The sequence below is a fragment of the Castanea sativa genome, chromosome 12 (genome assembly GCF_040712315.1).
Source record: "Castanea sativa cultivar Marrone di Chiusa Pesio chromosome 12, ASM4071231v1".
In the NCBI taxonomy this organism is placed as follows: Eukaryota; Viridiplantae; Streptophyta; class Magnoliopsida; order Fagales; family Fagaceae; genus Castanea; species Castanea sativa.
The window spans coordinates 29,149,658-29,221,746 of NC_134024.1; the positions used below are offsets into that span (position 1 = coordinate 29,149,658).

The following is a 72,089-nucleotide window of genomic DNA, read 5'->3' on the forward strand; positions in this document are numbered from 1 at the left end:
GTTGTTTTCTAGGAGATGTAGGATGTAACTCTTTAGGTAATAGTCACTTTCAAACGTTTGTGATGGATGATGTAGAAATTTTAATTGATTACTATCTACATATCACCTTATATGTATTTCATGCTCTTACTAGTTGCACACACATCACAAGTAAGTCTTTACTAAATCTTGTACATGAGATTGTGTGTAAACTAGTGTGGCCATCCAAGATTATACTAATTGTGATGTTTGATGCAAAATTTGGTTACGGGTTGGTTCATTTTGTGAGTTGAGAGTTATGAAAACTTTTCTTTGAAAACTTAAGTTGAAGACAATGGGTTTTTGAAAACATCTGAAATCATTCACATGCATTTCATTTCATGAAATCCTATTTTGAAAAGTGTTTTTGCAAAAAAAAATTTTAGGTTTTCAAAATATTCAAGTTTTTTAAGTCTCGACCAATCAAATCATATATTTGACCGATCGAAAATGTTCGGGTTTTACAGCAAAACTCTCTGTCTTTTCATGCATCATTTGTGTTAAGGATTCACATGTGTAGCATTGTTTTCTGTATCCATCTTGCATTTTTGCAATCATATCTCTCATTGTTTTCATACAACACGCATACACTGCTCAATTGGGTACTCAACTTGATTTAAAAATTGATTGATTAATTTTTGAGTTACAATTAGAACTGCAACAAACATGCTAAAATGTCATAATTACAAGTATTATAAGTTCCTGGTTTATCTCTCCAAGACGCCAACACTCTTCTTTAAGTTCTTCTGGCATGTCCCTCCAATCCAGATATCTTATTGGGCACATGTGGGGTTTTCGAGTAATCGTTCCCAAGAAACCAGTGAAAGCCCTCGCCCCTTCATCAATAGGTTCATGCATACTATTTAGCAGCAACTCAATTACTTGGTCATCGGGAAGATCCCAAACTTCCAAGTTCTTGCTTGGCCTACGAGTGGCATGTACAGGTGGCTGCACATCTGAAATTTAAAGAAGATAATATCGTTAAAGTAAGTAAATATATATGAAATTAAATAAAAATTTAAAAAAAGTGGAAAGTGAGGTGGCAAATGAAATAATATATTATAGGTTGTATTTTGCTAAGAGATAGTGTTTAGTGAAACTTTTCATGAACAGTTTTTTTGTAGTGCCAAGTAAAGAAGATTAGCATCAAGCCCATGAAACTTTTCATGAACAACTTAACACCCTAACATGGTGGGTGTCAGAGATAGAAACATAATCTATTTAGATTTTTGTTCTTCAATTTTATATATCTAATAAGTAAACTTTAGCTATTGGTAAATGTTGAACACTTTCTTTTATAAAAGCTTTGACAGTGAGTACAATTTGCACCAAAGGCTGCAACAATTGAGTTAAAAAGACCCACCTGCAAGACAAGTTGATAAGAGTGATGCTGAAATAATGAGGAAGAGAAGATTGATTTTCTTGAGCAGCATGAGACCCATGTTAGCTAAGCAAGTTTGTGTTTTCTGATTGTTAAGCTTTTTTTTTTTTTTTCTCATGCAAGAGTATAGACCAAATGATGCTTTGCTTTCTTCATTATAAGGAGCTTGGAATTTACTTAGCTAGGGAGTCTAAGTCAGTGAGAAAAATGAAAATTGACAGTCAATTATAAAGAATGTTAAGTTTTATGCTCTTTTAGTTAAAAATTCAAACAGAAAAGGGAAAGGAGATCACTTTTCTTTTGTTGGGGCACCAATAAGTCTAGGTAGTTAGTTGATTTACTATTGAAATGACTTTTGTTGAAGCCAAAGAGACCAAGGTGATAGTCATGATATTTTCCATTTCCAAATAAGCTTATACAAGATAGATTTTAATGGGGATTGTCTTATTGTATAATTTCAGCTAATTCTGTATAGGTAGATAATGATAAGGTGCACATGATGAAAATCTAGTTATGATTCAATGACCTAATGACTTGATTAATTATCACTTGAACCAATTTAATTATTAAAAGTTTACCAAACATAATGATGAAGCAATGACAAGAGTATCACTACATTCTTGAAGGGTTTTTTTTTTTTTTCCCAATTTGTATTGATGCTTTTTCTTAGTGGTTTGAATATAGTGCTCATTTATTATTGATTGGTTTTGTTCTCTAGGAGTTTGGTCTCTCCAGCATACTTTGACAATTATTCTAGCAAGTAGCAATAAATAACACCATTTTTCTCAACCAAAAAATATGCTGACACACACAACATGTAACTAAGCAAACAATTCGTTTGCATCCCACTGTAGCAACTTCAGAACTTTGTTCTCTTCTATAGAATCTCCACCATGAACAAACCAGTCTGCACCAATCCAAAACTTTGATACATCAATGAACTCACTAAAAAGGATGAAAAACCAGCTAATGATCACTTGTCCTAATATACTTCAACTCTAGATCTTCAAGCAACTCCTAATTCAACACTTCAGTTAAACTAATATGCAACAATTACAACCCTTGTTGACACCCATTTTGACAGAAACTCATCAACAAAATCTAAATCCCAACACAAAATGACTAAAGCACCTAAGGCAATCATTTTCATAAAATTTTATATGCCTCTCAATATGCAAATATTGTATACATGAGGCTAGAATTGTATCTTGTATGCACTAGTCACCCCTTTTTTTTTCTTTCTTTTTTCTTTTTTTTTTTAAATAGAATTTTTAAGCAAACTAATAGCAAATTTGATATCAAGTTGTAAGCCCATACCTTGTGTAAAAGCTTCGTGCATTTCTTGGTTTGTTTCTTGATCCACAAGTTCTGTAGAAGCTCCTTCCACAATTACGCTATTGGAACGCATGCGCAAATTTGCTTTTCGCCTTGCCATTTCAACTGTCAAAGTGTAAAATAAAAACAAGTATCATCATAACTATTAACCAAGCTAATCAAATTCAAAACCCAAATCTCATTTTAGTCCTTTAAGATAAAACCAAAAGAATTTAATTAAAAAATAAATAAAAAACTACCAAACACCAAATTTGTTTTGTAAAGAAAATATATAGTGAAATTAAATAGATTCAACCTAATTATACATAAAGAACTAAAAAATAGAAACAGAAATGACTACAAGAGTACACAAGAGTCATATCTCCAATTAACAAGATATACAACCCAACCCAAGCACTCAAATCTTTCAAAAAAGGGGACAGAAGAACTATTATCCTTTTTTTAAACAATTTGAATTCCTTACAACTTGCACCACTTAACATAGGGTACTATCCTGTTAACAACTTTATTTAAAGAACTTTTCTTGCTTTAAAACATTGCAAATTCTGTCCTCCAAAGATTTGTTTAAAAGCAAACCCAAAAATACTTTCAGCTTCAATCTACTTCTTATGCTGCTTCTATATTTAAGAAAATGGTTTAAACATGCTTACACCAATAGATTGCTAGGACCATTGTTATCAATGTTTGCTACAATCAATGAATCAATTTGTTTTCCTTTTAGGAATAGCTTAAATATTTAGGGACCATGTTTTTTGCTAATTGCATAGCCACCTCTATGAAAATAGACAACTAATGGTGAATTTGTTAATGGCATAAATATCTACAATAAATTTAAAACACAATGCCAGATTGTAGAATACTACAGAGCAGTAACAAGTGACCTATAATAGAATTTGAAGCTAAAGAAACCCCTATAATTTGATGATAAATGTGCTATAATGCTCTAAGTTGAAGGAGAGTACTTCCACCTTTTGAATGGCATATCAATTTGAGAAGATTATAAGCACATTCACTCCACATTCATCTCAAATTACGTGACTGATTCAATATAGTCTAAACATTATGATAATCTCACAATTGCCCCATTGAGAGAGAGAAATTGAACAGCTTTTGCTCAAATTGCATTTCCTTTTCTTCAAACAATCAACCCGATAAACAAGCCCAACATCAATAACCCATTTCAAAAATTAAAGAATCAAAGAATTCAGAGGAATAATTTGGTTTTTGACTAGAAAACATCCTAATATATTACCAAACAAAAAAAAAAAATAGATAACACATTGAACATAACACATCAGATAAAAATAAAATAAAATAAAACCTTACGAGGTGGATTGAAATAATGTGGCGACGACGAGGTGGATTGGGGTTGCTAGGTGGCGGCCACTGAGTCGACGTGGTTTGGTGGTGGTGGTGGGGTTGTTGTGAAGATGGCAGCGGTGGTGGGATTTTGGGTCTCCAAGGGAGAGTGAGAGAAAGAGAAAGAGAGCTAGAGAAAGAGATAGGGTTTAAAAGATAAATAGTGTTTGGGTGGGATTTTGGGTTTGCGAGGGAGAGTGAGAGCTAGAGAGAGAGCTGGGATTTTGGGTCTCTGAAGTGAATGAGATAGAGATACAGTGAATGAGAGTTAGAGAGATACGGTGTTTTTGGTAAAAATGAAAAGGCGCTAAAATGAAAAGCTAAAAAAAAAAAAAAAACAGAGGGAAGATTTGGGGAGATGTGGGGATTTAGAAGATCAATAGCAGCGGTCCAACCCACCGCTATAACTAAGAAAAACTGCCGCAAAAGGAGTACCTATTACGACGGTCATACAAACGCCGCTACAGCTCACATATTGCGGCGTTTTTCTCTATTGCCGCTATAGTATTTGCGCAAAATGATGTATTTACCACTGCTAAACCATATATATTGCGTAGGTTTTATGTCCCGTCGCCGCTGTAGGACGCCGCAAAATACTATACCTATAATGGCGGTCCCAAAAAATGCTGCAATTTGCCACATATAGCGGCGGTTTTTGCACCTGCCACAAAAAAACGTCACAATAGTACAGATTTCTTGTAGTGCCTAATCTTCATTGTTGATAAACTGAAGAACTTTGCAGCTAACAATCTTCTTCAAGTTGGTGTGTTAGTCACGTATTGGGATTTGTGCATCATTGGTTAATCACGTACTGGGATTTGTGCATTGAACGGAGAGATTGCCGCTACAATACAAGTTTAATTGGGTATTGGGGTAAGGGTTCAACTGTAAGTTGGTATTTCGAGATAAGCCAAAGGGTTTGGTAAGATTCCTTGTACTTGTAACCACTTGTGATTGATAATAGTGGATTCTCGGGAGTGGTGACCTTAAATTCACCAAGTGGAGTTTCACCTGGATAGTTTTCCCCATTCGTAAACAAATCACCTGTGTCAAATTTATTTTCCGCAGTGTTTTAGTTATTTTGTGATTTGATTGTGCTATCTCACTATTGCATGTAATTTGAATAATTAATTAACTTGGGTAATTAATTAATTTGCAAGGGGTCAAATTCATTTTAACCCAACAAAATCTTCCAGTCAGAGAGTTTTGCAGGTACCTCGCGAGATGGCCTGTCTCACGAAGTACTAACGAAAGGCAGCCTAGCACTTGAATCTTCAGCTTCCAGCATATGCTTCTCACGTGTCCTTTTCGCGGGAACCTTTCTCGTGAACTTCTTGTAAGCTAGTTGTGAAACTACACTGATCTACATTTCATGCTTGATTTTTCACCAACTTAATACTAAACCCAATACAAAATACAAGGAACAAAATTAATGCAATTACAACGCTTTTTGTCATGGAATAAAGCTAACATAAAATATAGTTGTAAATTACAACTTTACAACAATGTAGCTTTTAAGTACCTCCCAAATGGTCACAAAGTATAATAACATGACTGTCTTCCTTTCATGCTAAATATCATAGCCTAAACTCTTGATGTTGATGTTATCCAAAGATTAAACTAATAAGAGAAGAAATTTATTCCGATAATGGATGGTGATTCATCAATAATAAGCATTTCATGAGGTGGATTCTTGCCCCCCTCCACTTTTTTTTCTTGGTTCAATTGGAATCTTAAACAAGATTATTAATAAAAATTATTATACTTATTCATTTTCATTAATAATCACATTATTTAGAATCAAGATGAGACATAAAACAATTAAAAAATGGGAAAGCTGAAAAAGGTGAGAGTGAGATAGTAGAAACTGAAGTCAAGCTCACGTAAGAGTGAGATAGTAGAAACTGAAGTCAAGCTCACGTAAGAGTGCTTTATTTAAAAGTACTTCTTAAAAGTACTTCTTGGAAGCTTCGTACTCTTTGGTAACTTCCTTGTATACTTTTTACTTCCAAAAGTACCATATTTGATTTTTTTTTTTTTTTTTTAAAGGCTGAAGTGCAAATTGGTAGCTCGTTTGATAAGAGATTTTTCGTAACATTATTTAGGTGTTGTGAAAAAATATGTGGGTAAAAAAATGTTATGAAAATATGTGTACTATTGTTTAAACAATGAAAACTGTCGTTTAAACAACAATACCAGACATACTCTAGATCTTTTAAGTTTGACTAGAATTTATTTGAGTCCCTTAACCTTATTTTTGTTTAATTGAGTTTTCTAAGTTTCAAATTTACTAAATTCAAGCATTTTCATCCAATTTTATTAAAAAATTTTCATTTAGTATGCAATTAACTAATATGAAAGAAAATTTCACATAAAAAATCTATAAAATATTTTTATTAATTTTATAGAATTTTTTATGTGAAAAAAATATTTTTTAATGACAAACTTTTAATGAAATTAGACAAAAATATTGGGTTGAATAAATTAAAAACTTAGAGGGCTCAATTAAATGAAAGTAAACTTAGAGGACTTGAATGAATTTTAGTTAAAATTAGAGGGTGCAATTTGCATTTTAACCTAATTTTTTAAGTAACTAATCTCATCACTCTTGATAAAGAATTATTTAAAAACATTAAATTAGATCAATTAATATAAATCATTTAGCTTATAATAGAAATAATTAATATATATATCCAGTGTGTAATCTCTAACCGATACTAAAATATTCCGCTCAAGTAGTCAATCTAGAATGGCCTCCTGAACAAAATTCAAAACCTGGGTCCAAATGTAATTGGAATACAAAGTCAAAGTTAGTTGAGAAATTTGGTACTTGAAACCATTGTCTTAGTATAAAGCTCTGTTGAGATAGTGAAATTTTTTATACCTATTTGTTGTGTGAGTGTAACCAAATAATAGTGGGTACATGCAAATTATAATTAGAAAATTATGATAAATTTTTTTTTTCCGTTTATTGCTTTGATAAGAGGGATTCTTCAGTGTGCAAATTCAACTAATATTATTATTTTAATATCATTACTATTTATTTTACACTATTATCACCGACGTTATACTACAAAAAACGAGGGCTATAGCCACTATTACCATCCACCTCTTCACTACCACCGTCTATTATTCATGCTATCATTGTCATCACTACAAACCATCACCACGAATAGCATGCAAATTGTAATATAAAAACGTGCAATGTTTTTACCACTTGACAAAAACAAAAAAAAAAATTTAAGGTTAAACTTTGGAGATCCTATTTTTCATGAGTTTTCTTTCACACCCTTGTTTTGAAATTCAATGAGCTGAAAATTGTGATGAGAAGCCCACCCCATCTCAACCAAGTTACATTGAGACAATTTATAAGCGGACATGAGCAAAAGCGTGTCATGTAATGAAAAAAAAGGGCTAATATACGTGTTCATTAGTCTTGAACAAATGTATGATACAGGGTTAGGTATTTCTTTGCCAAAAAGAAAAGAAAAGTCAAAGAGAGTTCTTACAAATATAGAAGGCAAAAGAGGAACATATTAGCCAAGGAGTGGAAACATTCAAACATCATTCTTAGAATATCTTCTTTCTTTTTTTTTTCGTTTATTCTTAAATAGTAGACCTCTTCAAGACTAAAGGAAGTGAAAATTTTATTTCTCTACCAAGAATGAAAAAAAAAAAAAAAAAAGAAAAGAAGAAGAAAGAAGAAAGTGACATGTCCATCTTTGGCGATGAGGATGGATGGAGACAATTTGGAGTTAGTATAGAGTGACTGCTATGCTGTCCTTAATTACCAAACGTATTGCTTGGTTCCTGCCACATTGCACTATAAATAAAGGAGCTCCATTTGAAACTTTCACATGCAGTAGGTAATCAAAGTCGAGAGAGAGAGAGAGAGAGAGAGAGAGAGAGATAAAGAATGAGAAGCCAAGAACAACAGCAGCAAGTAAGTGATGTTGTACCGTCATCATCGTCATGGGTTGGAGGGAGCAACCGTACAGCTGCCCTTAATCTAGAGGGAACCCCACCTCCCAATATCACTGATAGTCCTGATCATAAACAGTTTGATCATCATGATGAGGACTCTAAGGTTCTTCTCATATAACCCTCTTCTATCTTTCTTAGCTATGCATTTTCTATCTTTAAATTTCTTTGTTCTATATGTTTGGATAGATTATCTTGTTAGAATCAACATTTGAGTATATATGATTGATGTTCTAGAAACCTAGGTGGAGAAAGTTCTTACCATATGTAGGCCCTGGATTCCTTGTCTCCTTAGCTTATCTTGACCCAGGCAATTGTGAGTCTTTTTTTGTCTCTCCCTCTGTTTCTATGTGTTTGTGTGCGCGTGTGTTTGACAAAGTAATATCATTTTTACCATGTTGCAGTGGAAACTGATCTGCAGGCTGGAGCAAATCACAAATTTGAGGTAAATCAAATAGAAAAAAAGATGGAACTAGCTATTTCACAAAAAATTATGGAGAGAAAGTCGGCCTTTAACAAAAGTGTAGATATATTATAGGTTTATTTTGAAACATTTCCTAAGAGATTACTTTTACTCGTTATAGAAGTTTTAATTATAAAAATGTCATGTTAACGGATGTTCATAGAATAATTGTTAATAAACTATAATATAAAAATCCGCTAACAATATTTATTGTTTTATCATTCTTTTAATAAAATGTTTTTTAAAATAACCCATAAACCAATGTCCTAATAAGTTTAAGGATATTAGTTAACATTTCCCTTATCAAAATGCAAAGTTTTGTTGCAATGAAAAGTTAATAAAGAGTATTCATTTTCTTTTAGAGAACAAAGTACACTTTTGACTCTCACAGCTTGTAGTTATTTTCATTTTGTCTGTTTTAGTTTTAAATTTCACTTTGACTATTCATATTGGATTCAATTTTCATATTGGCCTCTTAAGTTTTTTTTTTTTTTTTTTTTTTTTTTTTAATGAAAATTTTGAAAAGAAAAGAGCCACGTAAAAAGCTGAATCAAACATAAATGATCAAAATAAAAATTTTGAAACGTAAATGATCAAAATGTAAATAACCCAAAACTTAAGGACCTAAAATATACTCAATCAAACAAATTTTTTTTTTTTTTTTTTTTTTTTTTTGTGTGGAGAAACTGAATCAAACATGAATGGCCCAAATAATTCGAAATTAGTTTACAAGAGAAATATTAAGCATGGTTGTGCTATTTGCTATTTTCAGCTACTGTGGGTGATACTTATTGGGTTGATCTTTGCGCTCATAATTCAATCGCTGGCTGCAAATCTTGGTGTAAGCACCGGTAAGATGCAGAGCAAACAAATTCTAGGCCAAAATATAGAAGTTAATATAGTTTCTGCCTCAATTTTTTTCTTCTTTGTAGATAAAGAAGAAGAAAAGTCAGCAGTACACAAAAGTAAAGAATAACATAGCAACAAATCTAGAAACTTATTTGTTGCTCTGTTATTCTTTCCTTTTTTGTACTGCTGACTTTTCTTTTTCTTTAGTAGTAACGTTTTTTTTTTTTTTGGATGATTCTTCTTGTAGTAGCTAATCAATATAAGCATTTGTTTACGTATTGCCACAGGCAAACACCTTTCAGAATTATGTAAGGCTGAGTACCCAAAATATGTGAAGTATTGCCTATGGTTGCTAGCAGAGGTTGCCGTCATAGCTGCTGATATACCCGAAGGTAAAACAATAAAATTGACTTACAAAGACAAATGATATCATTACCATATTATATTGATGCATACAATAGCCTTATCATTTTTGAGTTATCCCTTCGTTACTCCTTGATCATATTCAAATTAAGGAAGAATAAAATTTTTCAATTTTTCCAATTTGTGGTAGTGATTGGAACAGCCTTGGCACTAAATATATTGTTCCACATTCCGATTTGGACTGGAGTTCTCATCACTGGTTTAAGCACTCTCTTACTTCTAGGACTACAGAGATACGGGGTAATTTATTTTATTACCTATTTAAAATTTTATGCTCCATTAATTATTTACTAAGAAATTTAATTGGGTGTTTAATTTTTATGCTCAACTATATATCCACGTACTTTGTGTGATATTTATGCCCACTATCAATTATCTACGTACGTTTTTTGGCTAGCCGTTAATTATTATTTTATTTTTAGTTATCTAATATTTTTATGGCCAACTATCAACTACTACGTACGTTTTTTTGTTTTGCCCTTTAATCTTTTAAGAAATGTGTATGATATTTTTTTTTTCTCAACTATGAACTATCTACTTACGGTATTCAGCAAATAAAAAAAAATAAAATCTACTTACCTCACCGACCCGAATAATTTTAAAAAGAAAAAAAAGAAACTTCGTACTTTTTGTGACATATATAGTGACGTGTTATTACATAGTTTGCAAGTAGTACAGTTTCTTTAAACACAAATACAATGGAGATGGTAGGTGGACTATTGACTCGGTAGATGGTTTTTGGTACCCTCATTTAACAGGAAATACGCTTGAATCCAGTGTTTCTGTACATTGGACTTTCGGAGATATAGGAGCATCCATACTAGCTTGTGGATAATCTTCTAAAATATAAAAAGTATTCAATTTTTTATATTTTAACCTAAAAACCTCCACATCATTCGTTGTAAAAATATCTAAATATACACCATGGTCTTATAAATGAACAATAACCGTGCATATATACACGGTTACTGTTCACCGTATAAATAATTTTTTTATTTACTCTCTCCTCACTCTCTTTTTTTTCATTTCCTTTCTCACCTAACTCTCATGATTACTGTTCACAGTGTTAAAAAAATGAATATTTTATTTGAATAAATGTGTATAATAAACAAACTGATGTGACTGTTTTGTAAAAATAAGTGTGTAAAATTAAAAAAGTAGGTTTTAGATGTGCAAAATGAAAAAAATTTTATACATACTGATGTGAATGCTCTAAACGTATATAAATACGTATCACGTGTCCATATCACAATGATTTTCCTGCATACATACGCTAGACCCAATTCTTATCCTTTAAACATTTAATCATTGATGCATACTGAGTCCTCTAAAATTTTGAATCCCTTCACAGTGATATTGTTTTTTAATCTAGTGATAGTATACCCTCTGTTGCTATCGAATACTAGTCAAAAGAATTCACGTTATTTGACTCGAATCAAGTTCCTTTATTTACCAAGTTGTGTGTTAGTAATCAATAATGCATGCATTTTTACTGTTTGTTTGACTTTAGTTTTTACTTTATTTTTTTTTCCCATTTTGTGTGGAGGATTGAATCATTGTTTAAGTATTTGGTTTGTTTCTTTAATATATATTGCGTGGATAATGCCCTGTGTCTTTAGAATTTGCTGCTCCGTGATTCTTGCTATCAAAGACAAACAAGTAAATAAGAACGATAATTGATCTGTTGAAAACGATTTCTTATTTTGTGACACGTTAGAATACAAATCTTAGTATATTCTTTTCTTTGTTTTTGGCAAACCAAATTTTTATAATTATGAGAAATAAATAGATGCTTAGATCGTGGGTTCCAGTTAGCTCAGCTGGTAAAGTCTCTGATGGTTGTATAAGAGATCTGGGGTTCAATCTCCACTTACACCAAAAACTTATTGGTGTCTTAGTCTGATAATAAAGAGCAATTATCAGAAGCGGACGTCATAGGTTAAAACTCTCTCAAAAAAAAAAAAAAAAAATAGAGATGCTTACATCACCTGACTTCAAGCAGATATATGCATAATCTCTTACATGCATAATCTATTACATGAGTATTTGAGATATGTGGAACTCTCACATTGGGAGAAGGAGAATTTTGCACACACACTCAAGAAAAAAAAAAAAAATCAACCAAATGACATATACACTTGGTGAAATATAAAGTAAAACAATAAGAATCAAAGTTGACTTGATATAATTGGGATAATTTATCTTAGATAAGGCAATGCATTTTTGAAGTATAAAATGTTAAATAAAAATAAAAACATAACTTTTTAAAAGATGAGATTTACTTTATCATAGATAAAGTGATGCATCATAATAAATTTTGATTTTGGTGTTAACAGTAAGATTGCAATTATTTGATGTGTGGCCATATGAGAGATTGGGTGGATGATGTTGGCAATCTATCATATAGGATATTAGCTTACAAAAATTAAAGCCTTAAAACATTACTAGTGTAATAAATGAATTTTGATTGATAATAAATTAAAGCCTTAAAGCCTTAAAAATACCACGTACAATACACAAATTCATGTAATAATAAATTTGATTGATGAGTGTTAACCACCTAATAAATGAATGATTTTCTTTTTATTATTTATAATTAGTGACACATCAATTTGTAAGCTTTAAGTAATAAAATTTGCAATATCCTAACATTACATTATAATTTTGGGCTTTATATATATATAATGGGATGGGGCATTTTTTTATAAAGGAATAAAATCATTACTTGTTAGGTTCTAAGACCTTAGGGACTAATGTATTAGAACTTCAATGTGTATTTTTGTATTGTGCTGGCAAACCATGATCAAAACATAGAGTCTAGGTTTAGGCTTGCTCAAAGTATGTTTTGTTGTAAAGTTGGAATTGAGTGATTGCAGAAATTATTGGTCACATTTTGCAAGGCTCAATTGATCGAAAATTAAACTCGATCGATCGAGATTTGTGCAGTTTTTTTTTTCTGCAAAATTTCCAACTCAGTCTAAGCTCGTTTGACGTGTAGGGTTTTATGTTTTATGTCTCATATAAAAAGAAAAACCTTAGCTACGTTTTTAGGCTTTTGATATACTGTGTGTTTGAATCTCTTGTGAAATCTAGAGGTGTTTACCTTCATACACACTTAGGGTTATCAAGATCGTGATTGATGTCAAGAGCTTGGTGATTGTTTCAATTGCTGCACAAAGAACATTCAAGAAGATCAAGATTCATAAGTAGGAGAACTTGTGGTTGCAGTGGATCAAAGAAAGAAGTAGTCTGTGGACTCGGAGCTGTCACGTGGTCGTAGTAGTAAGTTTTCTACTCGAGGTAGCCATAGGATGTTAGTGGTCTAAGTCTTATTGTATAAACTTTAACTCTTTCATAGTAGATTTGTTTTATCTTGAGGATAGCTAGGTTACATCCTCCCCAGGTTTTTTACCGGTTTGGTTTTCCTAGGTCATCAGATCTTTGTGTTCTTTATATTTCTTCATTATATTTGTTTTACATATTATGATTCAACCTAGTGCTTTTAAACAAACTTGTTAATCAACTTGGAATAATATTAGGTTAATCATACTGTGTTAAGGGGTCTAAATCTCAATGAGTGGTATTAGAGCAGGTTAGCTCTAGTGTTTAGATCTTTTGATCTAAGAGTTGATCCTTGACCCCTGCTGTCAAGGAACACGGTCACTCTCTTGTGATCCCACCACACTTTGATGGGAACAACTATGTCTACTAGAAAGTAAGGATAAAAGCATTCCTGAAATCCATTGATGAGAGAGTTTGGAATTCCGTTGAATACGGATGGGAGAAACCGGCTACTTTTGTAAGCAAGTGGTCAACATTTTAGAAAGAAGTAGTCGCTTTTAATAGCAAAGCAATGAATGCTATTTTTAATGCTATTTCTATTGAGGAATTCAAGAGAATCTTTAATGTTTTGATGAATTCTATGCTAAACTAAATGGCATTGTTAACTCTGCTCATAATTTGGGTGAAATTTATGATCAACCTAAGATTGTTGGGAAGATCCTTAGATCCTTGACTAAGGACTTTAGACCCAAAGTGACTATCATTACTGAAAGCAAGGATGTGGATGCCATCCCTGTTGATGAACTTGTAGGATCTCTCTAGTCCTATGAGTTAGACCTACCCAAGACAAATAAATCCAAATTAATGGCTCTCAAGTCAGTTGATGATATTGATGGTAATGGATTTGATGATAAACTCTATTCTATAGAGATTGCATATCTTGCCAAAAACTTTAGAAACTTTCTTAGGAATAACAACAGAAGGGCAAGAAGTAAAAGCAATGCTGACCCTAGGAATTTAAGAGGAATGAACCCACTAAGGTGAACAATACTGATAAATCTAAAGAGGGAGTAGGTCAACCCTTTAATAATTCTTTGGGACAACAATGCTTTGGTTGTCAAGAATATGGTCATGTGAAATCAGAATGTCCTACATTCTTAAGATTAAAGGGTGAGGCTATGATTGTAACCCTTAGTGATGATGAAGTTTCTGATCACGAATCTTCATTGCTTTCACAGCTACAGCTGTAGTTGATGAAAGTTCATTGCTTTCACAGCTACAACTGTAGTTGATGAAAGTGTTGTGGTTGAAAAGAACCCTTCTGATGGGGAACTCTTTGAATGTGCTGATTTGCAAGAAGCTTACAATAAGCTATGCAAAGTTGCTGCAAAAGATGCAATGAATGTTGATAAAGGTTTAAAGAAAATTGCTTCTCTGGAACTTGATAAGAAATATTTGCTATTGAAATTCCTTGATGCTAGCATTTTAATTGATAAAGTGAAGACCGTGAACATGATGTTGATTGAAAAGATTAAGAAATTGAAACTAGAATTATCTGTTGCTAGAGAACAAACTAATAAGCCTGCTAGTTCCAAACTTGATCACATGTTGAGTGTTCAGAAGTCTCCTTTAGAAAAAACTGGTATAGGTTTTGTAGAAAGCATCTCAATGTTTGAAACTCATTCCACAAATTTTGTTCCTTCTTCTGAGCCTCCCAAGAGTGAAAGTGTCAAACCAATAGAAGTTACACCACCACCTAGGAAGATTAGAGTTGATCTTAAAGAGACCAAGCCTAAGAATCCCAATCTACCTACGAATAAGTTGCATGATAAACCAGTGTGGGTTGGTCATTTTTATGGAAAGATTGGATATATTCGTCCAAATTGTTTCAAGTTGCAAGTTGCAAGCTGCCAAGCGAGAAAATAAGCCAAAAGTACCAATGCCTCAAGCACAAGATCGTATGGTACTTATTGGTGAACTGGTAAAGGCTTTGAACCTTTATACCAATCCTAGAGTTGCTTAGAATTCTCATGTGAATAATAACTCCAATGCTAGAGTTGCATCTAAAAATTTTTGGATGCAAAATGCTCAATCTAATTGAGTCATTCTGACATGGTCCTTGTGCCTCATCTCTTAATTTCTTGTGTCCATTTTTTTTTCTTTTGATGTTTTGTTTTCCTTTTTTCCTATAGGAATTGCATTGCATTATATTCATGCATTTCATGTTAGGTTATTTTTTTTAAAAATAAAAAATAAAAAAAAGGAAAAAGAAAAGCGAAAAATGTGTTTTGCTTTGTATATCTTGGATTTTGTAATCAAGGTTGGCCATAGTATTTTTATATAACATGCTTGTGTACCTTGTTTTGCGTGGATAAGCTTAATTTTACTGTACTTTGCTAGTTTTGGCTATGTAGTGCATGTTGTGTGGGAATTGTTCATAGTTTTTGATCACATGATCTTATATTTGAAGTCACATGCTTCTGATTGTAAGGACTCAAAAATCCTAAGAGAAAGACATAAGTAACTATCTCACAACTGTTTACTAGCCAATCATGAACACCTTAGTGCATATCATAAGATTTTTGGCTTGAGAAAGTCTAGCACATCCATAAAAAGAACATAAGGTGTAGCCTCGGTTATAATGAATTCAAATAAAATAAAATTGGTATGTACATTATCTGGCTTAAATATCAATTTAACAATGAAATAAAATTGGTGTGTAAATTCTGAGGCAACAAAAAAAACTTCCATGATTGCAAGCTTGTTTTCTAGGAAATGTGGGAATTATATGATGTAACTCTTTAGGTGATAGTCTCTTTCAAATTCATGTAATGAATTCTATAGAAAATGTGATTGATTACTATTTACTTATCACCTTACATGTATCTCATGCTTTTGCTAGTTGCACACACTACACAAGTTATTCTTGTTAAACTTAGTACGTGATATTATGTGTGAATGTGTTTTGGCCATCCAAGATTATATGTTCCTTGATGTTAATGCAAAATGTGTTTGATGTTTGAGTTTTAAGGACAAAATGTGTGAAAATTTTGCTTGTGGAAGATCTGGGTTAAAATCAACTCTTTTTGAAAATCTTTTTATCTCATTCTCATGCATTCCATTCATGAAATATTGAGTTTTGAGAAATTTCTACATTAAAATGTCTTGTTTTTTCAAAAATTTGATTTTTCAAGATTTTCGACCAACTAAATCTGCCTTTCGACCGATGGAAAATGCGATAAAAAATTAGGTTTGAATTTGCCTGGCTCGATCGCTGCTCGATTGATGCTAGATCGATCAAATATGTTTTTGGATCGATCGAGGCTTATTTTCAACTGATCGAATTTCGGTCAGAAGGTTTTTTAAAAGGTGACTTTTCTCTTGCTCATCACACTTTTCAGACTTTTTCAAAAGTTTCTTTCATTGTTCCTCCTTGACTGATCTGATCCAAACATATTTTGTCATTTTCTTCCTAAATTTTCTCAAGTAATTTTGTCTCCAAGTGTAGGTAAGACCTTTTTACCCCTTCTTTTTCATTAAAATCACAATTTTCATGCATTTTCATTGGGATTTTCAAACATAAGAGATTTGGGATTTTTGTGTTTTTAATCAAATTTGTTCAATGGATTTTTGTTCCTAGATGATCTACACTTGATTCCCATGGTTTAATTTGATTTAATTTTGTGATTTGGGAAAAATTGGAATTTCTAAGGCTTGAAACTTTAAGAAATTGGGGATTTTGTTTAATTGGGCTAAAATTGATGAAATTGACTTGTGTTATTGGTTAATTATGTCATTATATGATGTTATATAACTAGTGTAATGATAAATTGATCAATTTGTTGTTCTTTTTTAAAATGATTTTTTCAAAATTTGGGCTTTTTGCTCTAAACCTTTGGGTTTAGGTCAATTGATGTGTTATGAAGTTAAATTGAACAAATTTTAATGCATTAAAGCATGCATCATATGTGCATTCCTTACATGCATCATATAGATTATTATTTGTTGGGTTTTCTGTGCTTTAACCTTGTCTAATGCAGTCTGCCCTTGTGTGTGTGTGTGTGTTTTTTCCCCCTTTTTGTCTACTCTCTTAGTGCAATGGTTAGGAAAACTAGGGCCAACAAGAAAACCTCCACCCCCTCTATCCCAACTTTTAATAGTGATAGGTTTCAAACTGAGAAGAACCAAGAGACCCATGAAAAGCTAAACATTTTCAAGTCAATCTGGGCTGAACGTAAGGTTGTCCTTGATGAGTTAGATCCGGAGATATGTAGGAACTTTGAGCGTAGGGGCTGGTTAGCACTCTTAGAGGTAGAGCATCCTCCTCCAGCTGCTTTGATTAGAGAGTTTATTCGAACCTTTGGGGTTTTCGCTCTAAACCTTTGGGTTCAAGTCAATTGATGTGTTATCAAGTTAAATTGAACAAATTTTAATGCATTAGAGCATGCATCATATGTGCATTCCTTACATGCATCATATAGATTGTTATTTGTTGAGTTTTTGTGCTCCAACCTTGTCTAATGCAGTCTGCCCTTATGTTTTTTTTTTTTTTTTCCTTTTTGTCTACTCTCTTAGTGCAATGGTTAGGAAAACTAGGGCCAACAAGAAAACCTCCACCCCCTTTATCCCAGCTTTTGATAGTGATAGGTTTCAAACTGAGAAGAAATTATTGGTCACATTCTACAAGGCTCGATCAATCGAAAATTAGACTTGATCAATTAAGATTCGTGCAGCTTGTTTTTTTCTGCAGAATTTCCAATTCAGTCAAAGCCCGTTTAGCGTGTAGGGTTTTATGTTTTAAGTCTCATATAAAAAGAAAAACCCTAACTACGTTTTTAGCCTTTTGGATATGTTGTTTATTTGAATCTCTTGTGAGATCTAATGGTGTTTACCTTTATACACACTTAGGGTTATCAAGATCGTGTTTGATGTCAAGAGCTTGGTGATCGTTTCAGTTGCTACACAAAGAACATTCAAGAACATCAAGATTCACAAGTAGGAGAACTTGTGGTTGCAGTGGATCAAAGAAAGAAGTAGTCTGTGGACTCGGAGCTGTCACGTGGTCATGGTAGTAAGTTTTCTACTCGAGGTAGCTCTAGGATGTTAGTGGTCTAAGTCTTATTGTATAAACTTCAATTCTTTCATAGTGGATCTGTTTTACCTTGAGGATAGCTAGGTTAAATCCTCCCCAGGTTTTTTACCGGTTTGGTTTTCCTGGGTCATCAGATCTTTGTGTTCTTTATATTTGGCATCATATTTGTTTTACATATTGTGATTCAACCTAGTGTTTTTTAACAAACTTGTTAATCAACTTCGAATAATATTAGGTTAACATACTGTGTTAAGGGGTCTAAATCTCAACATTACTAAATTAGGGCCTTGAGTTGCCATTGAGTGGAATAGAAGATTTTTATTTGCAAAGAGTTATGGTCTCTCAACCATAGTGTGCTACTTCTTGGAGTTCAAAAAATTGAATTTCATGTTCTTTCCCGTTTTCCACTGTAGTTATAATTCTTGTAAAAACATTTTTGGTTGGCAGGTTAGGAAGCTCGAATTGCTGATAACAATACTGGTCTTCGTAATGGCTGCATGTTTCTTTGGAGAAATGGGTTATGTAAAGCCTCCAGCAGTTGCTGTGCTAAAGGGAATGTTTATACCCAAGCTCAGTGGCCAAGGAGGCACCGGGGATGCCATAGCACTTTTGGGTGCCCTTGTCATGCCGTATGTAATTTACTGCTTCATTAAATTTCCTTCATTATTTCATAACTATTTATTTTCTTCCTTCTAATCGTTAATTTGTGTTATACCATATTGTGCATTCCATTTCTTTTGATCAATAGGCATAATCTCTTTCTCCACTCGGCTCTTGTGCTATCCAGAAAAATACCAAATTCTGTCCATGGCATCAATGTAAGAATGTAGTGCTTACATATTGCCCCTTTTAATCTTATTCAAAATTTAATTTAGTATTATAACTTTTGATTTATTCAATTCACTCCTATAATATCCATTCGATTTCAATGTAGTCCTTTTCGTTGGGATGGTTGCCAACTACGTGTCCCAAAACAATGTAATTCTGGTATTTTTTTTTTTAATTTCTAAAATGACATCGTTTTTAAGACATCTAAAAACACTATTTGATGGAATTATATGGAAAGGCTACAATGAATATTTCAAAAGTAACAAGATTGAATTGAATTTTAGAAAAATTAGAAGATGTAAATCATAATTTAATCAAAGAACAAATTATATACAAGTGAGTTTTAGACTCCAGTAATTATCATAATCATAGATGGTAAAACTAGTTTAATTTATTAAATTGCATAGGAGAGATAAGTGCTTTCTTTATTTTCCAAAACAATTGCTTTTTGCTAATGTGTCAAAATGCTTATGTCTGCCTTGTCGTGTTATATCACAGGATGCATGTCGATATTTCCTAATAGAGAGCGGATTTGCATTGTTTGTTGCATTTCTAATCAATGTTGCAATTGTCTCTGTATCGGGCACCGTTTGCTCAGCCAATAACATATCAAATGAGACTGCAAATCAATGCAATGATCTTAACCTCAACTCAGCCTCTTTCCTTCTCAAGGTTCAATTGTATATATATGAAATTATTTTACGTTAGAATAATGGTTAAATAATTAACTTCAACAATTCTTTTTTAAAATTTTAACTTTTGGAACAAATGATAGTCTATCGATTTGGATGCAATTAGAATGTTTATGCACAAGGTCTAAAATATTTTTTTATTTTTTATTATTTTATTGATTTATGTGTGTAGAATGTATTGGGTCGGTCAAGCTCAACCATTTATGCCATTGCATTACTAGTCTCAGGGCAAAGCTCCACCATCACAGGCACTTATGCAGGGCAATTCATCATGCAGGTCTTGAAAATTAAATATATAACATGCACACACATACATATATGTTTATATCATGTGAAGCTACATTAATTAATTGGGATTAAATTTTAATTAATTTAAGGATGGTGTGGCTTTTATAGGGTTTCTTGGATCTTAAGATGAAAAAATGGATTAGAAACCTGATGACAAGGTGCATTGCCATTACACCTAGTCTTATTGTTTCCATTATTGGAGGATCTAATGGTGCAGCCCGACTAATCATCATCGCATCGGTTTGTAACTTGTGAATTATCAACTAAGTCCTTTTTTTTTTTTTTTTTTTTTTAAATTAAGGATTATACCTATATTCAAACATAGGATAAAAATTTAATGGGTTTTGCTTTGCAGATGATACTTTCATTTGAGCTTCCATTTGCTCTAATCCCCCTCCTTAAATTCAGTAGCAGTGCCACCAAGATGGGACCACACAAGAATTCAATATATGTAAGTTATTTTTGTACCCTTTTTTTTAGAAGCAGCGAAGTCTTAAGGTGATAGGCTGAATTTGTAATGCCCATAAATGCAATTCATGTGTATAAGATTTCGATATGAGCAAAACTTAGGTACAGTATTTAAGTGTTGTTCCTTAAGTTCCCCTTTTAGGATTCTGTCATGTGAATTTTTTCTCATGAGATGGAAGTATATTTTTTAGCTAAGTAGCCACATAACTGAATCTAAAGAAAAGAACATAAGAAACAGCATCTAAGGTATTGTACCTAAGTTTTGTCCTTTAGATATAGTCTTTTAGATACTTTATCTTAGATTCATCAATTAAACTCAATCATATAACTACATTGCTCAGTATAGCATAAATATAATGAATTTCTTTTAATGAAAATTAAATTAAATTACATGGCATATTAATTAATGCAGTCACATGATTGAATTTAATTAAAAAACATAATTTATAACACCTAGGTAACCATATTTAAGTTGAAAGGTATGTTTCTGATGGTTGAATAAGAGATCTAAGGTTCAATCCCCCTACACCAAAAACCAATTGGTGCTTTGGTCTAATGATAAAGAGCTATTATCAGGAGTGGACGTTATCAGTTGAAAACTAGTTCAAAAAATGAAAAAAGTTTAAAGGTATGAATTAGATGGCCAAAGCAAGCAAAGCATAATAAAAATAAAAAATAAAAAAACCACATTCTTGTTTCTATTACACACACAGACAAGAAGAAAGAAAGAGTAAGGCAAACATCCTTTTATTAACTAAGCATCAGATGATTATGCTTGTAGGTTATTGTGATCTCGTGGATCCTAGGCATAGGAATCATTGGAATCAACATCTACTACCTGAGCACAGGCTTTGTGGGTTGGCTAATTCACAACAATTTACCAAAGGTTGCAAATGTGTTCGTTGGGCTCATAGTGTTTCCCTTAATGCTCGTCTACATCTTAGCAATCATCTATCTTACCATTCGAAAAGACACTGTTGTAACATTTGTTGAGCCTGTAAAGCATGACCACCCAGTAACCCAAAACAACATGGAACACGGATTAGGCCATTCTTCTGAGGTGGGCGAGTTCAATCACATTCCTTACAGAGAGGATTTGGCTGATATCCCACTACCAGAGTGAAGGGGTTTTTTATAGATCAAATGCAACAACAGCCAAGCCAAGGTATATCGTTAGTGGTAGGGAGCTCCAAGTTAAATGTGACTCGAACTTTCTTTGAGTTCATCTAAGGCTTTCCTCCTATGGAAATCATATGTAATTTCGAACCACCTATTGTAGTTTCCATTGTTCAATTGTAAGTTTATATTGAACCTTTTAGTTTGCCTTTAATGAAATTCGACTTTTCATAATAGCTATTTAGTCTCATGATAAATCATTGATGAACTTAAGTCTCGTGATATAGGAGAATGAGGAGAGAAAATGGGAGATGTTAAGTTTTAAACCCCTTAACACAATATGTTTAACCTAATATTAAGCCAAGTTGATTAACAAGTTTGTTAATGAAATCTAGGTTAAACAAATATGCGTAGAACAAAAAAAAATGTGGAAACTAAAGAACACAAAGATCTGATGACCCAGGAAAATGTAATCGGTAAAAAACCTAGGGAGGATTTAACCTAACTATCCTCAAGGTGAAAACAGATCTACTATGAAAGAATTGAAGTTTGTACAATAAGCCTTAAACTACTAACATCCTATTGCTACCTCGTGTAGAAAACTTACTACCACGACCACGTAATAGCTGCGAGTTCACAGACTACTTCTTTCCTTAATTTGCAGCAACCATAAGTTCACCTACTTGTGACTTTGAGACTCCACTCAAAGGTTTAAGATCTTCTATGAAGTTCTTTATGCAGCAACTAAAACAACTATCAAGTTCTTGATGTGAATCACGATCTTGATAACTCAATGTGTGTGTATGAAGGTAAACACCTCTGGATCTCACAAAAGATTCAACACACAACTCATAAAAGACTTCTAAAACATAGCTAAGGTTTTTCCTTTTATACTTGAAGTAAAAAACTTAACCCTACACGTCATATGGGCTTGGGCTAGTTTCATAATATTGCAGAATTCTCTCATTCTGTGAGATTCAATCGATCGAGTCTAATTTTTGATCGATCGAGCCTTGCAGAATTTGACCATTAAATTCTTGCAATTACTTGATTTAAACATTACATAAAACCAATCTTTAAGCAAGTCTAAACCTAGACTAATGTTTTAATTATGGTTTGTCAACATATACAAAGTGAAGTTCTAATACATTAGTTCCTAAAGTCTTAGAACCTAACAGGAGAAATTTTAGAGATTTTGTTAGGTTTTAGGGGTAAACTAGATTGTTTAACCTAATAATTAAGCGAGTGAATATTTAGATTTATTTTTCAAATCTAGGTTAAAACAAAACAATCATATCATGCAAAACAACGGAAAAGTAAATAACTCAACGATATGATGACCTAGGAAAACCAAACTGGTAAAAAACTTAGGGAGGATTTAGCCTAGCTATCCTCAAGGTAAAAAGTAAATCCACTAGAAAGAATTGAAGTTTACAATAAGACTTCGAACAATAACATCCTATTGCTATAACATGTAGAACTTACTGACACGACCACGTGCAAACTCCGAATCCACGGACTCCTTCTCTCTTTGGACTTTGCTCCAACACAAACTCACTTGCTTGTGACTTTGAGACTCCACTCAAAGGTTTTGGATCTCCTTAAATATTGATCTTGTATGCAGCAACTTCTACAATACTGAATCTTGAGATTCTTCAAGGAATAATACTGATAGAAGACTTTAGAGAGCTTTTCAATACAAAACCCTAGATCTACAAAATAGGCACAAGATGCACTCTAATCTCTCGAAAAACTTTGAAAACCTTTTCTAGAGTTAGCTTATAATGTCCATTAAATACTGGAAAAAATAGCTTGTGATTTGGGCTTCAAATTGTCAAGTTATGAGTTTTTTACATTTATTGATTTTTTGCTGATATGCGACTTTCAATCGATCGAGTACTAATTGAAAGAAATAGATTGTAACTCTTTTTTTTTTCATCCCGAACTTGATTTTTTTTGTCTTGGACTGGAAAGTACACTATTCTAAACCAATGAGACTTACTTTTTTTTGTGGTTTACCAACATTACAAACTCAAAACTTAACAATCTCCCCATTTGACAATCCGTGACAAAACACACATACAACATAATGCCCATATACAATAAAATGCCCAAATACATCACAAATCCCAATCTAAGACTCCTAACGTAGAAGTTGCAAGAAGAGACAGAAGATCTTGATCAAAATATACCTATCTTTCCTAAAACACTCAAAATAACACAACAACGAATGTGTGGAAAGAAAGACATATAAACAATATGAAACACAATATAAAAATAAAAGTAAACTAACTCTCCCCCTAAGTTAGAAACATCAAAAACTTTTCTTGTCTCCCCTTTCAAAAACAATTTCATCTCCCCCTAAACAAAACATTTTAAAAACATTTTCCAAATTTCATCTATTTCTCCCCCTTTTTGTCACGTATTGACAAAGACAACCAAATCAAAGAGTAAACAGAAAACATACGCAACAAAGGATAAGAGGAAATAGGGAATCAAGGAAACAATTCCCCCTATGGTCGACATAGGTTTTAAAAACATCTTTCTCCCCCTATAAAAATAGGAAAACAAGACATGTTTTGGGAAAAATTTAGGATGTGGGAATAACTAAAAACACACATAAGTTGATGATACACTTGAAGAAAAAAATAATTCTCTCTTTCAAAATATGCAAACTTGACACTATGTAACCTATAAACAGTTACATGAGTAGAGAAAATATTTGCACATTATTATCCATCATATCTTCTTTTTTTTTTAATTATTCTCAATTTTCAGTAGTTCACGCATCAAAAATAGCATATACTAAACTGTACAAAACTCAAAAATTAATCAATCAATTTTTAAATCAAGTTGAGTACCCAATTGAGCAAAGTGTATGCGTGTTGTGTGAAAACAATGAAAGATATGATTGCAAAAATGCAAGATGGATACTAAAAACAATGCGATGCATGTGAATTCTAAACACAAATGATGCATGAAAAGACAGATTGGTCAAAAACTTAAAAACTGAAAAAATTTCAGTTTTGATCGGTCAAGTATTGATCAAGAATCAATAGAATTAGACAGAGATTTTTACTATAAAACTTGAACATTTTCGATCGGTCGAATATATGATTCGATTGGTCGAGACTTGGAAAACTTGAATATTTTGAAAACCTGAAATTTTTTTTGCAGAAACACTTTTCAAAACAGGATTTCATGAAATGAATTGCATGTGAATGATTTCAGATGTTTTCAAAAACCCATTGTCTTCAAACATCACAAATGGTATAATCTTGGATGGCCACACTAGTTTACACACAATCTCATGTACAAGATTTAGCAAAGACTTACTTGTAATGTGTGTGCAACTAGTAAGAGCACGAGATACATATAAGGTGATATGTAGATAGTAATCAATCAAATATCTACATCATCCATCACAAACGTTTGAAAGTGACTATCACCTAAAGTGTTACATCCCATAACTCCCACAAACTCTCACATCTCCTAGAAAACAAGCTTGCAATCATGTAATATATATATTTGCCTTATCATATATTTTTTAAGCATATTTTCTTTTTCAACTTTTTCTTCTCTTTTAAATGCAACACCTTATGATTTTTTTTTTTTATGTTCTAGTGCTACACTTTCTCGAGCACAAAAACTTTTTAAATGCACTAAGGTGTTCATGATTGGCTAGTAAACAGTGGTCAAATGGTTATTTATGCCTTTCTCTTAAGATTTTTTTAGTCCATACAATTAAGAGCATGTGACTTCAAAATCAAGAGTATGTGATAAAAAACTATAAACAACTCACACAAAACATGCACTACATAGCTAAAACTAGCAAAGTGTAGAAAAATAAGCTTATCTAAGCTAAACAAGGTATACAGGCATGTTATGCAAAGATAATAGGCCGACCTCAATTACATATTCATGATGTGTAATACAAAAGAAAAAAAAATCTTTTTAGTTTCAAAAAAATTTTATGACCAAAACTAAAAGCACATATTATGCTAAGTGATTGAAAATGCAAATGCAACGCATGACAGTGCTTAACTAAGCTATAGAGGGTACACAAGTAAGAAACATTAATTTCTTAATAACTCTTGAGCACATGTACAAACTAGTACATACTCACACAAAATCAGAAATAGCTTAGCACTTATAGAACACATACTATTCAAGTTTCTTTACAATGTCAAGCATGTTCTAAATCAAGAGAGAGATATTATAACTCATGTAATCCTCAAAAAAAATAAAACAAGACACAAAATAAAATATTTTTGTCTTTTTGAAATATTTCAACATTTTTGGATTTTTTTTTTTAACAAAACAACCTAAAAAAAATAAGAGAACCAAAAACAGAAAGAAAACATGTCCACAAATAATTGACAAAATTAAATCAGGGATAAGTAAGAAACACTCACCTTAGAGAATCTTTTCTCACCCATATAGCACGCGTTTTCGACTTTATAGGTGAAAATCTATGAGAAGCAGAGTGTATTTGATGAATTACACCAATCTTCTGAGAAAGATTGAAATGCTGCAAATTCCTTTCACAAGCCTCAAAAAGATCAACTGAAACAATAGTGTCTTTTTTATTCAAACCATCACAATTAAAAATAGTAAGACACTTAAAATTATCCACGATAACAGGGATCAAGGATCGACTCTAGGTATAATAACCTAAATCAAGAGCTAACCCACTCTAATACCACTTGTTTGGTTTTAGATCCTTGTAAACTAGATTGTTTAACTTAATTAATTACCTAAGTGAATACTTAGGTTTATTATTCAAATCTAGGTTAAAACAAAGCAATCATATCATGCAAAACAGTGGAAAAGTAAATAACACAACGATATAATGACCCAACAAAACCAAACCGGTAAAAAACCTACGGAGGATTTAACCTAACTATTCTCAAGATAAAAATAAAATCCACTAGAAAGAATTGAAGTTTACGATAAGACTTAGACCACTAACATCCTATTGCTACCATATGTAGAACTTACTGACACGACCACGTGCAAGATCCGAATCCACAAACTCCTTCTCTCTTTGGATTTTGCACCAACACAAGCTCACCTGCTTATGACTTTGAGACTCCACTCAAAGGTTTTCGTTCTCCTTAGACGTTGATCTTGTTTGCAACAGCTTCTACAACACCAGATCTTGAGATTCTTTAAGGAATAACACCGGTAGAAGACTTTAGAGAGCTTTTGGGTAAAAAACCCTAGATCTACAAAAGCTGCACAAGATGCACTCTAATATCTCTAAAAAAATCTGAAAACTCTCTCTAGGGTTAGCTTATAATGTCCTTTAAATATAGGAAAAAACGACTTGCAATTTGGGCTTCAATTGGTCAAGTTATGGGCTTTTTACATTTGCTGATTTTGTGCTGGCTGATGTGCGACTTTCGATCTATTGAGTACCAATCGAACAAAACAGATTATAACTCTTTTTTTTACATCCCGAACTTGAGTTTTTTGTCTTGGACTTGAAAGTACACTATTCTAAACCAGTAAGACTTACTTTTTGTCATGGTTTGCCAACATTACAAACTCAAAACCCAATTGATTTGATTTCAATAAGTTAGTCAACAAAAAAAAAAAAAAAAGGAAATATTTGGTTTGTTAGTTGGTGAAATCCCAATACTGATTTGAATATTGTGTCTCCCAACCCTCTCCTCAAGTTGGAGCATGAATGTCAAACTTGTAATCTAGGTGACAAAATTGATCTTTGCCAAGAGGCTTAGTGAAGAAGCCAGCAATACGAGAAGTTCATATTTATCTAGCTTCAATCTTTTCATAAATAAGGTGGCAATCCAGTACAATATGTTCAGTTTGCTAGCGGATGATGATGAGATTAACAAGGATATGGAGTATTACTTTGTTGTCACAATAAAGTCTCATATGGCCATTATGGTTGATGCCATGGTCCCTGAGTAGCTATTGAAGCAAAATGAGTTCACATGTGGAGGTCATGATATAATATTCGGCTTAAGCAGAGGAGTGAGAGACACTAGTTTACTGCTTGATCTTCCAAGAAATGGGGCAGTTACCCAAAAAAATCCAATAGTTGGTTACAAATTTACCAAGTAGTTGGACAAGCACCTAATCAACCAGATCTATTTCGAACACTAATTTGATAGTATAATTTGCTTTGGGAAAAAATAATTCCTATTTCAAATTTAAGCTTTCTTGGCTGATCCATTTGACCCTTTTCCACTCTTTTCGCTTCTAGCACATAAATGGATCACCAAAGGTAATTAAATCATAAAATTAAGAACTTGTATAATGTTCTCTCTCTCTCTCTCTCTCTCTCTCTCTCTCTCTCTCTCTTTTCTTTTTAATTTATAAAAAAAAAAAAAAAAAAAAAAAAAAAAAACCTGACCTAGAGCTAGAACCGTATACAAGTCAAAGCAGTGGATGATTGAGTAGGTTGTGCATTCTGATGTGCATTGATAATAAATTAATTTTGCATATTTATATCATTGTTAGAAAGCATTATCATACTTATTTTGAGGTAATTCATACATTTTATATTTGGTTTTGGAATAATGGTGAATAATCAATTTTGTGCTTAATTGAATCTTATTGCGTGAATTTATCTTTGGTATGAGAATGGAATTAAATAAGTGGATTTGTGCAAAGAAGAAAGCTAATGGACTTTACTTTTACAAGGGCCACGATGAAGTTAAAGAAGACCAACTCAATTAAATTTAAGTCCAATTGGAGCAGGGAATCAAAGGAAATTTGCATCAAATCCAAGTTCAATTCGGATTAGGATTCCAGCCTGCACATCAGTTAGTATTTTTAGCATAACTTTCAGCTCAGATGTCCAATCAAGATGATTCAAGTTGATCTGGAAAGTTAACTTAAAGGGCTACAACTTTTTAGTTTACCAAAAGTCCGAATTATGATGTTAAATGGGCCAAAATTGTCGGTTCAATGAAGCCTAAAAATCTGGAATTTTCCCCAAACGGGAATTCAACTTGTAATAGGATTCCTTGACCTATTTAAAGGCTCTTTAGGGCAAAATTCAAGGAGGTCTAATGCTAGGGCTGGGGGCTGAACATAGAGAGTGCGGTTACTTCTTTGGTTTTCTTCCATGACAGTTAGTTTTATTTTATTTGTCTAGTTTAATGTTTAGTATTTTATTCTTGTGTTTTATTTTAATTATTATGAGTAGCTAAATTTATAATTAGGGTTGAGGATGAAACCTTGTTAAGGATTATTAGTAATATTTATGTGATTTGATTTTTTCCACAATAGTTGTTCTTTAATGATTTAAATTGTTCTTGCTTCATATCAATTGCCTAAGATGAGATTCTAGATATGAGTTCAATCATGTTTTTCTTATGATTTAGGATTTGTCTTAATTAATTGAATGCTTGGTTTATTAATTCTTGATTATAAAATTGGATATCGCTTGTGATTTATCTGTCAATGGATACAATTTATGATTTGATTTTTAGAATTGGATATATCTTGTGATTTGTTTGGCTATAGATACAATTGATGATTTGATTTTATACTTAAGAAGCGAAGAAGAACATGCTTTTGATTTTTAAAATAAGGATTTTAATGAGAATATTTTCCATGATAGCAAGATTGATTTCTAGATTATCATGTAGTAGTTGGGAAAAATTAATGATCATAAATATATGCTGATATGACTTACAAGGCGGTTTCCAAAACCTTAATTCCTTTCCTTTGATTGTTTACATCTTTTTATTGCTTTATATCTTTTTCTTAGTTTAACTATTTGCTTAGTTCATTTAATTTCAAAACAACCAATTTTTATTAAACTAGATTAGGATTAATTTGGTTAATATTTGATTAATTTTCCTACGTTCATTCAAGTCCCTGTGGGTTCGACATCGTTCTTGTCAAACTATACTTCGGTACGGTTCGTACACTTGCGAGTATTTTAAAATTTCACAACACATTCCCCGAAGAATTGAACATGACATTTGAAGTAGATAACTGCTGTATTGAAAATTTGAAATGCATGATTGATGCCTAAATTTACATTTTACCCCTTGAACTATGACCTCCCTCCAAAGAAAGTTATAACTGTTAAGTTATGATTTTTCTCATAACATTTGTATTGGCTTATTCCATGACAAAAAGTGTTGTAATTGCATAAATATATTTCCTTGTATTTTTGTGGAATTTATTTGTAATGGGTTTAGTATTTAGTGGTGGAGATTTGATGGAGACAGCTAAAAGTCACATGAGGAGCATAAGCCAGAAGCTGAAGAGTTAAGGGCCAGCTATGGAAGTTGAAAAGACATGTGCTAGCTGTTTTCGTGACTCAGTTAACCCACGAATGACCCGCGAAAAACACTGGTTTGAGGATTTTTTAGTGTGACCGATTTGCCCATCACTTATACTATATATATATACTCTCATTACCCACAGAAATAGTAAGGAGCCTATTGAGAGAAAAACTCTAAGTGAGGTTTCTTGAACACACCCACCCTATTAGAGAGAGCTACTCATTCTTAGAGAAAAATCTTTGTATTCTCTTCTCATTCCCTCTCCCATTGTTATATCCATTGAGAGGAGATTTGTACTCAAACACTACTCACACCCATTTAGAGTGTTGAGAGTGTTTTTGGAGCTTTGGGAAGCATTGGAAGATGCCAAGGATGACGGATGCAATATGGAGCTTATTGCGGGATCCGGTAAGTTAGAGAAGACAAGGTTCGACGTAATCCTGTTGGAGTAAGAAGCTTGGAGGGCTTAGGTGTATTGGGTAGATTAGGCTTGGAGGGCTATTGCTATTCATGTATCCCAACTTCATTCTCTAGTGGATTATTGACTGCTTGGAGAGCGGCGGAGAGATTTTTCACCGAGTACTTCAGTTTCCTCTTTGATAATACATCGTCGTGTTATCTTTGTGTTTGCATCTCTCTTCCCTTACTCTTTACCTTTTAATTACTGCTGTGGTTGTGATTAATTTTGGTTTGGAGTGTTTTACCAATTTGGATTTAGCTTATATTCATCTTTCCGTACATATGTTGTTTGTGTATAAACTTGTGTTGGTTATTTAATTTTTTTTTTGGGTCTAAACATTCATTAGTGTTTTATACGCTATTTGAAGTTTCAATAACCATGTACTATACTTAATCCCCTGCCTTCTGTTTTGAAATTAAGTCTAACAAAATTTAGCATTAAAAGACTAATTTACCTTTTATTGTTTGTGTTTTATTAGAGGAAAGGGTAGATTGGTCTTTTAATGCTACATTTCGTTAGATTTAACTAATAATGAGACACGTGTTACATAAGTTTTAGTTTAGAGAGTTAAATCGTGCATTCTTGTAGTTTAGGAGATAAGTGTAAAATGAGATACAATTAATGGTGAAAAAGTGTAATTCTTGTAGTTTACAACAAAAATGATTGTGATATGCCTTCATAAGTTGTTTTATTATTTGTGTGCCCTGTAATTCTTGCTTATTTATTTTATTTTAGAATTTCATTTGAACTTTTTACTAGGAGACATAAAACTTCAATATTTGGATTTTTCACTCGAGAATTCATGACTAACCTCACATCAAAATATATATAATGCATTTTACATTCAATTATTACATAAAACGAGATATTTTGTAAATAATGTAATGTGTGGTTAGAATTTTTTTTAGTACTCCTTACAAATGGTTCATCCCCTATACGTTTTGAATGACCTAAAAAGGAAGCAAATATCAGTAAATCCATCACTCATAAAAATAAAAATAAAAATTGTAATAACATAAGAAAAATGTAATTTTATAAAAACCTACAACCATTATGCTATGAAGAGAAGGTGACATAATTAACAATAAAGTGACTCCTCTTTTGACATAAAGTTTTCCTCCAAAGCATTACCAAGGTGGACTGAATGGACAAAAAATAGACCGAATATACCAAAATGGACTGAACTTGACGGAATAGACCAAATTGGACCATATGGACCGAAATACGACGTTGCTACAACTTAACACGAGTGTAGTAATAATAAATTCTGCATTTTAGTTTGTACATATTATATAGACAAGACTTACTCCTTGTTAGACTCAATGCCTCACATAGACCAAGGCTCATGGAATTTTTGGTTCTTTACTGTTGTGGCACTTTTGGTTTTAGTTGATTACTTATGAAATAACATGTGCTACTTTTATTGGTTCCATGCTATTTTAAAATGCAAGTTTGATGGTCTGTAATGTGTAAACTTCAGGTTTTTTTGCAGTGCGTTTGTTCATTGGTCATGGATACGGCACAATGGGATATGTCGTCGCCTATTCTCTACTCTTTGGTTGTCAGTTTCTAGATAAGTTCAACCCTCTAAACAGTTTGAAAACAGAAAACAGGACTAGATAATGTTGAATATCATTACATTTTACAATGAAATCTTAATTTATATCCCTGCTGTAAAAAGCCTCTGCTGGTTGAGTTTGGCCCTGCTGGAACAACTACGAAAACTGTTAGGTTCTAAGACCTTAGGAACTAATGTATTAGAACTTCAATATGTATTGTGTTGGCAAACCATGTTCAAAACATTTAGTCTAGGTTTAGACTTGCTCAAAGTTTGGTTCAATGTAAGTTTGGAATCGAGTAGTTGCAGGAAATTACTGTTCTATTTCTGCACGGCTCGATCAATCAAAGAATAGACTCGATCGATTGAGAATCATGCATCAGGAATTTTCTGCAGAATTTTAAGTCGGCCCAAATAGCAATTCTAGCCCATTAAGGATTAGGGTTTCAGATTTACTTCTCCCACTATATAAAGGAAACCCTAAGCACATTTTTAAAGGCTTCTAAGAGAGAGAAGAGAGTGCCTCTTTTGGTTTTTAGGGTTTGTACTCAAAAGCTCTCTAGAGTCTTTGTTGCTCATATTGCTGTTTGTGTGAATCTCTTATGAGATCTGAGAGGTGCTTGCCTTCACACAAGCTTAGGATTATCAACAAGAAGATTTCTTCAAGAACTTGATGATCATTCAGTTGCTGCCATAAGAGCTTAACGATATACAAGCGAGAGTGCTTGTACTTGCTGGAGAATCCAAGAAAGAAGGAGTCCGTGGTCTCGGTGAAGGAAAAATTATGGTTTTGTATCTCATACAAAACACATAGCGGAAGCAACAAACAAGGATCTATTTCATTCATGATTGATAACGTGCACTACATAAATTTCAGAATTTAAGAACAAAATAGCATACCTTGGTGTGGAGAAATTCAAAACAAAGATTAGAAGCACTTGGGAACACTTTTAATCTTCACTCCAATTCCACTTTACGCCCAAGATGTGTGGTCTCTCAATCAGTTTTTCAAAGGGAGAATGAAAGTGTGTCTCACACTCTCTCACACACCGTTTCTTTTACTTTTCTAATCTCTTAAAAAAAAATTTGTATGTTTCTCCCTTTATAACTAACTGATTATCTAATTGGGCTGGCCTATTGGGTCTTTCCAATTGGGCTTTAGTGTGTGGCTTGGAGTGGGACCAAAAGGGACCAATAAGACACTAGCTCCAATGGGCCTTGGGCTTTTCCGTCAACTCTTGACAAGTCCAAAGTTACCATTAATTATATTTAATACCACTATATAAATATAATTGCACTCTAGGCCTTATTAATAAATTATATCCCAAGACTTTATTATACACGTAACTCCTTCATAAATATTCGTAGTAACACAAAGTCATAAATATAGACTGCCACTTTGTAAATTACTACATCTTATCCTTAAGTACCCGGTTTAATTATTTAAAGTTATTCATTATATATTTATGAAATCCAATTTCATAAATATATACTTTAGTAATTTCTTACTAAAGTGGTTAGGCCTAACTCTCTGAATAATTGAACCCATTAAACTTATCTCAAGGGAATATTTTATATCTCCATCAAGAGACTATGAATTCCATCTTGAGAATATATGTTCCATCAACACTAAATGTGGTTGCCCAACATACTGAGGTTTTGACCGTCACTTCAGATCTCACTCCTGATATATCAAAGCAACCTACACTTCATGATCAGGTCTATTATTCTCTCAGGATTAAGAGTTCATGCAAGTAGAAGTCGTGAGATTTATTATTCATTTGACAGTCATTAGGAGAACAATAAATCTCACAGCGGTCCTGCTCAATATGTTTTAACTCTTAAAACATATCAATATATCAACTAGAAGTCTTCACTTTCATGATCAAGACAAATCATCGTAGTTGACACATTATAATCTTTGCAGATGAAATGCCCAATTTCATCACCGACTACGAACTATAAATTCTGAGTTTACAAAGAACTTGTAATTTACATCTTCTATGACTTTTCACATAAATCACATACAATGCATCTCATGGACTATATGATAATGTCTCATATTCATGTTACCATTATTTTAGATAATAATAAAATAACTTTATCAATCACAATATTAAGTCATACATCATGTCTTGCATAATGTCATACATAATATCATACATAGAATCATACAATAGGATTTAAGGGCACTAATCCTAACAATCTCCCACTTGCCCTAAAGACTATTGTGTACTAATCTAACTCCCATTCCTTCCAAATGTGACTCGAAAGTCCTTTGAGGCAAGGCTTTGGTAAAGGGATCTGCTAGATTATTTTCACTTTCAATCTTTGCTACCACAACATCTCCACGAGCAACAATGTCTCGAATGATGTGGTACTTCCTCTCAATGTGCTTTCCTTTCTTGTGATTCCTTGGATCTTTGGATTGTGCAACCGCTCCACTATTGTCACAAAACAATGTGATGGGAACTTGGTCCATTCTCACAACACCAAGATCAGAAAGGAATTTCTTAAGCCAAACAGCCTCCTTTGCTGCTTCACAAGCAGCAACATACTCGGCTTCCATGGTGGAGTCCGCAATACAAGATTGCTTAACGCTCCTCCAACTTATGGCTCCACCTCCCAAGGTGAAAACACATCCTGAAGTGGATTTTCTGAAATTTAGATCTGACTGAAAGTCTAAATCTGTATAGCCAATGGGAATCAAATCCTCACTATGGTAAACAAGCATATAATCTCTCGTTCTCCTAAGATACTTGAGAATATGCTTTACAGCTTGCCAATGTTTTGGTCCTGGATTTGATTGATATCGGCTTACCATGCCAACTGAATAACAAATATCTGGTCTAGTACAAAGCATGGCATACATGAGACTTCCCACTGCAGAAGCATAAGGAACTTATCTCATCATATTTTCTTCCTTTTGAGTCTTAGGCCTTTGGTCATCAGACAGAGGAACTCCATGTCTAAAAGGAAGCAATCCTTTCTTGGAGTTTTGCATGCTAAACCGTTCTAGAACCTTATCTATATATCCAACTTGTGATAAGCCTAACATCTTATTCTTGCGATCTAGCCAAAGCTTGATTCCTAGAATAAAGTTAGCCTCACCCAAGTCCTTCATATCAAATTGGCTTGACAACCAAACTTTAACCGATGACATTACCCCTACATCATTCCCAATGAGTAGAATATCATCAACATAAAGCACTAGGAACATTACTACTTTGTCTCGATGTCTTTTGTACACACATGGTTCATCAAGATTTTGTTCAAAACCAAATGACTTGATTGCTTGATCAAATCTGATGTTCCATGACCTAGATGTTTGTTTAAGTTCATAAATGGACCTATTCAACTTGCATACCATATGCTCTTGGTTCTTTGCTATGAAACCTTCTGGTTGCAACATGTATATTTCTTCTTCAAGATTGCTATTAAGAAATGCAGTCTTGACATCCATTTGTCAAATCTCATAATCATAATGAGCAGCAATGGATAAGAGAATTCTAATAGATTTAAGCATGGCTACTGGCGAAAAAGTTTCATCATAATCAATACCTTCCTTTTGTGTATACCCTTTCGCCACTAGTCTTACTTTAAAGGTTTCAACCTTTCCATCTATCCCTCTCTTCCTCTTGTAAACCCATTTGCAACCAACAAGTTTAATGCCGTTAGGCGCCTTTACAAGATCCCATACATGATTGGAATCCATAGAATCCAATTCAGATTTCATAGCTTGGACACAATGATGTGCATCTATACCATTCATTGCTTCATCATAAGTGTAAGGATCCAATTCAGCCTCTTCTGAGATAGCCTCATAAGTTTCTCCCAAACCTATGAATCTTATAGGAGGCCGAACAATTCTCCCACTACGACGAGGCACCTGTGTACTAGACATCTTATGAGTAGTATCTTGTGGTGTATCTAATACAGTCACATCATCCCTAGTTTCATCCATTGGTTGTTCAACTACAGGTTCATTCATTTCAGCCAAGACAACTCTACTTCTAGGAGTAAAATTATTCATATAGTCATTTTCCAAGAATTTGGCATTTGTGCTAACAAACACTTTATTATCCTTATGACCATAAAATAAACCTCCAACTGTTCCTTTTGGATACCCTACAAAAAATACCACTTCTGTTTTAGACTGTAACTTGTCAAACTTTCCTTTCAACACATGTGCTGGACAACCCCAAATGTGGAGATGTCTCATACTAGGCTTACGCCCATTCCACAACTCTATAGGTGTTTTAGGAATAGACTTCGAAGGTACTAAATTCAGAAGATACATTGCAGTATTTAAGGCATATCCCCAAAAAGAAATTGGTAGAGTCGAATAACTCAACATGGATCTAACCATATCTAAAAGAGTCCTATTCCTTCTTTCTGCTACACCATTTTGTTGTGGAGTTCCAAGTGCAGTCAACTGGGATATAATCCCATTTTCAATCAAGTAATCCTTGAAATCACCAAGAAGGTATTCGCCACCTCGATCAGATCGAATGGCATTTATGTGTTTACCCAATTGATTCTCAACTTCAATCCTAAACTCTTTGAACTTTTCAAAGGCTTCGGACTTCCATTTCATAAGGTACACATAACCAAATCTAGAGTAATCATCAGTGAAAGTAATGAAATCGTGGGCTCTTTCATTAGGTACACATAACCAAATCTAGCAAATCGTGGGCTCTTCTACCCTTTGCATTAAAAGGTCGTTTGGTCATCTTACCTTCCAAACAAGATTCGCAAACTGGAAAACCATCAAAGTCCATGGGCTGTAAAAGTCCATCTTTGATTAGTCTTTGAATCCTACTTGAATTAATATGACCCAAACACAAGTGCCATAGATATGCATCACTAGTAGAAGAAAACTTTCTCTTTAATGATTTCACATGAGAGTTACTATCTAATTCAGAATTGTATAATTCATGCTTATCAGAAGTTAAAATATAAAGACCATCTACAATATTGCCAGAACAGATAAACATTTTATCCTTCTTTATTACAACATTGTCTTTCAGGATAACACAATATCCATGTTTACCTAAGTAAGTTACAGAAATTAAATTCCTACGAACATTAGGTACATACAAACAGTCTTCCAATATTAAAACTCTAGACTTAAAACATAAATTAAACACTCCAACAGCTTCAACCGGAATCTTGCTCCCATCAGCCAAAGTAAGAAATAGTTCTCCCTCATTCAACTTTCTAGTCTCTTGGAACCCCTGCAAAGAATTGTAGATATGATTAGTACAACCTGAATCCACACACCAGGAATCTGTTGGATTCTGTACCAAACATATTTCAAGTAGAAATGAACTTTTCATATCTTTATTCTTGGCAGCCTTAAATGTTGGACAATTCCTCTTCCAATGTCCTTTCTCACCACAATGGAAACATTTTTCTTTGGTTTTCTTTCCTTTGTTGGCAACCCCTAAGGCAATTTGTTTACCATCTTTCTTAGTGAAGTCCTTCTTCTTCTTCTTCTTACCCTTATCTTTCGACTTAGGTTGAGAAGTAGAAGCTTCACCCACATTGGCTTCAACACTAGAAGTACCAAGGATGCCTTCCGCTGCCACTAACTCATTCATTAATTCAGACAAAGAATAAATCTTTTTGTTCATATTATAATTGAGTCTGAATTCCTTGAATGGTTCGGGTAGTGACTGGAGTATCATATCCACTTGGGATTCTCCATCAATGTCGGCACCTAAAACTTCTAATGTGTTCAGATTAACAATCATCCTAAGACAATGCTCTCTCACTGAACTTCCTGCAGCCATTTTGGTATTATAAATTTGTCTCATGGTTTCTTGCCTTGCAGAATGGCCTTGCTCACCAAACATCTACGTCAGACTATGCATTATGTCCGAAGCAAGTTCTACATCCTGCATTTGATGCTGTAGAACATTTGAGATAGATGCTAGGATGTAGCACTTGGCCATCTCATTAGATTTCTGCCAACGATCATATCGTTGTTTTTCCTCAAGAGGAGCATCTAATGAAGGAAAGATAGGACATGGTTGAGTAAGCACATATTTGTGCTCTTCAGCAGTAAGAACAATGTCCAAATTTCTTTTCCAATCAACATAGTTGGATCCAGTCAGTTTGTTTTGGTTAAGAATAGAAACAAGTGGGCTAAATGATGCCATGACAAAATCTGAAAATAATAAACATGAATATAATAAGTAAATTGGACAATATCAATTTAGCATAAAAACATATAATATGGAACCTTAACAAAACCATAAAATAATATATGCAACGACAACTCAATCTCATATTCAATATCCCTCAGCATAGAGTGAACATAAAATACTATGATTGATTGAGAACTATTCTCATTATTAGTACTATCATGATAACTCTTATCAAATACTAATAATATGATGTTTTATATTTAGCCTCTAAGTAATAATAGTAAGAACTCAGCATAGAGGATACTATAATACTTAGTCTAGTGTATACCATTGTCTAGAATTATGTGTAACCACATTTCATCCCTTTAACAGGCTTATTTTGTAGTACCATGATAAAACACCCTATGCATGGAATGCAAAACTCGAAACTAAGACAAGGTGTTTATCAAACCACTATAAACCAAGAAATTCAATCGTGTAGGACCATGAAATAAATACTCTCCGCATGGAATGCTAAGCTCGAGGCAAAGACAAAGTATATATTTCACACTACTATGAACCAACAATGGAGGCCGTGAGATCCAACCCTTGAATCTCTCTCCCACTAGATATTTTAAAATAAAGGTTTTTAAGATCAAGAATGATAATAATGCTAGACATGTGAAAAAAAAAATCCTAATCTCATTAGGAATAAATTTCATTAAACTAGCATTAACATATATAAATATATATATAACGTAATAAAAACCCTTATTATATATAAAAATTCATATTATATTATATATAATATAATATACCAACTAATATATATAATATTTATTTAATTACATTATATTATATATATATATAACGTAATAAAAACTCATATATATATAAAGTCATATATATATATATATATATATATATATATATTTATTGGACATCTAGACAACGTCCATCAAGACAATTGCCATTGAATTGTCTTATTATATATCATGGTGGGCCATCAAGGAATTGTATTTTAAGACAATCCATGAAGTTAAGTTTTGTCTCATGCAAAAGACAACATTATATGTAAAAGATCATGCATGAACCGTGGGCCATCAAGGAATTGGTCCCTTATATGATTAATATATAATATATATTATATAATATTCGGCCATCAACAATTCCCATTTCAAGCACAGTACGGTTACATTCACAAGTCAATGGCTATACCAAAAAGATGCTCATTCTTAGCCATAAAGAATCCGTATATTCAATATGGCCATCAAGCCAAAACTTATAGTGCCAAGCAGTGAAAACAGTTAACACACACACAAACAGTTAACACACTCACAAACAGTTTTTCATACGGATTTCATACGCACAAACAGTTTTTCACACGCACAAACAGTTAAGACACTCACAAAAGGATTTCATACGGATTCAACGTTTTTCATATCAAACTTCATGAATATTAAAACCCATGACACAACATTATAACTTGATGTATAAAATTGAAAGACAATGATAACGGTTTTCTTAAATTCTAAAATTCAATCACACGCTATACAATCATGATATGAAAACCTGGCTCTGATACCAATTGAAGGAAAAATTCTGGTTTTGTATCTCATACAAAACACATAGCGGAAGCAACAAACAAGGATTTATTTCATTCATGATTGATAACGTGCACTACATAAATTTCAGAATTTAAGAACAAGATAGCGTACCTTGGTGTGGAGAAATTCAAAACAAAGATTAGAAGAACTTGGGAACACTTTTAATCTTCACTCCAATTCCACTTTACGCCCAAGATGTGTGGTCTCTCAATCAGTTTTTCAAAGGGAGAATGAAAGTGTATCTCACACTTTCTCACACACCGTTTCTTTTTCTTTTTTAATCTCTTAAAAAAAATTCTGTATGTTTCTCCCTTTATAACTAACTGATTATCTAATTGGGCTAGCCTATTGGGCCTTTCCAATTGGGCTTTAGTGTGTGGCTTGGAGTGGGACCAAAAGGGACCAATAAGACACTAGCTCCAATGGGCCTTGGGCTTTTCCGTCAACTCTTGACAAGTTCAAAGTTACCATTAATTATATTTAATATCACTATATAAATATAATTGTACTCTAGGCCTTATTATTAAATTATATGCCAAGACTTTATTATACACGTAACTCCTTCATAAATATTCGTAGTAACACAAAGTCATAAATATAGACTGCCACTTTGTAAATTACTACATCATATCCTTGAGTACCCGGTTTAATTCTTTAAAGTTATTCATTATATATTTATGAAATCCAATTTCATAAATATATACTTTAGTAATTTCTTACTAAAGTGGTTAGGCCTAACTCTCTGAATAACTGAACCCATTAAACTTATCTCAAGGGAATATTTTATATCTCCATCAAGAGACTATGAATTCCATCTTGAGAATATATGTTCCATCAACACTAAATGTGGTTGCCCAACATACTGAGGTTTTGACCGTCACTTCAGATCTCACTCCTGATATATCAAAGCAACCTACACTTCATGATCAGGTCCATTATTCTCTTAGGATTAAGAGTTCATGCAAATAGAAGTCGTGAGATTTATTATTCATTTGACAGTCATTAGTAGAACAATAAATCTCACAGCGGTCCTGCTCAATATGTTTTAACTCTTAAAACATATTAACATATCAACTAGAAGTCTTCACTTCCATGATCAAGACAAATCATCGTAGTTGACACATTATAGTCTTTGCAGATGAAATACCCAATTTCATCACCGACTACGAACTATAAATTCTGAGTTTACAAAGAACTTGTGATTTACATCTTCTGTGACTTTTCACATAAATCACATACAATGCATCTCATGGACTATATGATAATGTCCCATATTCATGTTACCATTATTTTAGATAATAATAAAATAACTTTATCAATCACAATATTAAGTCATACATCATGTCTTACATAATGTCATACATAATATCATACATAGCATCATACAATAGGATTTAAGGGCACTAATCCTAACACTCGGAGCTTGCACGTGGTCGTGTCAGTAAGTTTCTACTGGTGGGTAGCAATAGGATGTTAGTGGTCTAAGTCGCTATTGTACAAACTTCGATTCTTTCATAGTGGATTTTGGTTTACCTTGAGGATAGTTAGGTTAAATCCTCCCCAGGTTTTTTACCGGTTTGGTTTTCCTAGGTCATCATATCATTGTGTTTTTATATTCCGCACTTTACATTGATATGATTATATGATTGTGTTAACCTAGATCTGAAATTTGGACTAAGTAATAACTTGGCTTGTTAACTAGGTTAATCCAATTGTGGTTTAAGGGGTCTAAATAACTCAACAAGTGGTATCAGAGCGGGTAGCTCTTTTGTTTTAGATCTTTTGATCTAAGAGCTGATCCTTGATCCCTGTTATCATGGATAATTTTAAGTGTCTTACTGTTTTTGACTGTGATGATTTGAATAAAACGGACACTGTTGTTTCTCTTGATCTTTTTGATGTTTGTGAAACTCTTCATAAGGAATTATCTAAATCTTTGAGAATTGCTAAGAATTCAAGGAAGGGTTAAAATTGGCTAATCTTGAAAAAGAGGAATTGGTTGTTAGATTAGATGAATCTAATAAAAAGAATGAATTTTTGAGAAATCAAATTTCCTCTCAAGATGAGAAGATGAAAAGCTTGGAACAAGAGTTAGTTGAATTTAAGGCTAAAATTGAAAATTTGACTAGTACCAAGCTTGCTGTTGATAACAAAAGTGTTTCTGTTTCTCTTAAGCCTAAAACTAAGAAAGTTTATATCCCTCCTTTCAAGAGGAATAATAAAGAAAAGGCTTATTTTGCTAGGTTAGACAAAGGTAAAAGTTCTGATGTAAACATTGAAGTTTCTAAACCTATGTCTAAACCTATTGTTCGAGAGCATAATAAATCTATTTTTGTGCCTACTTGTCATCTTTGTGGCGTTGTTGGTCATATTAGACCAAATTGTTCTTTGTTGAGACAAAAACCAAAATCTGAGACTAGATTTGCTGTTAGGAATACTGATGTTCCTAATTTTGTTCCTGTTTGTCACTTTTGTGGTGTCTCCGGTCACATTCGTCCTAATTGTCATAAATTGAAATTTAAAAATTCGGTGTTTCAATCTAGGATATGTGATGATATTTCTCCTGCCACAAGTCTAAATAAATTATTTCATATGTTTTTGAAAAATTTAAGCTTGTTGGCTTGTGAAAGGAAATTGCAGGATTTTAGTTTTTCTCAGAAGATTGGTGTAATCCCTCAAATACACTCTGCTTCTCATGGATTTTCACTTACAAAGCTGAAGACTCGTGCTATATGGGTGAGAAAAGATTCTCTAAGGTGAGTGTTACTTACTTGTCCAAGATTTAATTCTTTCAATTAATTGTGGACGTGTTTTTTCTTTTAGTTTTTGGTTGTTTTATTTTTTTTTAGGTTGTTTTGATTATTCAAAAATCCAAAAACATTGAAAAATTTTAAAAAGACAAAAATATTTTATTTTGTGTCTTGTTTTATTTGATTTGAGGATTACATGAATTATAATATCTCTCTCTTGATTTAGAACATGCTTGACATTGTGGAGAAACTTGAGTAATATGTGTTTTATAAGTGCTTAGCTATTTTTGATTTTGTGTGAGTATGTACTAGTTTGTACATGTACTCATGGGTTAATTAAGAAATTGATATTTCTTGTATGTGTACCCTTTATAGCTTAGTTAAGCACTATCATGCATTGCATTTGCATTTTTAATCATTTAAGCATAATGTGTGCTTTTAGTTTTGGTCATAAATTTTTTTAAAAACCAAAAAGATTTTTATTTCTTTTGTATTACACATCATGGATTTGTAATCAAGGTTGACCATATTATCTTTACATAACTTGTTTATGTACTTTGTTTAGCTTGGATGAGCTTATTTATTGCACTTTACTAGTTTGAGCTTTGTAGTGCATGTTGTGTGGGAGATGTTTATAGTTTTTGATCATATGATCTTGATATTGAAATCACTTGCCTTTGATTGTCGGACTTGATCTTAATGAGAAAGGCATAAATAACCATCTCACCATTGTTTACTAGCCAATCATGAACACCTTAGTGCATATCGTAAGATTTTGTGCTCGAGAAAGTGTAGCACATGTACAAAAAGAACATAAGGTGTAGCCTCGTATTAAATGCTAAAATTGGTGTGAACATTATTGAACTTTAATTAAATCAATCAAATAAAATTGGTGTGTACATTATCTCGGCTAATTCTTAATAAGTTTCTGATACAATAAAATCTATGTGTATATTATGAGGCAAATCAAGAAACTTACATGATTGCAAGCTTTTATTCTAGAAGATGTGAGAGTTATATGATGTAACTCTTTGAGGGATAGTCTCTTTTAAATGTATGTGATGGATTTTGTAGAAATTGTAATTGATTTCTATCTACATATCGCCTCACATGTATCTCAAACTTTTGCTAGTTGCACATACTACACAAGTTACTCTTTGTTAAACTTGGTACATTATATTGGGTGTGATCTTGTTGTGGCCATCCAAGATTATGTATTCTATGGTGTTTGATACAAAATATGGAAGATTTGGGTTGAATTTAAGTATTTTTTAAAAACTTTTAAGCTCATACTCATGCATTTCGTTCATGAAACACTATGCTTTGAGGAGTTCTTGCATTAAATTGCTGTGTTTTTCAAAAATTTGATTTTTTCAGATTTTCGATCGATCGAATCTGTTCCTCGACGGATCGAAATTGCGATATAATTTTTGGTTAGCTTCTGCCTGACTCGATTGGTATTCGATCGATGCTCGACCAATCGAAACTGAAAAATTTTCAGTTTTAAGTTTTTGACCAATCAAAATTTTTTTCATGCATCATTTATGTTTAGGATTCACATGCATTGCATTGTTTTCTGTATCCTTCTTGCAATTTTGCAATCATATCTCTTATTGTTTTCACACATAACATGCATACACTTTGCTAAATTAGGTACTCAACTTGATTGATTAATTTTTGTGTCCTTTGTAGTATATGTTATTTTTATGTGTGAACTATAGAAAATATTTTTCTTAAGAGATATGATGAATAATCAATTTGCAAATATTTTCTCTACGCATGCAACTGTTTATGGGTCACATAGTGTCAATTTTGCATTTATTGAAAGAGATAATATTTTTCTTCATGTGTATCCTCAACTTAGTTTTTAAGTTTGGTTTGTGTGTTTTTTTTCCCCACCTCCTAAACTGTCCCCAAAACTGTTTTTCCCAAAACTTGTTTTGTTTTTCCTATTTTTATAGGGGGAAAAAAGTTTTTTTTACCTTTGCTCTTCATAGGGGGAGTTTTCTCTATTTTCTATAGAGTTGAATTGTTATGTGTTCTCTTAATTCTCTATTTTCTCGTATCCTTTGTTGTGTATGTTGTCTGTTTACTCTTTGTTTGAGTTGTATCTGTCAATACGTGACAAAAAGGGGGAGAAATAGATGAAATGCCTTTAGGAATCCTGTTTGTTTAAGGGGAGTTGAATTTGTTTTTGAAAAGGGGAGAATATAAAAACTTGTTGGTGTATCTAACTTAGGGGGAGAGTTAGTTTACTTTTGTTTTTATACTGTGTTTCATGTTGGTTTACTTGTATTTTCCACATATGCGTTTATGCGTTTGTTGAGTGTTTCAGGAATATACAAGTTAATTCAGTCGTGCTGCTGTTTACACTTGCAACTTATAGATAGTAGTTAGGTTGAATTGAGTTTAGTGCTTTTTAACTCTGATTGGGCTTTTTGTAACTTTGAATATTTCATGTTTGTGAAGTGTTTTGTCACGAATTTCCAAAGGGGGAGATTGTTAGGTTCTAAGACCTTAGGGACTAATGTATTAGAACTTCAATATGTATTGTGTTGGCAAACCATGATCAAAACATTTAGTCTAGGTTTAGACTTGCTCAAAGTTTGGTTTAATGTAAGTTTGGAATCGAGTAGTTGCAGTAAATTACTGTTCTATTTTTGCATGGCTCGATCGATCAAAGAATAGACTCGATCGATCGAGAGTCGTGCATCAGGAATTTTCTGCAGAATTTTAAGTCGACCCAAACAACAGTTCTAGCCCATTAAGGATTAGGGTTTCAGATCTACTTCTCCCACTATATAAAGGAAACCCTAAGCACGTTTTTAAAGGCTTCTAAGAGAGAGAAGAGAGTGCCTCTTTTGGTTTTTAGGGTTTGTACTCAAAAGCTCTCTAGAGTCTTTGCTGCTCATATTGCTGTTTGTGTGAATCTCTTGTGAGATCTGAGAGGTGCTTGCCTTCACACAAGCTTAGGATTATCAAGAAGGAGATTTCTTCAAGAACTTAATGATCATTCAGTTGCTGCCATAAGAGCTTAACGATATACAAGCGGGAGTACTTGTACTTGCTGGAGAATCCAAAAAAGAAGGAGTCCGTGGTCTCGAAGCTTGCACATGGTCGTGTCAGTAAGTTTCTACTGGTGGGTAGCAATAGGATGTTAGTGGTCTAAGTCGCTATTGTACAAACTTCGATTCTTTCATAGTGGATTCAGGTTTACCTTGAGGATAGCTAGGTTAAATCCTCCCCAGGTTTTTTACCGGTTTGGTTTTCCTGGGTCATCATATCATTGTGTTTTTATATTCCGCACTTTACATTGATATGATTATATGATTATGTTAACCTAGATCTAAAATTTGGACGAAGTAATAACTTAACTTGTTAATTAGGTTAATCCAATTGTGGTTTAAGGAGTCTAAATAACGCAACAAAAACTAACCGAGTTCCTGAAATGGGTATGATTCTGTAACAAATTCATATGTAATTGTCAAACACTTTTTTTTTTTTTGGTGTCCTTTGCAATTGCCATCCTGATAGCCATTGCCTAATATGCCTCCTTTGTCTTTCCTGGCTGATTGGTTCCATGTCCTGGGTCACCTAAAATATTTCCTTTTCCAAGTCTCCCTAATACGTCTCCGAAGAAAGTATCAATAGCACACAATGATCATCAAAGGTACTGGTTTGTTTCTTTACGTGATATTAATATGTGCTTTGCTCCTTTGTCTTCCTTTTCAAATTAGTTAACCTCACATGTTAATAAGCCCACTATTGCAAAGGACAACAAGCATTTGGAGATGAGTATAATTCTTCATGTGTTATGTGAAGTTGTTTTAGATATTTGACATATGCTTGACTCTTCAATTTAGTAAACATACCTGCTGGTTTTAAATTTGAATATATATGTAATTCTTCTAAATTTTCAATTTGTTGGAACTTAGAACCTTGATTTCCCCTCGCCTTAAAAGGTGATTTTGTTTCACTTTATTTTGGTGTGAGAATTCATACCAATTTTCATATATATATATATATATATATATATATATATATATATATATAACATCCACATGCATGTACACGCGGATGAACAGCCATATGTACTATTGTACCTACATATTTTGCTTGATGCTTGAATTTCTACAATAGAAAGATGCTTAAATGGACATAACACAAACAAATATAATTTATAATTAACTGTTGAGGGGTGTGTAGATCTGTATGAATCGGTTGCATGATTGGAAAGAAAATCAACTGCTTTTTCATGTAGAAATTTCCCTTCATCTATTATCTTATAGATGGACAAATAAATTTGCAGGTTAGGCATGGAGATATATTTGTAGAAGTTGAGGTTGTGAGATTCCACTTCTTGGACTCAAATGTTGGTGTTTTTGAGATTTTTTAAACTGGAGTTTTCAGTGAATGTTGAGGTGCATGTTCATAGAGTTTAGTTGGTATGCTTTTCTCCTTAGTTGTTGATTGATTTCATATTTAACTCTTCACATTTTTTTTTTTAGTTGATCAAAGTCCTCAATCTGAAAGACTGATTATAAAAAGAGAAAAGATCCTCAATCTGACATGATTTTTATGTCTTTTTTATTTTGGTTGTAGCATTTGACCTTCACCACGTGTATCTTTTTCTTCATTAAAAAAAAAATCTATTTTTTATAAGAAAAAAGAAGATTGTGTTTTTTTTTTTTTTTTTTTTTTTTTTTTGCTGAATAAGAAAGAAGAAGAAGTAGATAGTGTTGATGATGAAGCACCCATGATAAGGAATTGTTATGGGTTTTGGCGTGCTTGATGACATATTTGATTGTTATTTGACTACCTAAACATTGGGAGATATTTCTTTTTCACATTCATCAATATAATTTTAGGGGAATTTTTCTTTTGCATTTTACAGTACAATGTAAAAAGTGTACAACATTTACCACATTTTTTGTGTTTGCAATGTATGTTTACATTGTAAGTATAATGTTAACATATAAAGGTCCTAATCTTTATCTTTCTTGATTAATTGTGATGATGATACTTTGACTAAACAAAAAAGAATTTGAGGAAATTAAATTTTATCACTCTAAACTATACCTTCATTTACACTTATTACATGAATTTTCAAAATGTACAATTACCATCCTAAGCTATAATCTATGTTTCACTTTGCCTCTTATTGTTAATTAGGCTGTTAACTTGAATGAAAAAGCAGGTCACTTGCAACTTACATGACATTTGCCTACGTGAGTCATGACACCACATGGAAAGAACAAATTACCCCTCTTCAATCCTTTAAACAAAACCATTTAACAAATTTAACTATTATGGTCCCACATTATAACCTTTGTTTTAAGGGATTTAAGAGGGATAATTTGGTCTTTTCATGTAGTGTTAGTGGCAGCTCTAGGAATTTTTTCAAAGTGGCCATTAAGAAACTTAAATTATACAAAATCTAATAAAAAAAGAACTTCATAAATTGATAAAATAAATAAATAACACACACACACACACACACACATGCAAATACATAAAGTCTTACAATTTCTTTTTACAAGTTTTCTTATTTTAAAATTGTTGCTTATTAGTTTCATTATTAATGCTGCAAGTTACATCTCTTTCAAAATTTTAGTTTAACAAAATTTGTCTCGGGCTTTTTCTTTTTGTTTGTAAGGGCCTATTATATTGTTAAGATGACTAATGTTTAAGAACAAAATCTGGCTACAAACTTAGTTGTAGCCTAAGGCACAGTAAAAAAAATTAACATTACTACATATTTTGAAAATCTAACTGTTGTATTGCATGTTTTTTATATTTTTAAAATACATATTAAATTTCATGCTAATTGCATGTTATTTACTATTTGATCTACAAACTTATTTTTTATGTATAATTTTAAACTACAAAAATTTAAAATTTAAACATTTGATTGATGACATAGTTATTAATCTTTGATCTTCTTGAAATTTTGTAAGCATGAAGGATATAAGAAGAAAATGTAATCCAATATAGTAGATTCGTCAAAATTTACATCCAATAAAAAAAATATTAAGTAGAGTTGTAACCTTGGTCTACAACGAAATTTATTGCCAAATTTTGTCCAAAGTGGTCTGTTAGGTTCTAAAGTTTAGAACAATTGGCAAACCGTGAGTACAAACTTGTTTAGATATAGATCTATAAATTTTATTAGACAATTCTCAAGGTACTATATGTCAAAATACAAGAACATTTAAGCTGCAGAAATGAGAATTCAAATTTAGTGAAATCCGACAGATCGAAAATCGCAGATATGAAATTTCGGCAAAATTCTACTTCATCCTAAACTTTACTTAAATGTTTAGGGTTTCACTTAAACTTCTCCACATATAAAAGGGAAACCCTAGTCACATTTTGAAGGTGTTGAGGAAGACTTGTGTGTTACTCTTTGTGAGATTTGAGAGGTTCTGTACCTTCTAACTACATAAGAATCTATCGGGGCTAAAACTACAATCAAGGATTGGTAGATCTGAAGTTGTTGCAACAAGATCAATAACTGCTGATGATCTAAACTTTCAAGGGTGGTCTTGGAGTCACAAACTAGAGAGTTTGTGTTTCTAAACCTTTGAGTGGGATCTCAAAGTCACAAGCAAGGATGCTTGTGTTGGTGTAAATCCAATAAGAGATGGGGTCCGTGGATTCGGAACTTGCACGTGGTCATGCCAACAAGTTACTACATGAGGTAGCAATAGATTTAAGGTTAAATCTGATTGTAAAAATTTCAATTTTCTTATAGTGGATTTTTTTTACCTTGAGGATAGCTAAGTCAAATCCTCTTCAGGTTTTTTACCTTGAAACAGTTCGTTTCATTGGTTTTCTTGGGTCATTATATTGTGGTGTTATTTATTTTCTACTGCTTTACATGATATGATATATTTGTGTTTAACCTAGATTTGAATAATTAATCTAAGTAATCACTTGGTTGATATATTAGGTTAAACAATCTGTTTAAGTGGTCTAAACGAACATACATGGTCACAAATTTATATTGGGCCTAAAGAAATTTAGAGTGGTCACAAATTTTTTTAAGGGTAAAAAAATCATAAATTTTTAAAGTTTATATATAATAATATAATAATATAATAATATATATATATATATATATATATATATATATATATATATATATTTTAGGTTAGGATGGTCCTATGACCACACTGACTTCAATGTGAAGTTGCCCCTATGCATGTGGTGTCACATATGCAGATGTCATATGAGTTGCACGTGACATACTTTTCCGTTCAAGTTAATAGCCTAATTGACATACTTTTCCATACAGTATGGTGCAAAGTGAAGCTTTGGTTATAGTTTAGGGTGATAATCATGCATTTTGAAAGTCTAGGATAGTAAGTGTAAATGAGGTTATAGTTTTGGGTTGTAAAGTATAATTATTCCAAGAACTTGATGGTGATAATATGGTGACTGTATCTCAATGCATAGAGCTGGCATCAAAATAAGTTGAATTTGAAAATGCTTTGTTCTTAAATTTGGAGCTCTGCATCCTTGGGCTACTTGTTAGATTCCATATTTTGAAAAAAAGAAAAAATATTTTGAATTATGTCTACAGATGGATGCTTAATGCTTTAATATCTCATAGCTCCAAAAGCTATATGCTTGCGTTGGAGAGAATACTCATGCATATTACAGCTCTTCAAAGGAACTGACTACTCTGACCAAGTGCTTGAATGGGTATGCTTTTCTATATGATTCGACTTCTGAGGTTTGATGGACCCTGTCCTCACTAGGATTACTTTTTCGGTGCCTGGAAGCTTAGCTCAGAAGCGCCCTAAAATTTGACGATGTTGATATTGCCTTGGTTAGTGATTCTATGGTGGCCAACAGCCTCTATCTTTAAAAACAGGATTTGTGCATCCTCATCAGCTGTACCACTGAAATCTGAGTAGCCTGGCTCTAAATTAAATTCATTGTTTGTAAAATTCTTGTTATTCTCTCATTTCTTGAATTATTTTAATCTATACTTGTTTTATCTTATGATGGGTTATTGTGTGAGGAATGCTAAGTTCTTTCTTTTCTTATATGTAAAGTTGTGATTTACAACTATTTTTGTGTTGACTTTAATTCCGTACCAAATTTGATTGTAATTTTGTTCAATCTTTTGTACCCTGTATTTTATGTGGGATTTATTTGTAAGGGTTGTGTGTAAAGGAGAGTGTGTGAAGACTCAAGGTATCTTTTGAAGACAAAAGGAGTTTTTGCGGGTAGCTCGCAACTAGCAATCCCGCGAAGTGAGGCATGTGCTCATTACATGACTAGAAAGCGAAAAGTCATGACAGATGGTTTTCGCGAGTGTCTCGCGGGTAAGGTCTTCCCACAAGATACCCGCGAAACAGTCTGTTTTGCTATTTTGTCCTATCTGCTCCACTACATCCTCATACACACTATATATACCATCATTACCCACATATTGAGTAGAGAGCTTTTCAGAAGAGAAAACCCTAGCTTCAAACCCTTGAAAGTGTGAGATTGTCATACCCACAATTTTCTACACCATCCATTGTGGTTTTCTTCTACTCCTACCTCTCCATTTCCAAATCCTTGAGAGGTTGATAGCCCAAACACTTACTACACCCATACTGAGTGTCCAGTGAGGTTTTGGTGTTGCTAGGAAGCATTGGGAGAAGACAAGCTTTGGCGGATGCAATCGGGCGCATTGCGGGATCCGGAAAGCTAGACAAGACACAGTTCCGAGAAGCCTTGTTGGAGTAGGAGCTTGAAGGGTTTAAGTGCATTGGGTAGACTAGGCTTGGAGGGTCTTTTGCTATTCGTGTATCCTAACTTATTGTCTAGTGGATCGATTTACCGCTTGGAGGGCGGCGGAGAGGTTTTTCGCCGAGTTCTTTGGTTTCCTCTTTGATAACACATCGGAGTGTTATCTTGTGTTTGCATCTCTCTTCCCTACTCTTTTAGCTTTCATTTTACTGCTGTGTTTTAATGAATATGGCTTAGAGTAGTTGTTTTGTTTGTCTGCTTGCATTTACTCTATTCCGCACTTAGTTTAAGTTAGAGTAAAATCAACCGAGCTGTAATTTTTTAATTGGGGTCTAATCAGCTTTTGTGTTTTTAACATAAATCCGAGCTTTCAATTGGTATCAAAGCGGGTTCACTTGCTGTGGTTTCATTACCTAAGTGCAATCCAAGACCCTTTTTGTAATGGATCGGTCACAATCTCTCAATGCTCCACCATACTTTGATGGGAGCAACTACGCTTTTTGGAAAGTCCGTATGAAGGCATTTCTTTGTTCTATAGATGAGTCTGTATGGGATTCCGTTGAGAATGAGTATGTTAGACCCACAACAACCAAGTCCGAATGGGACAAGGCAGCACTTGCTTTGGCAAATGCCAATAGCAAAGCAATTAACGTTATCTTCTACGGTGTGTCTACTGATGAATTTCATAGGATATCACATGTGAAGACCGCCAAGGAAGCTTGGACGATTCTTGAGACTACCTGCGAAGGTACCAAGAAAGTCAAGGACACAAAACTCCAAATGCTTACCACTCGATTTGAAGAGCTTAAGATGAGTGACAATGAGTCATTTGATTCATTTTATGGGAAGCTCAATGAAATCGTGATTGCCAAGCTCAATCTCGGTGAAAAGATTAAGGATGCTAAGGTGGTGAGAAAGATCTTGAGGTCCTTACCAGAAAGCTACCACACGAAGGTTACTGTTATAGAAGAAAGCAAAGATTTGGATGAGATTAAGATTCAAGAGCTAATTGGATCTCTCCAAACATATGAACTTGGACTGCCTTCTCACAAGCCAAGCAAATCACTTGCACTCAAAACCATCAATGAGAGAATGGATGACACTTTCGAAGAAGATGATGTGGAGAAAGAAGTAGCATTCCTTGCAAAGAACTTCCGAAAATTTCTGAAGATGAAGAATAGTGGGAAGTCCTTTAGCAAAGGAAAGTTCTCATCATCCAAAGGTGGTAGAAATGAGTTTAAGAAGAAAGATGGGAAGGACTCTCAATCCCCCCAAGGAGTTGTGTGCTTTGAATGCAACGACCATGGACACATCAAGAAAGAATGTCCCAACTACTAGAGAGGGAAGGGTAAGGTGTTTGCCACTACTCTTAGCGACTCCGAAAGCTCAAATTCAGACATGGAAGAAGAGTGTGATAGTGACGGGAACTATAGGGCCTTCGTGACAATTACCTCTGTTAAATCTAAGGATGATTTGAGCAATTTGGTCAATGAACGTGGTGAGCATTCCGAGGGTGAGGAAGTAAAAAATCTGAAGATGAAGATGTATGCCAAAATGAAGGTGAGAACAACCTTCAAGAAGCATATGATTCTTTGCTAGAAGATTGTGGAAAATATGCCAAGGTTGCAAACCATGTTGTGAGAAAGATGAAGAAGATTGAAGAAGAGCATAAGTGTACTCTTGTGCAACTTAAAGAGACAAAATATGAAGCAGAAAGACTCAAGGGAGAGCTGATTGAAGCCTACTCTAAGATCAAGTTTCTAGAGCTTAAAATAATCCAAGCTAATGTCAAGGTTAAGCATATCTCCACCAAGAAAATTGACAGTGTGTTGTCCTCACAGAAATCCTCACATGACAAGGCCGGTTTGGGTTATACTAGAGAAGGAAGCTCCAGCAGCGAACCTAAGAAGGAAGTGAGGTTCGTATCAGCCAAGAGTATTAAGAAACTTAAAGAAGTGACAACTAAGACTGAGACCCCTGTTGCTGAGAAGAGAACCATTGGTGTAAAACCAAAGGATAAAGGGAAGTCATCATCCAAGAATCAAAGTGTGCCTCAAATAAAGCATGTGTGTCATCATTGTGGCGTTCAAGGGCACACAAAACCCAATTTTTCAAGCTTCATGCACTCAAGAAAGCTGATTCCATGCGTGACCAAGAAAGTTCAAAGAAGAAACCAAAGGGAACACAATCTAAGGGAGAAAATGAAGGACATCTCATTGGAGACGTCATGGAAATGCTGAAGAACATCTCTCTATGCCTTGCTAGCTTCGCTCTAAGGCTGGAAAGCTATGTTGGTCGTGCACCTCCATCCAAGGCTCTCACCCAAAACACTTGAAAAGTGTGGGTGAAGAAGGTTACCTATGCATGTTTATTTCCTATGCTCATGCTTTAATACTTTCGATCTTTAGAGGTCATAGGTTCATGCATCATGACATGTAAAATCTTCTTATATCATTGCTTCCGATTCATAGCATGTTTCTTTTGCTAGTTACATTTTGCTTTTGTCTTTTTGTTGATCTTACTTTTTTTGTTATGTTTTTTAGTGTGTTGAAAAATTCAAAAACTCATAAAAAATTGAAAAATCTCCAAAAAGTTTGATCGCTTGTATTGTGTATATCATATGTCAGTTTGGCCTAGTTCCTTCGTACTAAAGGTGTAGTGCATTTACGAGCTTAGCTTGTTCTGTATGCACATCTATCTTTATGGGAAAAATCTTGAAATCTATGTGTGATTGTTGTAAATCAATCTTCAAGCTTGTCATGAATGATTAGTCAATAGTCTTGTTGGTCTTGATATATGTATAGACTTGTGTCTATATCTTTTCCCACGTTTTTATGTTTTTGCTATATAGCTCATCAAATGTCAAATCTCGAAAAGAGATATTAAGCTGCAAAAGGGAAAAAGAGAAAGCGACTTGTATCAAATTGTATGGTGCCTCAAAAAGCCAAAGACTCACTCACAAAGTTGAAATATCCAAAATTTCAGGCATCGATCTCAAAATGAGATGTATTGTTCAAAAATTGATCAAATGTTATGATTTGTAATGAAGCCTGTTGGGAAATTTAGACTCCGGTTGATAGAATTAACAAGTTTTAAACCTAAGTTAATAATTAGGTTTATTATGAATAATACTTTTTAAAACAAACAAACATCAATATCATGTCAAAACTAAGTGCCACGGAAAAATAAATAAGACAAGATATGATGACCCAAGAAAACCAATGAAACCAATCAGTTTTACAGTACAAAACCTGGGGAGAAACCTTCCCGAAAAGTAATTCACTATAGTAACGAGAAGTTTCAGATCTAGTACAAAACCTTTGTCCCTAGACTCTACAATCCCCGTAGATGAACTCACAAGAGAAACCTTCTACTGCTTCAGAACCTCTGAACTCTTCAATATATGAACGCCACCCTTTGATGCACGGATTCTAGTACGTGACTCACTTCTTTGCACGAATCCCAGTACGTGACTCACTTCTTTGCACGAATCCCAGTACGTGACTCACTCACCAACTTGAGAAAGTAGAATGTTGGCTGCAAAGTTCTTCACTTCATCAATAATAAAGATCAAGAAGTACTTGGTTACAAAACCCTAATGGCAAAGACGCAGTAGCTTCTTTTTGAGAGAATAAGGCTTCAGTCACCTTTTGCATATGTTCTCCTTGTATCTTTTTATGTGATGACCTCTAAAATAAGCCTTATATATGCCTAGGGTTGTGAGAAAAGAAACCCTACACAAATACAAACCCATGGGCTGAAAATCAGATCTAGAAATCTGAATTCCCATAACCTCGATAGATACCTCGATAGATAGCAGGTGTCGAGCCTCATTGAACCTCGATAGATAGCTATCTATCGAGAAGCTATCGAGCAGCTGTTCGCAAGTGTCCACAGGTGTCCAGCTATCTGTCCAGCTTTAGTGAGCACCTTTTCTTCACTTGTTTCTTAGTCCAATCTTCATGGCTTTAATACTAGACTTGAAAAACATGTTCTTTGAAGTATAAAACACATCCTAGATCTACCCAATTACAAGTAAAGTGCGTTTTGTCAAAGGATTAGCCGAGTACATAAAATAATGACATATGTTCTTAACAATTGAACCACATATGTCCTAACAATCTCCCCCTTTGGCAATCCGTGACAAAACCACAACAAACAAATGAACATATGAGAGAAGTCATAAATCACTCAACTCATACTCACTTGTTGAATACAATAAAATCTATCCTAACATAAACTCTTGAAAAACTTTGCAAGAAGAGAGTTCATGACAAGTAGACTTTGACAACCTGTATTTCTAAAACACTTAAACAAAACTCATCAAGGCATCTTGTGTGAAACATAAATAAAAGATTGCATACAAATAAAGAAACATATGTATAAAGAGAGAAAAGAAACAACACATGTAGAGGTAGGTGAAGAAAATATACATCATCACATATATATCAAAGATAAACACAATGTATGTAAACATGGTCACAAGACCTAAGATACAAGAACAAGAAGCTAAAAGTTGCTCCTACAACAACAAGGAGATAAACACTCCCCCTAACAAGATGAAATAGATCTCCCCCTTACAAAGGAATGTATTTCTCCCCCTACCTTGTAGAATCTTAAAGAAAGAAACCACAAATTCTCTAATTTCTCCCCCTTTTTGTCACGATTGACAGAGGGTACAGGACGTTATAAAGCTTTACCCGAGAAAAATAAAGATGATCAAGAATGATCAAGGGGGCACAAAGAATCCATAAAGATGCATGAATGTAATGAAACAAGATGCTATGGATGACAAGATAAGAGAAACATGCAAAACATGTGAAGAACAATGCATGCAAAGGATCTCGATGGATCGAGAGGTGTCGAGAAGCTATCGAGCATACCTCGATGGATGGAACAGCTATCGAGAAGTTATCTAGGGGACATGAACTTTCTCGATCGATCCACCTAGCTATCGAGAGGTGTCGAGATTGCGGTAAAACGTCAACTAAAGATCTCGACAGATAAGCCAAGTATCGAGAGGTGTCAAGAAGGTGTCGAGATGGCTTAAAAACAGTTTTTCAAAGAGGAGAAAAACACAAATATGAATGCAATCAAACATGCAACTCAGCCAATGACCCAACTAACATATTAACCTCTCAAAACATCTCTCATTTAACAAAGAGTTAAGCATTGAGCTCCCAAAAACTCACATACACACTAAACAAGTCTAACTAATTTTATATTTCAAAAAAAATTTAAGACAGTTTATTGAGCATACATCAACACATGTAAACCTTGTGATGGCCAAATCACATTGTACCTGCACATGTATCAAGAGTAGCAAAGAATATTGTGTGTTGTGTGTAAAAAACATCGCAAGATTGTATGAGTGTCTCAAGGTTATGATGATTTGAGATATGAGAAAATCACTTTAACTTATACACAAGCATAACTGTTTGATGGGAACTGTCACCTTTGAGGTACATCCTATAACTCCCACATCTCCTAGAAAACACGCTTGCAATCATATTTAAAGCATTTTTGTCTTTTTGCTTTTATTTCTTTGCATATTTTCTTTTATTAAGCAAACCATGCATAGGTATACAAAGGAGAGAAAAGAAATACCCAATTATGTTAAGCTTTTTGACATTGCACTTTTGCTATGCCAAAGCATACTGATGTCATTGACATTGCACTTTTGCTATGCCGAAGCATACAGATGTCATATCATGATTGGTGGGTAACAGTGGTGAGATGGTTATTTATGTCTTTCTCTTAGGATTTTCTAGTCCTTCCCGTAAAAAAGAGTGATACGAGTATTAAGTACAAGAGATCACTTAACATTACTCATCACAAACAAAGAGCCACAAAGCCCATTTGGTTAGTTTGTGCATAAGAATGCTCATCTAAGCTACAAGAGATAAAAAGTTTAGAAAACTTTGTTTCAATGGCCATTTTAAGGTTCACAAGAACCGATGTACACATACACACACTGTTTTTGTATTTTTCTGATTTTTCAATTTTTTTATTTTGAAAAAAAAAAAAACAAAATAAAAACTAAAAAATTAAACAAAAATAGACAAACAACATGAGAGCATGAAAGAAAAATACAAATGCATGAAAGCATGATAGAAAATGCAGATACATGAAAACATGATAGAAAATGCAGATGCATGAAAGCATGATTTCAAAAGAAGATAAGAAATCAAGCAAAGGGAATCCTACTTTAGATAGAAAAAATTAAAGCAGAGGACAAACATAAAGGACAATTAAGTCTTAGGCTCCTTTCTCACCCACACAACACGATTCTTTGACCGTGAAGATGAAAAGCACGTGTCCTAGTAAGTCTACTAAAGGACATAGAAGAATTAAAATTCTCCTGAAATTGAGTTAAAAAGCTCAAAGCTTTTAATAACTCTCTAAACAAAGGTGTAGGTTCTTAAGAGGAAATCTGTGACCATTTGGACACTTGCTTTTGAGGATACAACTTAAAGCAATTTGGACGAATGTGTCCAGAAACACCACAATGGAGACAAACATGAGGTCTAACAAAAGATTTAGAATTAGCCAAAATAGTTTTGGATTTCATACCTTTATTACCTTTCTCAGATTGAGGCACAATGACAGTCCTTGATCCAGAAGCCGTGGAAGAGGAGGGGCTGGAGGAGACAGCATATCCTAAGCCAATCTTATCAGAATTAGGCTTTTACCTCATCAAGCTTTGCATTAGACATCCTCTCTATTTGAGTTCTAGCTTGACTAAGCTCAACCTTAAGATTCTTGACCTTCTCTTCTAATGAGGTGTTCTCCACAATGAGAGTCTCAACTAACCTTGTAGTCTCATTTACTTTGACTAACAATTCAACTTTTTCTGTTTTTACCTTATTAAGCTCTTTTCTACAAAGATAGGAAGTCTTTTCAGATTTATGAATTCAGTGCATAGCTTATCATAGGCTTCTTGAAGGGTCAACTTTTTGGGTACTTTTTCATCAGAAGAATTCTCACTGTCGTTAGCACTCTCCACAATCACCTTATCAGTTAAGACAGCAAAGGCCATAACATGACTACATTCGTCCACATACTCATCAGAAGAGTCATTCTCAGTGTCACTCCAAGTAGCAACCAACCATTTATCTTCTGACTTCTTGGTCTTTTCCTTCATAAGGTACTTTGGGCACTCTATTCTCATATGACCAAAACCCTTGCACTCATGGCATTGGATGGGGGGCTTCTCATTCTTACCATTCCTAGAGAATTTAGATTTCCTAGGAGGTTTGCCCTTATCCTTTTTCCTAAACTAAAGAAACTTGATAATCTCATCAGTTTTGAATGTTAGATCCTTATCCTCATCCTCATCATCGTCTTCATCTTTATCTTCAGAGTCCTCAATCTCTTCCTCTATACCCTGAAGAACCAAGTTTTTACTCTTTCCACCTTTTCCCATTGAGCCTAATCCCATCTCATAGGTTTGAAGGTTCCCTACAGGCTTAGTCAAAGGAATTTGATCAATGTCCTTTGCTTCTTCAATGGCAGCGATCTTGGCATGGAATATTTTAGGTAAGGACCTAATGATTTTCCTAACAATTTTGGATTTTGCTATAGACTCTCCAAGGTTGAAAGCAGAATTCACAATATCCTTGAGTTTAGCATAAAACTCATCAAATAGCAGAATTCCTTATTTCTTGAAAACTACTAGTGAGTCTTTGAAGCTTCACAGTCTTTACAGTCATGGTACCTTCATAGGTGGTCTCAAGAATGGTCCATGCTTCCTTGGCATCTTCTGTGGATGATATTTTCTTGAATTCCTCATTGGTCACCCCACAAAACAAAGCATTCAAGGCCCTACTATTGAAATTTGCCGCTATGATTGTTGCATCATCCCAATCCACTGGCACTTCCTTTGGCTTAATCCAACCAACTTCAACAGCTTGCCAAACCTATTCACCTAGAGCCTGCAAGAAAATTTTCATACGAACTTTCTAGTACGCATAATTAGTGCCATCAAATAAAGGAGGAATCAAAAGAGATTGTCCACGATCCATGACAACAAGGGTCAAGGATCACACTCAGGAAATTAATCCGATCAGAGTGTACCCGCTCTGATACCACTTGCTGGGAAATTAAGATCCCGATTGATATAATTAACAAGTTTTAAACCCAAGTTAATAATTAGGTTTATTATGAATAATACTTGTTAAAACAAACAAACATCAATATCATGTCAAAACTAAGTATAGCGGAAAAATAAATAAGACAAAATATGATGACCTAGGAAAACCAATAAAACCAATCAGTTTCATAGTAAAAAACCTGGGGGGAAACCTTCCCGAAAGTAATTTATTATAGTAAAGAGAATTTTCAGATATAGTACAAAACCTTTGTCCCTAGACTCTACAATCCAAGTAGATGAACTCACAGTAGAAACCTTCTACTGCTTCAGAACCTCTGAACTCTTCAATATATGAACGCCACCCTTTGATGCACGGATCCCAGTACGTGACTCACTCCTTTGCACAAATCCAATACGTGACTCACTCACCAACTTGAGAAAAAAGAATGTTGGCTGCAAAGTTCTTCACTTCATTAACAATGAAGATCAAGAAGCACTTGGTTATAAAACCCTAAGGTGCAAAGACGCAGTAGCTTCTTTTTGAGAGAATAAGGCTACGGTCACCTTTTGCATTCTCTTATATGACGACCTCTAAAATAAGCCTTATATATGCCTAGGGTTATGAGAAAAGAAACCCTAAACAAATACAAAACCATGGGCCGAAAATCAGATCTGGAAATCTGAATTCCGTAACCTCGATAGATAGTAGGTGTCGAGCCTCATTAAACCTCCATAGATAGTTATCTGTCGAGAAGCTGTCGAGCAGCTATCCGCAGGTATCCAGCTATCTGTCCAACTATCTGTCCAGCTATTTGTCCAGCTTTTGTGAGCACCTTTTCTTCACTTGTTTCTTGGTCCAATCTTCATGGGTCTAGAATTGAAACACATGTTCTTTGAAGTATAAAACACTTCCTAGATCTATCCAATTACAAGTAAAGTGTGTTTTGTCAAAGGATTAGCCGATTACATAAAATAATGACATATGTTCTTAACAATTGAACCACATATGTCCTAACAAAGCCAAATGAAAAGTTTCAAAGAAACGTAATCATTTTTCTTGTGGGAGATCATATATGTTCATTTCTATAATTGAGATAGTCCACTTGACTTAGTACTAGTTATGTATGACTTGATTGAATTGATCATTGAAACTTCACTCTAGACTAAAGAGTATTCCACATTTGATACTCACACACAACACACAAGAATTTGTTCAATGAATGCTTATTTCATTTGTGTGATTGTACATGATCAAATGTGATGTGTATACTTAATTGCTTGCTGATCAAACCCAAAAAGATTTTTTTGAGTATTTTATATGTTTTTTAAAGTGTTATACTTTCGTGCTTTAAGTTTTTGTTCAAAATGCATTTTTGTGTTGTTCTTCAAAAACTGGTTTAGAGGCATTTTCGCGAGAAGTTCGCGAAGAGCTTCCCGCGAAAAGTGTTTAAGGGAAATCTGAAATTCTCAATTTTCACACAGAGAGTATAGTGACTATATCACGACTATTTCGCGACCAAGTTCTTCCCGTGAAATATTTTTTAGGCAAAAACTAGAAAACACAAATTCATACAGAGACTTTCCCGACTGTCTTGCAACTGTATCATGACTTAACGCTTCCCGTGAAAGTGTTTGTGCTTCAGTGGTGTTTTTTGTGGGTAATTTCACAACTATCTAACCTGCGAAAAATGTGTGTTTTCAGTTTTATAGGGCTGATGTGACTGAGTTTTTAAAACACTCTTTATTTCCCTCGCACTACCTCTCTCGAACCTCTGTCAACCCAAATCTTATTTTCTCTCAAAAGCCCATCTTTTCAAGATTTTTTTTTGCAAAATCAACTTCAAGGTATGTTTTCTAAAACATTCTTTTCATTTTTGTCTTAGATTATGCAGAAATTATCTTAGGGTTATACATTTTGGGGATTTTCGAAACAAGGGTTGGGTTCATGATTTTTAAGCAAATTAAAAATTTTGATTGGGCTGAGTCCCATTTGGTTTGTGTGTATTTGTGTTGGCCCCTTGTGGCATTTTACACTTGTATTTAGGCATATTCCCATGTGTTCATGCATTGCCCACATGTGTAGAATTGTGTTGCATGCTAAGTGTTTAAAAAAATATTCAAGTGACACTTTTGTGTTGAATTGGACTCAAATGAGCTCCAATGTTTAGGTTTACCCTTGATTGAACATGCTTGACATGTTTTGATCATTGGGTGTGTGTTTTACACACTTTGCCCAATTTGTGCCTCAATGCCATGCCATGCACCACACTAGGCACACTCCATGCATCACTTCATGCACACACATGCACAGTTGATATATTCATGCATTTTACTAGTGATTACATAGTTTAGAACTTAAAGCATGAGTTTTAACATTGTTATGTTCTGTTTTAAGTAATTGTGCTTTTTTTTTATATATCTAACTTGACGTTAATCAAGTTTGTGTTATGTTTTTTTGTGTTTCTGCATTCTCTTTGTGTGTTCTGTGTCTATTTATGCAGATGTCTCCCACCAAGCATGCTGCTTTCAAGAAATCCTCCAAGCGTGCTCGCACGGATTCTGACAACTTCAAATCTGTTGAGGCAGATATGGCCTAGCGGAACAATCATCATGGAGAGAGTTGTCCAATTGGATACCCTTGAAGACACTTTCATTCCCGATGTATTCAAGGAGAGGACATGGATGAAGGTGTTAACTCCAACTAGAAATGTGTAATCGGAAATCATTAAAGAATTCTTTTCCAATGCTAGTGTGGACGAAGACCACATTAACTGTTGGGTGAGACACAAGGAATTTGTGATTACAAGAGATTCAATTCAAGATTTTCTTGAAGTTCGTCCTCCTTCACAGCCAATTACCGTGCAATACAGTGATCGTTTGGAATCCATCGAGGAAATGGTAAAAATTCTTGGTGGTACACCAACCAAGAGGTCTATGAACACAATTCCATTCAGTCTGGAAATGAGGGCTCTTGCTTATGTGATGATCCATAATTTATATCCAGTAACCAACTTGACAACATTGTCCGTTGTAAGGACAATCCTCTTGTACGATCTCTTCACTCACAAAGAGATTGATATTTGTTGACACATCTTCCACCTCTTGACCAAAAGTATTGAGAAGCGGAACTCCAGATCAGTCATGCTATTTCCCTCTTTTATTATGGGTCTCATTACAAAGGCAAAGCTCAAACTTCCGAGCGGTCTCAATATTGTGCATAAAGATTACCCCACACACAATGACTCCAAGCAGAGCTCACATTAAAGGATCAAAGACCGGCACTTCTCAAATTCCAAGGGCTGCTGTTCAAGAAGAAGGTGGAGACATGGACGATGAGATTGACAGATTCACCTCCGCTCCAAAGAGCTCTGCACAACCATCCTCCCAAGCACAACCACAAGGATCCGATCGTCTTGATTGCCTTCTTACAATGGTAGATCAGATATATGGGATGCTCGAGTCTCATGTGCAGCACACCGCAGATCAATTTGCTTACATCTAGGGTCAAATCACTGTATTATCATCAATTCTAGCTCCTGTGGCCATTCCGGTCAAAAATGGGGAGAAACTTTTGAGGGGGAGCATAGCGGAGCATAGTGTAGCACATGCACTTCATAGACATATTGGTTTTTTTTTTTTTGGTGGTTTAGTTGTTTACTTTCTTTTGCCATAGTCTAGAACGCTTTTACTTACATTGTTTTCTTTTAAAGCTTTAAGTACTTTGTTTTAAATTCAATTTAATATTCAGTACTTTGTGTTTATGTCATTGCTTTGTAGCATTTTTTTAGTACTTATAGTTTATCTTGAGTACTATACTCTTGTATCCTTAATGCGAATACTTTGGTATTTTGCCTTGGTTAAGTGTTTTGGACATACAATTGATTCTTGCTTTGCACTTAATTGCATTGTGTGTTCGGATGATCATTTACTAGTTAAATAATCATTGTAGTCATTCCATAATGACTGTTCTTGTATGATCAAGTTATGCTTCATTGTTTATATCTTGATGTTTACCTTGATTTTATTATACTTGCTCCTATACGTACCTTGTATTCAACTTGTCATGAGCTTAATGAAAGTTTTGTTTGTGTGCGAGTGTTTCAAGATACAAGTGTATTCGTGCAAGTGCTTCATAGCTTCTAGATTAGGTGTGAGTGAGTTTTGCCATTGTTCCCAAACTCACGTTTAAGTTTAGTCTGTTATAGGGTATTTTGTCGCGGAATAGCCAAAAAGGGAGATTGTAAAGTTTTGATTCACAACTATTTTTGTGTTGGCTTTAATTCTGTGCCAAATTTGATTGTAATTTTGTTCAATCTTTTGTACCCTGTATTTTATGTGGGATTTATTTGTAAGGGTTGGGTGTGAGAGAGAGAGTGTGAAGACTCAAGGCATCTTTTGAAGACAAAAGGATTTTTCACGGGTAGCTCGCGACTAGCCATCCCGTGAAGTGAGGCATGTGCCCAGCACATGATTGGAATGCGAAGAGTCAAGACAGATGGTGACAGCTAGTTTTTGTGAGTGTCTCGCGGGTAAGGCCTTCCCGTGAGATACCCGAGAAACAGTCTGTTTTGCTATTTTATCCTATCTGCTACACTACATCCTCATACACACTATATATACCATCATTACCCACATATTGAGTAGAGAGCTTTTCAGAAGAGAAAACCCTAGCCTCAAACCCTTGAGAGTGTGAGATTGTCATACCCACAATTCTCTACACCATCCATTGTGGTTTTCCTCTACTCCTGCCTCTCAATTTCCAAATCCTTGAGAGGTTGATAGCCCAAACACTTACCACACCCATACTGAGTGTCTAGTGAGGTTTTGGTGCTGCTGGGAAGCATTGGGAGAAGCCAAGCTTTGGCAGATGCAATCGGGTGCATTGCGAGATCCAGAAAGCTAGACAAGACATGGTTCCAAGAAGCCTTGTTGGAGTAGGAGCTTGGAGGGCTTAGGTGCACTGGGTAGACTAGGCTTGGAGGGTCTTTCGCTATTCGTGTATCCCAACTTATTGTCTAGTGGATTGATTTACCGCTTGGAGGGCGGCGGAGAGGTTTTTCTCCGAGTTCTTCGGTTTTCTATTCAATAACACATCAAAGTGTTATCTTGTGTTTGCATCTCTCTTCCCTACTCTTTTAGCTTTCATTTTATTGCTATGTTTTAATGAATATGGCTTAGAGTAGTTCTTTTGTTTGTCCGCTCGCATTTACTCTATTCCGCACTTAGTTTAAGTTAGAGTAAAATCAAGCGAGCCGTAATTTTTTGTTTAGGATCTAATCAGCTCTTGTGTTTTTAACACAAATCCGAGCTTTCATTATATCCTGGATGAAAATTATATGGACTACAAACTAATATTGTTGTTTCCAATCATTAGTGCTTGCGAACATGTCTCTCACATTACAGTCAAATTTCTATTCATTAATCATGAGATAGACTGATTTCTAAGTGAAACAAAGAGCTTGAACTTTAGCCAAGGTTTCATTCATGAATAGCTTTAATTAGGATGATTCTATTCGACCACTCATTTGCATTACCCTACTACATTAGGTTATGCTTAAGTCATTTACATGATTCATGAATATAACTTGGGTCTGGTTAATGTATGCCCTTAAGGCATACCTTAATTATCTATTTCGGGAAAGTTTTATGAGGAATTGAAAAGATTGTCAAAACAGTTAATCATTTTTTTCATTTTTTTTCATAAAAAATTTCCTAAAATAGCTTACTAACGTATCCCTTGAGGGTACATGTTAGTAAAACTCATATTACTTTACATTGTTAGCGATAGATAAGATCAATTTATTTATTTTTAGGTGATAACTTTTAACTGATGTAAAACAAACATCACAAATCTTCCCAAAGCAATGAAGGTGCCTGAAATCACAATGCAAGAGCAAGGAGTGCTAAGAGCATCCACATCAGATCCTCCATTTTACACACCCACTTTTACACTAAAAATCTACTTTTTTTATTTTACCCATCTAATTTTACAAAACCTCTACATCAGTTCATCTATCCTACACCCTCTTTAATTAAATAATTAATTTTCTTTAATATTTTATTCTTTTCCCCCCAACAACCTCTTAAATTACCGCGTTCTCTCTCTCTCCTATTCATTTCTCACTTTCACTCTCTCTCTCTAAACCCATCTCTCTCAGACTCTCCATCAACTCCCTCTCCCTCTCCCTCTCCCTCTCCATCAACTCCCTTTCCGATCACCATCCGCGAGTCCGATCGGCGAGCTCAAATCAACATCCGGAGCTCCGATCGCGATCTGCGAGCTCCGATCGGCGAGCTCCGATCGCGATCTGGGAGCTCCGATCGCCATTCGCGAGCTCCGATCGCGATCTGGGAGCTCCGATCGCCATTCGCGAGCTTCGATCGCGATCTGGGAGCTCCGATCGGCGATCTGCGAGCTCCGATCGCCATTCGCGAGCTCCGATCGCGATCTGGGAGCTCCGATCGGCGATCTGTGAGCTCCGATCACAATCCGCGAGCCCCGATCGGCGATCTGCGAGCTTCGATCGCCGATCCGCGAGCTCCGATCGCCGATCCGCCAACTCCGATCGCGATCCACCAGCTCCGATCGCCGATCCGCCAGCTCCGATCTAGCGTCCGCCAGCTCCGATCCACGGCAAGACCCACGAGCTCCGACCAGTCAAGCACCGATCTACAAGTCAAGCACCGATCTGTGGTTGTTTGTGTATGTCTGTGTTTTTTTTTTTTTTTTGAGCAAAGTATATCTCTGTATTCTGTGTTGAGAAAATGATGGAGTCTGTTAAGAACGGATCAGAGAGAGAAAAAAAGGAGCGAAGGAGAAATGTTAAAATATTGTTTACCCGAGCTACAGTGACCGTGTAAATATACATGGTACTGTAGCTCGGGGATGATTTTACACTATTTTAGCTAGTTTTAGATACACTGATGTAGCTCAAAATGTGTAAAATTGAAAAAAATTTGCATTATACATGATTTTAGATACACTGATGTGGATGCTCTAATAGAAATAATTGAGGAGACAGTGTTGGAATTGGATAAAATTTGGATGGTTGAAGGGAAATGATCTTCTAAATAAAATTCGTCATTTTGCCATGAGGTGCGCCTTAATTTTGGTTAATTCCTCCATTAAGGCTCTAGAAAAAGTTATTTTTAGAAATTTTTGTTTCTTTATGTTATAGCATTGAAGTTTTAATTGATGTAGAACAGACATCACAAACCTTCCTAGAGCAACGAGGGCGCCTGAAATCACAGTACAAGAGCAAAGAGTACTAATAGAAATAATTGAGGCGATGGTTTCGGAATTGGATAAAATTTAGATGGTTGAAGGGAAATGATCTTTTAAATAAAAGTCATCATTTCGTCCTGAGGTGCGCCTTAATTTTGGTGAATTCCTTCAATAAGGCTCTAGAAAAAGTGAATTTGTCATTTTTAGTAATTTTTGTTGCTTTAATAACTTTTTGCTCAAGAGTCAGAATAAACTCTCTCTTGGTTTGGGACGAAAGGTTTGTAGTTTATAATTTTGCATTTAAAAAATCTTCACTTTAAATGGTTGCAGGTTTTTGATGAAGAGCTTTGATCAAAGCAAATGGCATCATTCATTTCGAATAACTCGCCGGTTACTTACTCTTGGAAGATAATGTTTGTTATCATTTTTTGGAATTTGTTTAAGAGTGGATAGTACCTCTAGGTCATAAAAGCGCTATGAAAATATAGTATTCAAATAGATATATGTACATGTAAAATAACCATTCTAAGTTAGAGTGTAATCATAGTTCCTATAAGAATGGGATTGACATTGTATTACATTTTAGGTGCATTGTTTCGTATTTTTTCAAATGAACACTCTATAATAAATTTCTTACTCATAGAGTAGCACGAGCCTTACACATGCCATTAGAGGTGTAGCTAGAAATTTTTATTTAAGAGATGTTGCAAACTATGTCTAGTTCACTATGGACATACAAAAATATCCAAAACAAAACATTTCGTATAAAAATTATGCTCAACAACGATCTTTCATAAAATAGATTCTTTATTGCAGAGTTTGAGTTGTGAGGGGATTTATTTGGTTGTTGAGATGAGAGTTGTGTTAAAAGAAAAAAATATTGGGCAATGTGGGCTGAATGATCAAAAAGTGTGAAAAACACCTAAGAACGTTTAGACCCCCAATTTACAAATTACCAACACAAGCTTATTGTCAAACAATGTATGTGCGGAATATGAAAATAAGCTAAATCAGAATTGGTAAAACGATCTAAACTGAAATTAATCACAACCACAGAAGCAATTAAAAGGTAAAGATTAAGGGAAGAGAGATGCAAACACAAAGATAACACAATGATGTGTTATTGAAGAGGAAACCGAAGTCCTTGGCGTAAAACCTCTTCGCCGCCCTCCAAGCGGTCAATGATCCACTAGAGAATGAAGTTGGGATACATGAATAGCAGAAGACCCTCCAAGCCTAATCTACCCAGTGTACCTAAGCCCTTCAAGCTTCTTGCTCCAACGAGGTTACACCGAACCTTTGTCTTCTCTAGCTTACCAGATTCCGCTATAGCCCATAGCATTAACCAATATCAATTGGTCCCTTCCTAACTGCTTCCCAAGCACCAAATAACCTTCTCACGGATATGCGTATGGTGAGAAAATAATTTGGCTAAAATGTACCTCTCAAGGATTTAACAATGGAGAGGGTGAGAGTAAAGGAATTTGGAGAATCAAAGGGTGAAGATTGTGGATGAGTCAATCTTGTTTTTCTCTAGGGTTTCTCTCTCAAAATTCTCTTTGGAAGCTCACTACAATAAGTGGGTATAAGGGGTATTTATACTGGTGTGTGTTTGGAATGCCAAAGGTCATTTTTAGTCAAATAGGGCATTCTGGTGACTCGAGCTCGTGACTGGAACGAGTCACGAGTTTGAGTCATGAGCTAACTGCCTGGCCAGCTGGAGGTTTTGTCTTGTAGTGTGACAGTTGGCATGACCCTTCAGCTCCCCCTGCATGCTTCACACGTGTGCCTTTTTGGCGACTCGTTAGTTGCGAGCCAATCACGAGGTCCAGTCGTGAGCCCCTACTTGAGTGCACACTCTTAAGCTTTTCTTCACACTCTGTCACACACTACCCTTACATGATTCCCACCTAAATAAAAGGGTTTCTAAATGCTGAATTACAAGCAAATTGGCACGAAATAAATCCAACAAAATGATTGAATAAATTCAATCTTACAATCTCCCCCTTTGGCTATTCCATGACAAAACCCTAAAACAAACTCTAGATTTAACATGTGAGTTGGGAATAGTTGAACAAAACTCATGCACACCTAACTCTAGAATCTATGAAGTTCTTGAACCATACGGACAAGTATATCCTGAAAACAACAACACAATACAATCATTGTAAGCAGAAAATTTGAAATTCATATGAAGCAAGCACAATGCGATCAAGCAATAATAAATAATCAACTGTAAAGCATGGCTTGACCAAAACGAACAATCACTATAAATAGTGACTATAATGATCATTCACACATGGAATGAACATCCGGACATGCAAGCTTATAAGCTCAGTGCAAAGAATCATTTGCATGTCCAACACTCAACTGATACAACAACATAAGGTAATTGCATCAAGGATATAAAATCCAACAAGGGCACAAGAGTGATGTACTTAAAGAAATGCATAACATTAACACCAAGTACTAAGCCACAAAGCATGGGTACAAAATATAATACTGAATAACAACTGAAATAAATAAACCAAAGTACCCAAAAGCACACTAAATATCCAAAAGATATATAAGCTATAAACAGATCCAAAATATTTATAAACTCTAGACTATGCAATGAGTAAGAGTATGTGTATATGTATCCTTTTGAGCTCACACAACTCCCCCTTTCAATATGCACACTTCCCATTTTTGTGTTGCTCTCCCCCTTACTGTATGCCATCATCTAAAACTATGCAGTGAGCAAAGAGTTTGCTCTCCCCCTTTTTGGCACCAACAACTAAAGGCTGTCTTCGAGCTTCTGTTGAATAGCATCCAATTGTGTCTCAATGGTTGTTAGATGCATTTGAACCTGGTTGTTGGTGGAGTAGATAACCCTTTCAATTCCAGAAATACGTTGGTACACACCCTCTATCAAGGTGCTCAACCTGTCAACTTGAGAACTAGAAGAAATAGTTTGAGTGTTAGCAGTCTACAACTCAGGGGCGAGAGGAGATGCAGTATCGGTATGCACAGGTGTTGCTGAGCCATGACCGGATGGATTAGCAAGATGGAAAGATTCACTCTTAGGTGCTTTAGAGGAGTGATTCTTACTTGCTTGAAGAGATATCATGGATAATGGTCAAAGACGTGTTAACATTTTTCCATTAGTTGGTGGACGAACACCTTCAAGAACCATGATCTTCATGATTAGACTACAGAAAGGTAGGCATGTTCTTGCTGCTGTACGAGCTGCTGTTTTCCCTATTAACTAGAAGATGTGGGCAGGGATGTTAATTTGAACTCTAGTGATGAGATCACATAGAAATTTTGTTCTTCCAAGGTTGATGAATGCAATGTTTGAGAGTGGATAGAGTTTGAAGAACATGATCAATTTGAGAGTCATCAGATCAAGTCCAAACTTTGTTGTTCCAATGGACGTGCCTTTGGATGAAATCTCATGATCTGGCCCAAGAATTTGAAGAATATCTTGAACCTTAGGAAGTTTATCATCATATGGAGTGAGGTCTACATTTACCGGTCTATTGATTCGAAGAACCCTTGCAATGTAGTCTGGATTGATGTTGAACTCCTTTCCTTATACCCAACACTGCAACTCAACGCCAGTGTATTTAGCGTTTGAATAAAACTCCTTAACCAATTCATCAATCAGGTCTTCGAAGTTCCCGAACAGGTTAGCCCAATCTTTTGCTTCAAAAATCTGAGGAATAAATGTTGTTCTCAAGGTATCAAATTTTACAACTCGCTCCACCACAGTGGGAGCATCTTAAAAAATGCTTGAGAAAGTCTGTGAATCAAGGGGAGTCCTAAATCTCTCACTATTTGAAACTTGAGACGAACGTCGAGTCTGTTTTGCAAGAAATGATGAAACATCAATTATAGGTTCTTTTCCTCGACATGAACGATGAGACATTTGCAAAAGAGCATACACACAGTAGAGAACCAAGTGCAAAACCACACACCACAAACATAAACTTGATTAAATCCAAGTTAGTCCATGAAATGACCATCCATAGTTAAAACAAAACTAAGTACTCAAACATGGTAAATGAACCAAGTATTCAGTATTTAAGCATGTATATGCTCATGAGCAACACTGATGTGTGTGGTGTGCAAATTGTGATGATTGTGTAGACTCAACAAATCACAATGTAATTTATGAAATCCACAGAAAGCTCCTAAAACAATTTTCTATAGGGATGACATGCACAACACAGCACAAAACTTGAAATAGTATACAAAAAGGAGAGACAAACATGAACACATGTATAACAGGCAGCAAATAATCCAAGACAACACAACCCATTCACGTAATACTCGATAAAAATTATACCCAAACCATATTCGAATCATCATAGATATCAAAACTCAACAATAACCCAAAATCGAAGAAATCAAGTCTCTAAACATGAAATACTTAGAGAGAGTTAGAAAACCCATACCTTTTCTTGAAGATTGAAGTTAAGATGATGAAGAAAAATGGAGGGTTTTGATGGAGAAACACGGTGAGTTTGTGAGAGAGAAGACAATGAACAGTCAAAAATTGTTTGAGGGAAAACTGAAAAGTTTTAAAAACTGTCCTTAAAGTGCAAATTACGCATTTTTCGCGACTGGATTGAGTCGCGAACAAGTCGCCAAAATAAGCCGCCAAAAACCCTTGAAACAAAATTTTGAAAAAATTTGCTAAGTATTTTTCGCGACTGGAAGTTCCACCCACGAGTAAGTCGCGACAGGAGTCGCCAAACCTTCTGAGTAAACTCCCGACTGAAGCATCCACTCGCGAACAAGTCGCCAAACTAAGTCGCATGATATTCAAAAACTCAGATTTTCGAAAATTTTTCTTAGTCCTTTTCGTGACTGGGACGTTGACCTGCCAAGGAGTCGCCAAAACCTTCTGAGTAAGCTTGCGACTGAGGCATGCGACTGGCTTGACCCGTGAGGCAAGTCGCCAAAACAGGGTTGCACAAATTTTTGAAATTTTTCAAAAACAAAAATACTTTCCAAAAACAACTAAAACACTCAAAAATATTTTTGTGTTTGATCAACATATACTTGAGCATGTGCAACATATATTTAATCATGTACAATCACACAAATGAATAAGGCATTTATTGAACATAAACATGTGTGATGTGTGTGGGTACCAAAGATGAGATAATCCTTAGTCTAATGTGAAGCTTCAATGATCAATTCAACCAAGGCATACACAATCAGCACGAGGAGAAGTAATCCATCTCAATTATAGAAATGTGCATATATGACTTCCCACAAAATTTAATAACATTATTTTGAAGCTTTTCATTTGGCTCCAATTACATCATAACATTTGATCTTTTTGGATCAATACATCTCATTTTGAGATTGATGCTTGAAATTTTGATATGTCAATTTGATGAGCAAGCCTTTGGCTTTTTGGGCATCATACAATTTTTCACGAAAGTCGCTTTCTCTTTTTCCTAGTCAAATACTAGTATGTGCGAAGGTTTTTGTAGCTCAATATCTCTTTTCATTTTGAGATTTACATTTGTTGAGCTATATAAAAAATAAAAGAATAAAAGAGTGGGAAGATATATAGGCACAAGTCTATGCAAGGAGATGTTATAATGTTTATGCATGAGTACCCTTCTTCACCCACGCGACACTTGCGTTTGGGGTGAAGCTTGTCAAGCAGGT

At 34.3% G+C, this 72,089-nt stretch overlaps 1 protein-coding gene across 2 annotated transcripts; it reads left to right on the forward strand.

Annotated features, from left to right (window-relative positions):
• Positions 1-7,993: 7,993 nt before the first annotated feature.
• Positions 7,994-28,770, forward strand: LOC142619973 (metal transporter Nramp6.2-like). Of its 2 annotated transcripts, none has more exons than XM_075793390.1 (13): positions 7,994-8,180; positions 8,312-8,390; positions 8,479-8,519; positions 9,310-9,388; positions 9,674-9,778; positions 9,940-10,049; positions 18,631-18,812; positions 18,932-19,001; positions 19,510-19,683; positions 19,876-19,980; positions 20,100-20,231; positions 20,347-20,442; positions 28,248-28,770. In XM_075793390.1, exons 1-13 carry the CDS (start codon positions 8,010-8,012, stop codon positions 28,281-28,283), a joined length of 1,380 nt encoding a protein of 459 aa, XP_075649505.1. In that variant the 5' UTR covers positions 7,994-8,009; the 3' UTR covers positions 28,284-28,770. The 2 variants fall into 2 exon arrangements, with proteins under 2 accessions (XP_075649505.1, XP_075649504.1); XM_075793389.1 differs by lacking the exon at positions 28,248-28,770 and adding an exon at positions 21,241-21,880.
• The last annotated feature ends 43,319 nt before the right edge of the window (positions 28,771-72,089 follow it).

Bases quoted from the DNA above. Each gene is read 5' to 3' on its own strand.
- LOC142619973 (XM_075793389.1), top strand. From the start codon at position 8,010: ATGAGAAGCCAAGAACAACAGCAGCAAGTAAGTGATGTTGTACCGTCA. The intron at 8,181-8,311 runs GTTCTTCTCATA...TTGATGTTCTAG, and splicing joins ATCATGATGAGGACTCTAAG to AAACCTAGGTGGAGAAAGTT. The intron at 18,813-18,931 runs GTATGTAATTTA...TTTGATCAATAG, and splicing joins TTGGGTGCCCTTGTCATGCC to GCATAATCTCTTTCTCCACT.